Source organism: Mytilus edulis, chromosome 8 (genome assembly GCF_963676685.1).
Source record: "Mytilus edulis chromosome 8, xbMytEdul2.2, whole genome shotgun sequence".
NCBI classification, from domain to species: domain Eukaryota; kingdom Metazoa; phylum Mollusca; class Bivalvia; order Mytilida; family Mytilidae; genus Mytilus; species Mytilus edulis.
Window position 1 is genome coordinate 4,256,979 of NC_092351.1, and position 72,089 is coordinate 4,329,067.

General features: G+C 31.5%; 3 long non-coding RNA genes across 3 annotated transcripts in view; all 3 read right to left on the reverse strand.

Moving 5' to 3' along the window:
* The window catches only part of LOC139486867 (uncharacterized), a 2,931-nt gene extending 2,920 nt beyond the window's left edge, over window positions 1-11 (reverse strand). The window contains exon 1 of the long non-coding RNA XR_011655660.1: window positions 1-11. This exon is cut by the window's left edge and continues 75 nt beyond it. This is a non-coding gene — a long non-coding RNA (uncharacterized lncRNA).
* A 33,568-nt stretch (window positions 12-33,579) lies between these two features.
* LOC139484642 (uncharacterized) lies at window positions 33,580-38,215 on the reverse strand. The gene is made up of 2 exons (XR_011655129.1): window positions 38,147-38,215; window positions 33,580-33,938 (listed from the first exon to the last, which is right to left on the reverse strand). It is a non-coding gene; the product is annotated as an uncharacterized lncRNA (long non-coding RNA).
* A 1,252-nt stretch (window positions 38,216-39,467) lies between these two features.
* Window positions 39,468-43,290, reverse strand: LOC139484641 (uncharacterized). Its single transcript, XR_011655128.1, has 3 exons — window positions 43,076-43,290; window positions 40,508-40,542; window positions 39,468-39,505 (listed from the first exon to the last, which is right to left on the reverse strand). It is a non-coding gene; the product is annotated as an uncharacterized lncRNA (long non-coding RNA).
* Between the last annotated feature and the right edge of the window lie 28,799 nt (window positions 43,291-72,089).

Consider the following 72,089-nt stretch of genomic DNA (forward strand, 5'->3'; position numbering starts at 1 on the left):
TGGAGACAATCTACAAAATAAATTAATTATGAAAATCAAAAACAACAAGGGATTTATTTATTAAAACAATCTTGAATATTTCAAACAGTGTTGAAGAAACCAATGAAAGAAAGTGAACCTAAATAAAAGAAACTTGCTTTTTTCATATTTAAGAATCACAAATGTTTAACTTCCTTTTTACCGGCCCTGACCTATAAATTGTTTGGTTTTTAGTCTCTTCTAAATTGTAATTTGGAGGCCAACTCAATCCGTTTTAATTTGAGGAACAATGATACGTCCTTTTAATTTGCAACATACAACTGGGAAGAATTTGTCAACCTGGATGATCTTTTTTTTAAATTTTAATTCATCAAATTCTGTTTAAATTATTATATTTTTTTTATGTAAATGTATGTTGCATCATGTGCATTTAATCCATGCCAAATTAGAAATATTAGCACAATTTACATTGACATTTTTATATCAAGAATTGAAGTAGTTATAACAATTATTTGTTACTTTCTGGACATTTTTCTATAATACAATACTTCAAATCAGGCTAAAAATAACTTTTAATAGGTATATATAGTCGTACATCTACCTTCTTTCAAGTCAATAGGTTTACAATATTTACATAATTTGTTATTTGTTGTTGCAGCATTTTATTGATTGTGAATTTTCTTCATATAATCTTCTAGTATATATTATATAATACCATGTGAAATGATTTATGGTTGTGTTATTTTATTTCTAACAAGTATTTGAAAGGAAAATTTTATAAAAACTACTTTTATTCTGATTGCGAAGGGAGAAAATCAGTTTTAGAATTCAGTACAAACATACAAATTGTTTTTTTTTAAACCCGATGGTTGACCATCTGGATGTCAAGTTGTATTAACAACGGTTACATTCAGAAAAACAATTGATCTGCTAGGGCACTACGTTTTTTGCTTTCAAACAATTATGTTCACAACTATACACCTTGTTTAGTTACCTGTACATACGATTTGTTCACACTTGTAAACTCTATGTCATTTAAATGTTTATTACGTAGAACCGAATGAAAATTAGTCTGACAATTTTCTACCAGTCAGGAAACGACAATTTGACTTAAAAAAGGGGAGGGGGTATGGATTTTTCCTTGAAAAATATTCTGATCCCCAATTTGATAAAAAGAAAATATTTTAGTCATACAGATGATAAAAATAAATATTCTGAATACAGTTTCCGCATTCATTACAGTCTTAATTATTGGAAAATAAATAAATAAAGTAAAGACCAGTGGCAAATATTTCTGTGTACGTCCAGTCGATTCGAGAAGATCTTTTTAAATGAATTATGTGTTTGGCAAAGATGATGGTTTTGAGTCTTGATAATTGGTAAATAAATCTACGGAAAGTTTTTTTTATAACAAATAAATATATCAAATTTGGAAAATGTTCTGTAAAGATCTTTCTTAATAATTGTTAAAATTAAATCAATTTTATTCAAAAATTGTTTCTTCCTTCAATATACATGGTAAAATTGATGTTATAAATGTCTAGTTTTGTGTACACTAAATCTACACAAGACTGCATGTAGACAAAACATGATTTAAACTACACGTAAATATTGAGTTTAACAATGGAAACGTAATTGTGTTTAGTTTACGTGTGAGTTACACTTACACAACACCATGTTTAGGTTAATGTGAACAAGGCCTAAGATAGAACAGGTTTATTATTACATTTAAAACACCTCAAACTGAAATGCTTTTTTGTCACTATATATGTATTATATATACTGGTACAACCATTACACCAGCGTTTGAACAAAATGGCTTCTTAACGACTTATAATTTATATCTTTAACTGTCAATATACTTAGGTACTATAAAGAAGAGGCGTAAATCACAATCAATTTAAAACTAAAATTTTATTTGCTCTCAGATTTTTAGATACTATAACATATAAGTGTTTGATTTTTTTAATCATTCCATTAAACACATGTATGATACTCAAATTATGTTTGTTGGGATGCTACAATAATTAATTGTACTTTGATAACTATTTCAACTTGTGTCATCGAAAACACCAATTCTTACCTTTAATATTTTGAACATTGCCTTATGATTTTAGTTAAAAGTAGAGAAATCATTGCCAGACATCTTTTGGGAAGGATGTACTACAGATATTGTACATTTTTAATCATGATAATGAAATAAACAGGTGTCAAAATCTGTGTTTCATAAAGTCATTGTTTGTTTTTAATTTCAATATGATAAGGTTTATTTTAGGGTTTAAAGTTCAGTTCGCTTTACATCATTGATTTCATATCTGTTCGTATAGATTGTTATTTACAGAAAACGTTAGCTACTATATGCAATTATTTCGCATGGATTTTTATATATAAAAATATTTAAAGGGAAAATTTATCCGATGACTTCATTTCTATAAAGGATATATATCATTTTATGCTGGTATCATCTAAGTTGGACAAAGATATACAGAAAACCACATTAGTTAACATTACATTGCATATATGTACATTTGTTGAAGAAGCATTAAATATGAAGTTTTTTACAACGGCATGATCAGAATAGCCGACAGGTTAACATCAGAGAGAATCCAGTTTGTCATTTATAAATCTTATAAATTGGCACAATTTCTGAAGTTAAGATTTCTATTTTTGGTTCATAATAGCATTAAATGTTGAAACTTATATTTTACCGTAAATTATTTTTTTGCCATATGAAGAAAAAAAAACATGATCAATATGTCTCATTATTAATAAATATCTTATCTTTTTCCTTTCTGAATAAACCTTGGAACTCGTTATTTTTGTAAAACTTTATACAGAAACCTTGCATGCTATATCCGCCTAAAGTCGACTTTTGAAAATGAATAATTTGCATAAGTCACAGGTGTACAATTCTTACACAATGCATAGTAATCGTAGATATTTCTTTTTTTGTTTTTCATTGTGGAGAAGTAAAACCTAACATTTTTTATTTGATTTTGTAGCATGCTCGTAATTCAGGGTTGATCATTACTGTAACAGAATCTTAATTTGTTTCTTTCGATGTAGGGTTGTCTTTAACTTTGTGGATTCAAATTAAACATATGAAACTATACAGTAAACTATTATACATCTACAACATCAACTTGGAGTATAAACTGTTGTCTATTCTATAAATCAAAGGAGTTGAAAATCTGTCATATTGACAAATTTAAGTACTTCCACCTTGAACAAGAAACAATGCGAAACCCTAAGTATTATACTACATGAATGGAAATTTTGAACATCATTGACAATACTGTTAGATATGTAATAAAAATCATCATCAGTTTAAAAGCATTTAATGTTTACAATAATCTAAGCCTGACTAACGTTGAAATTGAATACAGGTCTCAGATCGAAAACACTAAATATGCCAAAATGACGTAAACTCCATAGAAAATACATAGTATGATATAGTAGATAATTAACTGATTTATAAAAAGTTCGTGATAAAAAGTATTAAGTCTAAAATCCTCCTTGGAATTGATTGTGGTGGTAAACATATTTCCTGTTTTCATTTTGGAATATATGTTTGTTACAAAACAAATATTTCAAAACACTTTCTAAAAGATGGTTGTTTTTGTTATGTTATGGCTTTTTTCTCATCGTGTTTCATGATTTAAGTGGCAATAGGTTTGACTTGCTACTCCCACATCTTTTAATCCTTATGTTATCTCTTGTATTATACGTAAGGTAGTAATATAAAGAGAATCAGTAAGTACCCTTGGTACATATAAAACTCTTAAGTCAAAAAGAAACTGACACCGCAATATCACAATGTAAGCCATCTAAAGCCGTTTAAGAAGGGTTTTTTTTTTCATTGATGATCGTGTCCTATATAAATGTTATGAGATTTCATCATCTCATCCAGAGTTTATTTTGAGGCTTGCTATACTTAATCGCAGGTGAAATATTATGTTTTTAAAACGAAAGTAAAACCACAGTTATCATATTTACATACGACGAGCATAGTTAGAAATGCCATGATAAATAAGTTTTACATCAGGTCAGTTTTTTTTCACATTTACTATTAATTGTGAAGGTATATGTTGTTTTGAAGGATTTACACGTAAACTATAAATAATAAACCAATTTTCTCTTTCTTGATGTTGATAAAAAAAATTATAATTTAAGATTCAAATATCTTTCTTCGTTAAATAATCCAAACTAAAAACTAAAAATTGAAAATATTTCTACATTGTCTTGTTAGTACAAATTGGATATAACAAATACCTTTTATGCTATATTTTGTTCAGGGAGTTTTGAACTGCGCCCTACAGCCTGCCGATCAGACATTTTTCTTTGAGTGTTTGTTTATTTGAATTGCGTTTATGTATTTTCTACATGATCGATGCTTAGCTTATTAACATTGTATTAGTAACAATAATGAGGCGCAAATAATTGAGCTTATGAAAAGAAAGGTAAAATCAATTCCATTCGTCATGATCGGTTGAATCTTCTAGGATAAGGAAAACAACCCATAAATAAACTAATTGATGTTCAACCCCAACACCTGGATCCCCTTAATTATTTACAATGCAAAATAACAATCTCGAAAAAGCTTAAGGATCCATCAAATATCATTTGTACTTTATTGTTTACTATGTAATCAAAGTGGATGTGCATTCGAACAGTGACTATAAATTGAAAACGGCTATATTAGTGGTTTTTTTTTATTGTTTTAGATTGTTTGACTTAGGAATGTAATGAGCATTAAAGTTCGTTACACAAACGATGATGTGCAGAAATCGTGATAACAAATGTTGGTTTCTATATTTGTCTACTTGCGACATGTTAATATGATGTGGATTTATTAACTTAGAACAGAAATTACTTAAATAACAGAAAAAAGATAACAAAAAGCTTAAAAATGTTTTAAGGATCTATAATTATTTTCCTCTTTATTCTTTTAAATTCAAAACAGCAGATACCGCTCAAATTTCCTATTATGACATATAGTTACACAAACGAATATCAGATTCGATGATGATTCGTGTTCAATTCCATGTAGACTTATTGTTATGCATTACACAAATCTGCAAATGTTAATTCTTATGATAAAATGGAGACCTTAATACTTATGATAACATGGAGATTTTAATACTAATAACTTATAGACAAACAACATGTAATCACCCTAACTATGTCTGGCTGGTAATGTTACCATAACAATTATCGCAAAAACAAACACAAAAACAATTTACCCAAAAATTTATCTTTGAAGTAACGTCTTTTCCTCATATCGCACTTTACGCAAGAGAAACAGCTTAAATCTGCTGGCTTTGAATCATAAATATGCGTATTGGTCGGCTTATATTTCGTAATTTAGGGGTATAGTCTCATCCAATCAACATACGCGTGCAGGTACTAACAGAAGCTAAAAGTAAGTGTGCATAACCCTCTAATATATCTCATTGTTCTTTGTAGTAGGCTTCATTTACAACGTCATCAACCTTAAATTCAGCACATCTACTTCATTTTTGCAAAAAGATTGCTTAAATGTTTAAAGAAAAACCTAAGCCTTGTCAATAATATGTGGTCCAACCATGTCATATCAATTTGAACTACAAAAATTGGCATCAGAGTCGATTGTTCATTGACATCTGGTCAAACGATGCATTTCATTCATAAAAAGGAAATATAAAATGTGATTATAATGAAATAATGTTTCCGTATGGCTAGGAAAAAATAGAAAACTAAATTACTAGGGGTTCAAATTAAATATTGAATCAAAAAGACATTTGTGTTTGTATCTACATTATATTATGTTAGATAAATGATAACACGAGTTTTAATGATATATTGTAACAGCAACAAACATGAATCTATCCCTGTCAAACATACATACACCATGATTAATTTAGTTGATTAATCACTATCTTGATAATATTTGGCGCTTGAAATTCACTTCCTAGTATCAATAGCATTAGATAGCATTCAGTTTAGTTACGTTTTTGAGAGTCTTACGATCTTCGACTCCAGATCCGTCATAATTCAGATACCAGTTTAGGACGGACTTTTCTATTATTTTAATTTAAAGTTAATGTTTAAAGAGTAAAACATGATCTACATATAACAAGTTAGAATTGAAAGAAACAATTCCATGTCTGTTATACCATTTGTTTTAAATTAATTATCACAAGCACATTCTTTGAATTTATTTTAAACGCCTTTTATACAATTTGTTTCAACTAATAAGGTTCACAAATTTGTACAATTTGTAGTTATCGCAGATTTCTAATTTTGTTCTTTGTTTCTGAGTTCCTCTAATGGATATTTTTCAAAATAATCTTATGTTGAAAGAAATGGATGCACTTTTTTTGTCAAATTTGGTCGAAAACAAACAAAATACGGAAAAAAGACCAATGACAAACAACAAATTAAAACACAACACAGAAAGCTAAATAAAAATTAAGACAATCTTGCTTGGTTTTTAATGAGACAACTCTTCACATAAGGTTCACAACTATAGGTCACCATACGGCCTACTGTAATGAGCAATAATTGATAAACTAAAATAGCAAAAATACAGAAGAAAAATTCAAAACGAAAAAACCTTTATCAATATGATATACCAAAAGCTCAATTACATTAAACGAATAGAAAACAAGCAAGTTTACTTTATGAAAATACAATCAAGAAGATGTGCCATGATTTACAAAGAAAGTTCAAATGACGTTGATATAAGCAATTTATAAAGACTTGTTATCTAATTAGTCATCACGTTCTTTTCTTGAATTTGATGTCTACAGTATATATTTTTTTACTAAGTTTCGCTTCACAAAATGTATTCCTTTGCAGTTCTCTTATTAAATCATTCGCTACATCAATACTGAAAAGATTAATAGCTTAGTGATTGAATGATATTCTTGAGAGAGAAAAAAACTGTTCTATTGAACTAGGGACATATGTCAAAAATCAAATAAATTTAGAAAATATTAAGTGTTGATAGGAAGGCTGTTAGAATTATGTACTACCTTTTGTGAAATGGATCGACAATCTTTTATTGAAAATGTCGTTCGACTTATATCCAATGTTTCCTTTTATTCCTGTCTATAAAACAAGTTTTCGATGTTGTTAAGAGGAATCTGACTTAATACAAAACAAATAACCACGTTAAGATTCACAAATGCATCTTAAGTGGCAACATTTCTGAGCTCATCATTCTTATCATGTCTCTTATCCTCAACTAAAGACATTTGTCAACTGAAGAACAGAAATTACATAACACAGTTGATTTAAATTCTGTTAGAGTTGTTTTTCAAATAATTTGAAAATATAAACGCATAACATGAATTTTAAGACACATAATTGTTGTCATTACATAACTATAGTAGTGACGACTGGTCTAACACTTCTATCCCTCGTGTGTATACGGACTTCATATACAGGAGTGTGCTCCTTACTCAGAAACTGCTCCAACAAAGTCATGAGGAGGACAGATTAAAATTGACACTCTGTAAATTTTATGGACACCATCACGAATTGGTGGATGCATACGATGTGTCTTTCACCAAACTAGCTAAGGACATTTTTACCACATGGTAGATTGTGGTTTGTCATTATGTCGTCTAATCTTTTAATTACCGAACGTGTCTTATTCCCGATTGTGAATGGTTTGCTGAGTGTGAATTCGCATTACTATAAGACGTGTTACGGTACTTGTCTATCCCAAATTCATGTATTTAGTTTAAATGTTTAATGTTATATTTGTAATTCTCATCGGATTTTGTCAAATGTGTTGACGTCTTTTCTATTATATTTATGCGTTATGGTTTAAAACAAATTGATCACCGCATTCATTCATTAGATTTCATTTTGTTCAACGTAATCAGTACGATATTTTACGTTTGAAGTTAGATTCAAAACAAACCGGACATAGCTTTACAATATAGTGTTCAATATAACAGGTTTTTTCTACTTGCTACCTTAGTTTGCTATTAATAAGTATTAAAATGTGCATTGTTATTAAATGCAATATCAGTATTTAGTTCAAATATAATCTTAAATCAATCCTAATTCTATCTTATTCATTCAAATGTGACGTCATTGTTCATTTTTTGATGATCTGTTTTACCAATTCTAATGATGTCATATTTTTTGTCATTACTATTTCAAATATGACGTCACTTGGCGTTCAGGTTTAAACCTATTCGGATTTGTCTACATTTTGTGTTACAAATGTGTGGTTATTTAATGTATTTCAGTTGTTTCCTGTAATTAGTTAATACTTCAGTCTTATCATGCACATCTTTTGTATATAATTTCATAAATTTACTGTTTGCAAAAGTATAAATTATTCTTAATAATAGGGATGTTCTGGTAACTAAGAGAAAACCCTGGACGTTTTTGGCACAACTTTTATGATCTTTTGGTCTTCGATGCTGTTCGACTTTGTGCTTGTTTCGGCTTTCAAACTTTTGTATCTGGGCTTCACTAGTAGATCTTGTGTGGACAAAATGCACTTCTGGCGTATTAAAAATTTTGAACTTGTTGCCTTTTGTTGGCTGTTGCTTGTGTGTTTCTTTGTCGATTGTGTTCTCCAATTTATTTATATTGTAGTCCTGTGGTGTTGAGTTGTCATTTTAATGTTATATTTCACATGGCTATAAAAGAGGGAGGTTTGGCATGCCACAAAACCAGTTCAATCCACCATTTTATTCCTGTTAAAAATGTCCTGTACCAAGTCAGTAATATGGCCATTGTTATAGTATAGTTCGTTTCTGTGTGTGTTACATTTTAACGTTGCGTCGTTTGTTTTCTCTTATTTTTGAGTGTAAATTCACATTGCGATAAGACGTGTCACGGTACTTGTCTATCCCAAATTCACTTATTTGGTTTTGATGTTATATTTGTTATTCTCGGGGGATTTTTTCTGATGCTTGGTCCGTTTCTGTGTGTGTTACATTGTAGTGTTGTGTCGTTGTTCTCCTCTTATATTTAATACGTTTTCCTCAGTTTTAGTTTGTTACCCCGATTTTGTTTTTTGTCCATGGAATTATGAGTTTGAACAGCGGTATACTACTGCTGCCTTTATTTTTCCAGTTTGATAATAACAACGTTGTCTGAATTCTGCTTCATGGTTTTATTATGTTCTACTTTCATGCTTATATAACGTCTGCTTATGTTAAAGTTATTATTTCTTGTTATTAGGCTCCTCTGAATCATAATTCCCAATCTATCGAAAGATAGTTTTAAAACTATAGGTATAGTCAACGGAAGTGTAAGTATCTTAGAACAACCATATTTCTTTTTTGTCGTTTTTAGCGAAAAGCTGATCAGTTAATGTTTCAACTTTTCATGTAATACTGCAGATATCATGTTCTTGTGTTTTCTCTTCACTTATCAATCTTGGATTGATAATGTTGTCGTTCGACTGGTGGGCATTTTTTTTTGTTCAAAAAAGTTCTATTGTCTAATGCTAACATTTCAAAGACAAACCTTCGTGCATAGACGCCGCTAGTTAACAATAAATGATAAGTTCTGTAAATGCAGTTTGATCGGAATGAAAGATGGCGAGTTTAGACTACAACTACGATAAGAAAATATCATGCAACAGGCCAATTTCATGCAAGTATATGGCAGAATGCTGCAAGGGTTATTATACGTACAGAAATCGCGTCACTCTTTCAACATGCACACGAACAGACTAACGGACATCCCACTTAAACCGTTTACAAAATGTACTTCCGGATGGCAAGTTCCATGTGTCTATTTCTAAACATTCTAACCAAATCTTGTTTTTTGGTGATGACCTCATGCTGTAAGATCGTGTGTATTTGTTTTTCGTTAATAGCTGTTGTTTTGCCGCAGTCTTGTTCAGCAGTATATCTCACCAACTTCAATATCATTATCTTCAGCACCAGCAGAATGACTTATTTGTGTGAACAAGCTATTATATCTTTACACAGAAAGTTAGGTATTAGCAGTAATGCTACGATTCAAATGCGAATAGATCACGTGTCACAACTTGGCATTACGACAGTTCACTCTTAATTATAATATTCGTTAGAATAATTATACTACTGAGGAGGATTAGATAAAGGCTTTCAACAAGGTTATCAAGATAAAGTATTCAAGTGATCACCAACAATACAATAACACACCTTTTGATTTGGTGTTATACAGGGTTGTTTTTGATTCGAAGTAGGTGATATCGACAAAACTATCAATGATATAGGGAGAAATGTGAACTGTTTGAAGATATAGTGTCCTTTCGGCATAGATGTTTAGTTTTTGATTGTACAAAAAGAAGCAGAAGATAGATGTATGGTATGGCTTTTACGTTCATGAATAAAGATATATGTTTTCTTTCATGAATACATTTATATGTAGAGTTTGATTTATTCTGAATAATGCGTCAATAAATAAAAAGTATATAGTCGATCTATTTATGGTAGATCAAGGAGTTTGAACCAAAGATGAAGTTCGAAATACTCTGGTTGATTTAAAAGAATGATTATGAGATAGGATACAATTTGTCGGTAGAAGCCTGTATATTATATTTTCTTTCTTTTGATCTTGGATCGTAATCAAAAGCACCCGGTCGGATCTCTTTCCCTCTCCGTCTTGCTCTATCTCATCATAACGCACAATGGAATTTTGTTTTCAGCGGAATTTTTTGTGATTGCATCTTTATATATTCGCTGTGTTTTCATAGTCATTCACATTATGCATAAGTTATCAGTTATAACTGGTAGAACAGGTTAAAAGGAAGTAAATATAGATCGCTGGCGCCACCTAGATTTTACATCCAAGATAATAGGTAGAAGTAAATTTATTTTCTGCTGCCTTGGTAATTAGAAATTAAAATTGAAATAGTGAGAAATGAGTGTTGGCCATTGGTGTAGAAATAGCGAGAAATTTAGAGAAAACTCTCTAAGACTAGCAAGATTTTCTGTGCCAAATTAAGTAAGGGGTGTTCTTCATTCATACTATTTCGAAAATTCCGGAACCGTTGAGTACCTTTAAAAAATGCCATTTTTCTATCAAAAAAGCTGCGGCACCATATGTGTTTGACCATTGCAATTACACCCAAAGGTGTTGATAATTCAGAATTCGAAAAATTTTTTAATGGATCTTTGATAGTGAAAAGGCAGGACCAAATAAGGCTACCATTGTCGCCTATGTAAATAATTACTTCCTTGTAACCAACAGATATATATATGTAACACTTTACACCTCTGATTGAAATGTTTTTCAATGCATGATTAATAGTGTATAGGTACTACATCAACTGGTATAATCGTTACAGCATCGTTTGAACAAAATGAATTGTTAACGACTTATAATCTAAGCCTGTTACAAATCTTAACCTATAACTATCAAGTGACTTCGACATTATAAAGATGATGCGCAAACTACAATGAACATGAAAAAATCAGATGGTAAAATACTACTGGAACACACCCGCGATATCGAGGGTTTGTGACTGAATTAAAGTATATAAATATGTGATTTTAGCCTGGATATTTAGTATTGGTATTGTCATCTTATAAAATCATGCTGATTATAAGATGCAGAGTATTCTCTGCTTTCAAAATCTTTCTATTTGAACCCGTCGACCTGGAACTTTTGGTAATAATAATGATGTGGAAAACAAAAGGGTTTGGAATGGTGTAATTTCTAATTAACACCATTGTCCTATTATAACTACAAATAACGTTGAATTCATTTTTACCCCATGACGGCTAACAAATTGATCCTCGATATTTTAGTATTATAGATTTCTTATAAGTGTTTTCAATCTTTGACTAATTCCGTTAAGAAAATGTATGATAATAAATTATGTTTGTAAGGATGCTGCAAACATTAATTGTACTATGATGACTATTTTAATGTCTTGTGTGATAGAAAACACCAAGTCCTTCCTTAAATATTGTGCACATTGATAGGCCTCTTCGAGTAAAAATTTAATCCAGATAAATAATCATGAAAAATGAACAAACAGGCGTCAAATCTGTGTTACATAAAGTCATTATGTTTTTTTCAACAAATAGCTATCATTGTTTCTTTTATTCACCATGAAAAGTTTAAATCGAGTTTGATATTCATTCATTCCACCGTATGTCAGGTAAAAACACGTGTTGGTATAGACTGTTCATGCTTACAGAAAACTTTAGTTACGATATGCAAACATTTAATCTATTTTTTATGGTATACTTCCGTAGTATACTCTTTGAAATCTTTATGGTGATACTGTACATATGTAGTTAATATACTTAGCCACGACTATCTATTCATGAGTTTGCAAAATGAGTATGAGTGGCTAAATACGGCGAGGTTAACGAGTGAAGATATTACGTCCGAAAATATTTCAATGGTAATCATTTCATTCTTCAGAGAAGCCTGGATTAACTATCAAGTGATTCCTACTTGCTTAATGCCATTATTTCAAGAACAAACTCACTCAGTTGCTACCATAAAACATTCGATTCATAAGGTCAGGGATGATGTGTCGTTTTTAAATGCTGGTAAAACCAGTGAATACAGCAGACCAACCGCTATTTGTTTTGGCAAAACAAATTCAATGGGAATAGCCAAATAAATACGGTGAAAACAAATTCGTTGTTAAGTTCGGTGGATTGCATATTGAAATGACATGTTTTGAGGTTTTGTGTGATCTATTGCGGGATAGCAGTTGAATAGAGGCTTTTTCAGATGTAACGTCCTCTTGGACTGCATATTCGTCTTTGTCAAGTTCTCATAACCCTAAACTACACTAGCGCATCAAGTAACAGTATGTGTATTGTTTGATTTACTAATGTCTGCTTATGAAACTTCTAATAACGAAAATCCAGACAAATCAATAGAATTTGACACTTTTATACAATGATGTGAAGAAGGAAAAGTAGGACTGGTAGACCTCATTTTGAATTTTGGTATTCAGTTCTAAAAATTCAGCTGTTGGTTTTTTCGTACCTTCGATCAATACGAGAAGCATATTTTTAGCTTTACAAACAATCGTTGTCTTCCTTTAACCCATACTTTTTGGACTATATCATATCAACTATGCTAGATGGCTTCCTATTTACCTTCGTGATATGGCTTCTTTAGAAACAAAAATTCCAGATGTGTATAGAAAATTTATCAAAGGACATTTCACTGTGAAAAAATCAAATCGTGTTTTCTCAAACATTGCGATGGATGTAACCGAGGTGTTTGAGCGATCAAGTAAGACACATGTATTGGCCAGCGAAGCTGATATTGAGTTGATAGAGACATCTGTTGTGGTTATGTACGACAGAACTACAACAACATTTGACATCAACGAATCCAGACTTGAACTGTTTGCACGCAAACAAAGACAGTATGAAACAATTCCACCTACTAGATCTGCATTGCTTGAGCATACCAAAACGAGCTGTATACCAAGTTGGCCATGTATGGGGACAGGCAGTAACACATGAAAACGTCTACCTAGTCCTGGTGATAGGGGATGGGTCAAGGAGAACGCATATGGGTTGGTGGGGGATGGGGGGGGGGGTGGGGTCCTCATTGGACACAGTATGCAGCAATTGCTGCATCTTGCCAGGTGTTACGTAAATGTTGATTAAAAAAAACTTGTTCTGGTAGAGTGTTACAAAGCTGACTTGATCTGTACGACATCGTGGTCGTGAAGCTGTTAAAACGGAATACATCGGAAAATATGGTAGATTATTAAATTGATCAATCCTCCAGCATGTCTTACATAATTACCGATATATCAAACGAACATTTTTAGTCGCATATCCTTACCACTTTTATTTCACTCGAGTGTATGAACTTTTACGATCCTAACCGGAAGTGGTGATTTATTTTTACAATTGCTTTCTGTGTGACATATTTTCATGTCATTTAATTATATTTAAAATAGTTGTGATGAACTATATCACGTTGTAACCGGTTAGGATCGTTTTTCAATCTCCACTATTGAGCAAAATAGTGTCTATTTTAATTTCAAGAAGGCTGCCGTGAAAAAAATCAAAAACATGTTTGCTACCCCTCTTATATGATAAATTACACCCTAAGTAACGTTTGTGCCAAAACATATGCTTGTATCACCATTTGCATGATTGTATCAAATTTCGGTACTAATCCGCCCCTCTATTACTCAACATATGTGAATAATCATTAATTGTTTGCGATCTTAGCCTGCCTAATGTTGAAATTGAATAAATTTCTAAGATCCTTAACACTTAATATGCAAACATGACGTAAAATACTCCAATCTTAGACGATATATATGATATATGATATAGTAGATAATTAACAGATTTATACAACATTCGTGATAAAAAGTATTAAATCTAAAATCCCTCCTTCTCTAGTGCAGACTAATTGAATTATCACCCTGATTGAGATTCATTATGATTCAAAACATATTTCGTTATCAGTTTGGAATAAACAGTTGCTATAAAACAAATATTTATAAAGGATGTTTAAGTTGTTATTTGTTGGCTATATTCTAAGGTCAGTCTTATCATTAATTATGTATGATGATTTATATGACTGTAATTGACATTGAGCTACTCCCACATCATCTAATCATAATGTTATCTCTTGTATCATACGCAAGTTAACATGGAGATTTTAATACTAATAACTTAAAGACAAACAACATGTAATCACCCTAACAATATCTGGCTGGTAATGTTACCATAACAATTATCGCAAAAACAAACAAAAAAACAATTTACCCAAAACTTTAACTTTGTAGTAACGTCTTTTCCTCATATCGCACATTACGCAAAAGAAACAGCTTAAATCTGCTGGCTTTGAATTATAAATATGCGTATTAGTAGGCTTATATTTCGTGATTTAGGGGTAAAGCCTCATCTAATCAACCTACGCGTGCAGGTACTAACAGAAGCTGAAAGTAAGTGTGCATAACCCTCTAATATATGTCATTGTTCTTTGTAGTAGGCTTTATTTACAACGTCATCAACCTTAAATGCAGCACATCTACTTCATTTTTGCAAATAGATTGCTTTAATGTTTAAAGAAAAACCTAAGCCTTGTCAATAATATGTGGTCCAACCATGTCATATCAATTTTGAACTACAAAAATTGGCATTAGAGTCGATTGTTCATTTCATTCATAAAAAAGGAAATGTAAAATGTGTCTATAATGAAATAATTTTTCCGTATGGCTAGGAAAAACTAGAAAACTAAATTACTAGGGGTTCAAATTAAATATTGAATCAAAAAGTCATTTGTTTTTGTACTTACATTATATTTTTGTTAGATAAATGATAACACGAGTGCCCTGTAGAACTTTGTGCCAGCTTTTGTCAATGTCTAATTCAGTTTTTAATGATACATTGTAACAACAACAAACTTGAATCTATCCCTGTCAAACATACATACACCATGATTAATTTAGTTGAGTAATCACTATCTTGATAATATTTGGCGCTTGAAATTCACTTCCTAGTATCAATAGCATCAGATAGCATTCAGTTCAGTTACGCATATTTGTGTTAGATCCGTCATAATTCAGATGCCAATTTAGGACGGACTTTTCTATTTTTTTTAATTTGAAGTGAATGTTTAAAGAGTAAAGCATGATCTACATATAACAAGTTCGAATTGAAAGAATCAATTCCATGTTTGTTATACCATTTTTTTAAATTAATTATCACAAGCACATTCTTTGAATTTATCTTAAACGCCTTTCATACAATTTGTTTCAACTAATTATGTTCAAGTTATCGCAGATTTCTAACTTTGTACTTTGTTTCTGAATTCCTCTAATGGATATTTTTCAAAATAATCTTATGTTGAAAGAAATGGATGCACTTTTTTCGTCAAATTTGGTCGAAAACAAACAAAATACGGAAAAAAGACCAATGACAAACAACAAAGTAAAACACAACACAGAAAACTAAATAAAAAGTAAGAGAATGTTGCTTGGTTTTTAATGAGACAACTCTCCACATACGGCTAACAACTATAGGTCACCATACGGCCTACTGTAATGAGCAATAATTGATAAACTAAAATAGCGAAAATACAGAAGAAAAATTCAAAACGAAAAAACCGTTATCAATATGATATACCAAAAGCTCAATTACATTAAACGAATAGAAAACAAGCAAGTTTACTTTATGAAAATACAATCAAGAAGATGTGGTATGATTTACAAAGAAAGTTCAAATGACGTTGATATAAGCAGTTTATAAAGACTTGTTATCTAATTAGTCATCACGTTCTTTTCTTGAATTTGATGTCAACCGTATATATTTTTTTTTATTAAGTTTCGCTTTACAAAATGTATTCCTTTGCAGTTCTCTTATTAAATCATTCACTACATCAATACTGAGAAGATTAATAGCTTAGTGATTGAATGATGTTCTTGAAAAAAAATAACCTGTTCTATTGAACTAGGGACATGTGTCAAACATCAAATAAATTTAGAAAATATTAAGTGTTGATAGGAAGGCTGTTAGAATTATGTACTATCTTTTGTGAAATGGATCGACTGTCTTTTATTGAAACTGTCGTTCAACGGATATCCAATGATTCCTTTTCTTCCTGTCTATAAAACAAGTTTTCGATGTGGTTAAGAGGAATCTGACTTAATACAAAACAAATAACCACGTTAAGATTCACAAATGCATCTTAAGTGGCAACATTAGGAGACAATTGCATAGGTATAACCATTGTGGTTTGTTGTAGAGATGCATAATGAGAGTAGAGAAGGTATATACAAAATCTCATGTTATACTATGCGTGTGTCCCTTTAGAACACTTTGTCTGAAGGTTGATATTTTCCGCCATACATTCATTACGGTCGGCGCCATCTTGAAATCTACTTATTTCTTTGTTTTACTGTTTGATTGGTCTCATTATGATATGCATTTTAAAAGACGAAAAAACATTTGTGTGATTTGTCTTATGATTATGAACAAAAGATTATTAAATAAGTACAACAACCATAATACGCACATAACCGAACGAAATAATGGGTTAAACAAATAGTATGTTCCCAAACAGATAGCTAATGTCCTTTTATATAACACTTGATTGTCCTACCATACACGTACTGAATGAATCATATCTGTAACAATTGACATGTGAAATACGATTAAAACCCTTCGTGTATAAATGTATTTGTATATTTCATCTGCCATCAGGAGTAATTGTAACATAATTATTATAAAACAAGAACCTGCACTTTAGTTGGTCAGTTTGTGTTCATTGTTTATATCTCTATGAACCTTTTTATGTGTACAGTATTCCTTTGATTGAATGTAAATGCATAATATTACAATAAAACAATATATACGGTGACCTATAGTTGTTTATGTATATGTCATTTGGTACCATGTGGAGAGTTGTCTGATTGGCAATCATACCACATCTGTTTTTATATAGTATAACAAACCATACACTCTTTTCTGCAATTTCTGATGCAATTAAACTGACATCTTAAAATCCTTGCATAGTTAGCTTTGACGAAGATAGCAAAAATAGTTCAAGACTACAAGCTGGCTAATAAACTTCCTATGTGGCATCGATTCGGAAACATTTTACAACCTTGTAGAGATGTAGTTGACATGATGTACTAAAAGCGGTATAATGAAAAGTCACAATATCCGGTTCTTTTGCAGAGAAAAATCGCTTTAAATACAGTGAATTGCTCAATGAGTATTTACAACTACATTTGTACAATATATAAGAAGAAATCTATGTTGGTTTAAAAAGCTCAAAAGAGAGCATGATTTGTTCTCGTTTTGAATGCCATCAGACTTTAAATCATTTTATTGATTTGATTGCTACATGTATCTACACTTGATCCGAAATCACATCTCTTGTGCCAACATACAAACATATCAAAATAAAAACCATTGCAACTTTGGAAATGATGACAAAGTTCAGAACAAATGTATTTGAATCAATAATCTCCAAGCCTAGGTAAACCATACAATTTGATTTTATTATTGGTCATAACCAAAGTCAGTTATTCATATCAAGTTCTCATTACTACATTACTATGCATTAATTGAAGGAAACTATTGTAACGCTAGCCCACGTGGGATTTATCTCTGCTATTTCATTCATTTGGTAGAAGTGTTAAATTTTTCTTCATTTCCTTTAGTGACACCGTTTAGCGTGAACTTATGAATACCATTCGCCATTAGAAATCACGTGATTTACTTGGCTGCTGATTTTTTCAAGTTTAATGATATTTTGTTATCAGTTTTAGCAACTGCTTAAAAAATGGATAAAGATTAAAATAAAACAATGATTCGTGTTTTTTGTATTTGGAAATTTTATCACTTATACGTAAGGTGTAATATAAACTTGTTAATTTGATACTCCTTTTCTACTCGTTTCAATCACTTTTAGTCATTATTGTAATAACAACTATTAAGTTATCATCAAATATTTGAGCGAACTACGCCATCTCGACTTTCACTTCAGAGCAGAATCAAACGGAAGTGTTGGTATTCCGTGTTAATAAAACGTTGACAAGCTAATTCATAAGATTTAGCTCAATCTTATAATCAAATAATTTTGTCTTTAAATAGCGATGACCTAACAAGAAAAAAGGTAGAATTTGTTTTTCCTGGTGTAACTTTTGTTTCTATGTACACCCGACAATTGATGACTAATTAGAATTTTAGAGATAGTATTATGGTTCTCAATTAATATTCTTACTACTGTTTTTTTTAAACAAGGAGATGGATGTGGTACAAAAGTATGCGACAACTATCTACAAGAATCCAAATGTCGTGGATGTAAGCAACTGGATAAATATGTCATTTTAATTAGAAGTATTAACAAAAATGTACTCTTAGAGCTAAGATGCATTACTATCCGAGTGAACGATATTAATATAAAACTATGGAAATGTGGTATAATTATTTAAAAAGATATGCACCCACCAGAGACAAAATGATCGTTTTCGATACTCATGGCATTTGTAAATCTATCAAACACTTTTCATTTGAAGTTATCTATTTCAAAGCTGTATAAATTACATAACAACGGACGTTACAGCAACACAGTATCATGTCACGATAAAATGCATATGTTATTCTCATAAATAACTATTTTATCACAAGTAAATACGGATGTTTGGCTGTTTATAGCTAAATATAATTACATTTCATAAATACGGCATTTTTAATAGAAACTGTATAATTCAATCGGAAGAAATGATGGTCAAAACGTAAAAACAAAACCACAGAAATTAAGACGTGCATTAGCGATGCAATGTGTGTTTCTATTGTTTAATATAGGGATAATTTACTTAAAATATGAAGACAAAACATTCAAATATTAATAAAAGTCTAATTTATTAAGATGTAATTGCTTAGAAACAAATATCATCAGAGACGACCACTGAATTACTGGCTTCTGACTTGTGACAGGCACATAATCCGGTTAAAAAATGTATGTGAGCAATCCATCTTAACCTAACCTGGGCAGTGTTGTAAAAGTAAAATACAAAAACAAACGCTAAAAATCAGCTGCAAATGGCTTTAGTTAATTCAATAGATCGATACAAGAACACGACCCCGCTCTAAATAATGTACATGTAAAAGCAATAGACACAAAGTCCCGATTTAAGAGTACTCTTCAAAAGCAACGGAATGTACTTTCCTTTTTCAAAGAATATAAATCCCTTAAGAGTTTCATTCAAAATAGAAATTAAAGCGTGTTGAAACAGATTACTTAAAACTAATTGAAATGATATTATGACATTATGTTTAAGCGACATTTAGTTTAACATGCTCTTCCATTCAAGTGTTGTACTTCATAGGCTAGCGGCCAATTATTTGTCCTTGTCCTACAGGAATAAGTCAAATGTCAATGATAATAAGTTGATGGCAGTGTTTATCAGGAGAAACTTCTAAGAAACTAGAAGCTTCAGATATTAGAATTAAGAATCATTGGTTTTCTTATTTAGGTCAATGAAGTATATATATTCAGTGTTACAATATTTTACTTGACATGTATATGGGAGCAAGAATTTTAAAATAGTGCTATACATATGATAAATGATGATACAATTATTTTCAAAATAATCTTTCAGTGTAAGAGCAAACATTATTCATTACTACAACATTCCATGATGTCTAAATAGCTAGTCTTTTATTCTTTCTAAACTTTCTGTTGTAAAGATCATCTGCGTTCAGTGTTTGACAAAGCCATGCGATATAAATAAATCAGAACATCAATTAAGTTATATTAAAACAACTTTTCCTTCAAGTATGTTTAGTTTTAAGGCTTACGAATATTTGATGCATTTTACTCCCTGAACTTGTTGTACTACGCAAATTATTTCAGAAACACGTATAGCGCGTACATTAAAATCCATATCATCAATAACTACGTTTTAAGATGTGGTATCCTTGCTAAAGATACGCGAAAGATACCAGAGGGACAGTAAAACTCATTAATCGAAAATGAACTGACAACGCCATGGCTAAAAATAAAAAGGACAAACAGACAAACAATAGTACACACGACACCACATAGAAAACTAAAGAATAAACAACACGAACCCCAGTGAAAACTAGGGGTGATCTCAGGTGCTCCTGAAGGGTAGGCAGAGCCTGTTCCACAAAAGCTATACAATTTTTTTTTATTGATTTGGGGTATACATGATTCGATGAAGAACGAAAACTAAAAAATATATAGGACAAACACTTTTACAGATGTGCCATAGACACTGACTTTTAACATTGATATATGGGACAAGACTCCCATCGAAAAGGATTAAATCGTAACAATTGACACATGTGTCATCGCCACGATGAAAAACACATGTTGCCGCTAACATCCCTAGTTATATAAATTGTGAAAGCACCAACTATAATGCTATGCCTTAAACAAGGTTTGTGAAACTTTCCTTTACTGTGACAGTCTCTTCAATTCCAATAATTCTCAATTTTGTTGTATATTGCAAAAATACACACCATATATCAACGATAATATGTACAAATAGCAGTAATATTAGCAAAGTATTTGATGTCAAGATTAAAACAAGACCCAATCAGACGAAGCGGGAACTGATTAGGACAATTATGCGAAGAAAAATGGAGTCCCTTACGGTTATCAGCAAGAAACTAGATATTATAAGTTCTAAATCTAATACCTATCTACAATCAGAAGTCGATTCTGCATAGGTTGTCGTTGAGTGCTGTCCATCATATCTGTGTTTTGCCAATTGTTTAAGTATACATCAGGCCGTTAGTGTTTCATGAGTTTTATTAATTATTTTAGCATTCACCAGGCCGTTAGTGTTTCATGAGGTTTGTTTATTATTTTAGCATACACCAGGCCGTTAGTGTTTCATGAGGTTTGTTTTTTTTTTTTAACACTCTAATTGATTCTTTATTGCACATATTGCTGTTTAACAATTAAACTTGGTGTACAGCATTTCATCAAGTTTCCCTGTTAGATTACAACTGAATACCCAGGGATAATATTCAGTAAAATTAACTAATAAATTACATTGTTTTAATTCACACATTAAACTATTATTATATGTGTTACAAATAGTCTTTTCTACATCACTTAAAGTATTTTCAGATATATTCATATAAAAAATATCTACACACTAATTGTTTTACGGAATTTGATCATTCATCCGGAATGACTTTTTAGGTTCTTTTATTATTTAATCAAAAATAAATATTGCGGTCAAGTGACCTCACACGCCTTGTCTTATCCTCGTGTTTGGACAATATTTTTTGAAGTGTTTCGTGAATTTGGATTATTAATTTCGATGTGGTTTTAAAATTTTGGAATAATATTGCGTAAAGGTAAGTTGGAGTGTAAATATATTTTTCACAGTTGCACTTTCAATCTTTATTAAATTTGTTATTGATTTGACCTAGATAAGTATCGTGTCGTGACCTTTAGTTTACCTGTCTAAGTTTGTAAACAATACACATATTTAGTGTACACGTGTCGAAGTACCTATATATTGACAAAGACACACACACAGACCTACACACTAATATATCTGATTTACCCACATTATCATTCATACATAATAGTAATAATTACTGTACACACAAACTTCTGCGCTTACAGTCATTCTTGTTCATTGCCACATGATAAATTTAACATACAAACAAACCTTTCACACTTACTCACACCTTAGGCATAGCACTTACAAATTACTTGCATAGTACATTTATAATAAAGGAAGAAAAAAAAAAAAAAAAAACACACATGCAATCACACATAATCTAGATCTATAACATCTGTTTTTTTTTCTATACATGTACATGTAGCTTAAGTTAACTATAAAATGACTTCATTTTTATACTTCAAAATATTCAACACATTTGTAAATAAACTACTGATCTCTGTATTGGTCATACTATATAATTCTACAGTATTTTCTACCTCATATTCAAAAATTTTAAAGGTGTCTACTGCTTTGGTTTTTTTATTGGAAACATAATGTGATTTATAGACTGAAAAGAACATTAAGCTAAGCAAATGATTTAGCGCATAGTATACATTGTCATGAATTTTGTATCCTATAACCAACGAATGAAGACTTATCACATGTTCGCCTATGAAGACTTTTTTAAGTAAAACTTTCATTGATTTCCAGAATGTTTTATGATATGAACATGTAATGAAAAAATGATTATAATTATCTATTTCATTGCAATATGAACACAAATTGTTTTGTGAAATTTTCCACTGAAAAAGCAACACCTCATTTGGCAAAATAAAGTGCATTAGTTTCCACCTAAACATTTTTATTTTATTATCTTTAAGATATTCAAAATTAAATTTAATAGAGTCTTTAAATTCATTTATTAGTCTCCCTTTGCTTAAGACTCTTTCCCATTTCAAAAATCCTACTGGTATTTCTGTTTTTGACACACTTAATACTAAGTTGTATATGTTTTTAGCATTAATAGTTAGAACATCATTACAATCTCTAAGTTTAGTTTTTGTTCGGTTGAAATGGACTTTTGTTTTGATTGATTCTTCTGATTTTAATTTGTTGGTCCATTGCTTTGGTATGGATCTTTTTAGTTTTGAGAATTCAGAAATCCAATTCCTTTTATTTCTTAATTTTGAAATAATAATTTCTTCTGATATATTTCCTCTTTTATCTATTATGTCATTTATATATAGTATGTTACTATCAATCCAATTATCAAAGAACAGACATTTTCCTTGAAATTTTATGAATTTGTTTCCCCATATAACTTGTTTCCTTATTTCTAAATAATTATTGATTTGATCATGTTGATTGTTTTCACAATTATTTACATTTATCCATGTTTTTATCATCTCTTGATAGAAGGTTGGTGTACTGTTCCATATGTTTTTATCTAGCAATTTTGTGTTATTCACATTCATCTTAAAAATAAGAAGGTTTTTTCCAAATTTATTAAGGTATAGTTTTGATAATACAGACCAATTTGCACTTTCTGATTCTAATATTTTTATAATCCATTTTAAATGTATAGATTTTATATAGGATTCTATATCAATCATTTTTAACCCCCCTTCTGCGAAGTTTTTTGTTATTATTGACCTTTTTATTTTATCTTTTCCTCCGTTCCAAATGAATTTATATAAGATTTTATTTATATTTTGTAGATTTTCTTTAGTAATGATACTGTTAGTCGCAATGTAGGTTATATTTGGTAGAAGAAGAGCTTTTACTACTAATATTTTTCCAAGTATTGTTAACTTTCTTTTTGCCCATCTTTCTACAAGTTTCGTTAATTTGTCCAACACTTTTTCAATATTTAATGTTTGACACTCTTTTTTGTCATACCCAAAATATATTCCAAGGCTTTTGATTGGTTTGTCGGTCCAATTTATATTTTCATATTTATCTTTTGAACTTTTTAGTCGTCCTAACCATACCCCTTCAGTTTTATTTCTATTTAGCTTAAGCCCTGAAAAACTTCCAAATGTTTCAATTATACTGAGAGCTAAACTTATTTCTTTCCTTGACTGAAGAAAAAGTGTTGTATCATCAGCTAATTGACAAATTTTTAAATTACAAGATTTTCCATCTAATGTAATTTTTATACCTTTAAAATCTTTATTACTTCTAAGTCTTATTGCCATTAATTCTACTGTTATAACAAAAAGTAACGCTGAAATCGGACACCCTTGTCGTATCCCTCGAAATATTTTAAATGGACCTGAGACCCACCCATTATTTAAGATACATCCCTTAATGTCGTTATACATAGTTTCCACCCATCTGATAAAGCTACTTTTAAATCCAAACCGTTTTAGTGTTTCCGTCATAAAAGTCCATTCTAGTGAGTCAAAAGCTTTACTGAAATCTAAGAAAAGGATTGCTCCTTCTATATTAAATTTCTCAGAATAATCTATTATATCTTGAATTTGTCTGATGTTAAAACCAATATATCTATTTTTAACATATCCTGTTTGATCTAGACTAATAATAGATGGTAGTACTTTTTTAAGTCTCTGAGCTAATACATAAGCTAATAGTTTAGTATCAATGTTTAATAAAGTTATGGGACGATAATTATCTAATGAAAGAGGATCATTTTTTTTAAAAATTAGTGAAATTGCACCTTTCTTTTGTGAGTTTGTAAGTTCTTTTTTTTCATAATTATAATTAAATACTTTGACAACAATATGTTTAAGGCTTGTCCAAAATTGCCTATAAAATTCCACTGTCAATCCATCAAGACCAGGGGATTTATTAAGCTTCATTTTAAAAATTGCATCAGTGCATTCAATTTCTGTTACTTTCCCTTCACATTGATTACTATCGGAATCTTTAAGCGTTTTTGTTAATTTTGTTTCATTAATATATGTTTTAACTTCATTTTCACAAGGATTAGTAGACTCATAAAGTTTTTTATAATATTTTACTTGTAGATTTAGAATTTTATCTTGATCAGTTGTTGGGATCCCATTTTCATCATATAGTTCAGTTATAATCTTTTTTGTTTGACGACTTTTTTCTAGTCCCAAAAAGTATGCACTATTTTGTTCCCCTTCTTCGAACCACTTTACCCTTGATCTTATTTTTTGTCCTTTAATTTTGTCTTTATATAAACAATCTAGATCATTTTCCAAATTCTCAATTTCTTTTTGTAATATTATATGATTTACGTCTGTACCATTATTTGCTTTATTATTGAGATCATTTAGTTGTTTTTCTAGGATATTTATTTTATCTTTTTTAAATTTGGCTTTTCTTTTACAATAGTCTAAACTTGCATCTCTTACTTCTATTTTCAAATTGTCCCATAGTATCCCTAAATCATCACAGTTAATTGATTCGTTTTCATATCTGTTTATTAATTTGTTTATTTCATTTACATAGTCATCATTATTTAAAACACTGGAGTTTAATTTCCAGTAGCCACGCCCCTTATTTCCTCTTTCAGTATTAATTTTCAAAGATACTGCATTATGGTCAGTTATTTTCTGTACTAAAGGTCTAATATCGCAGCTTTTACAATTTTTTTGTACTTCTTTTGAAATCAGAAAGTAATCAATTCTGGTTGCTTCTGATCTATCTTTTCTACACCACGTGAATTGCCTTAAATTTTTATTTCTACTTCTCCAAATGTCTATCAATTTACATGATTTTATAAGCCCTTTTAAACCTGTTACTGGTTTATCAAATTTTTTAGAGGATTTAGTTTTATTTTTTGTATCGATTAATGACCAGATGTCGTTAAAATCTCCCCCAAGAATTGTTTGACCTAATCCATATTTATTTATATTTGATTTAACTGTTTTGAAAAAACTATTTCTTTCTCTTGATCTATTTGGAGCATAGATATTTACTAGCGTGTAAATGTTTTCATTTATTTCAATATTAATCAAAATAAATCTGCCATCAGAATCTTTATGCTCATCAATAATTTTAAAATTAATTCTATCTTTTATCCATATTGCTACTCCACATGAATTACTGGTACCATCACTTCTGAAAATGTTTTTACCAAGTTCTTTAAACAAAGTATCTTGCATTTGTTTAGTAAAATGAGTTTCCTGTATAAAAGTGATATCACATTTTTGTTGATTTGCCCAACTTACTATTTTATTTATTTTTTCAGGTTGCTGTAGGCCATTAGCATTGACCGTACAGATGTGCAAATAGTTTTTCATGGTGGTTTATAGTTGGATATTTTAAATTTCATACAATAGCATGGTGAGTTATCTTTCTTACCATTAATAATGAGGCATTTGGTATTGATTTTATTTATTATTATTTTGTTATTTCTTTTGACTGACTTAAAGCTAAATTCTTTTAGTCTTGTTTCTTTCCAAGAAGAATTATTTATAGGACAGTTTACATACTGATATAACATTTGTTTTACCTGAGAAATACCGTTATACGCCTCACTGATTGCGATTGGTTTTTCAGATCGTGGGTATTTAAACGATGAATTTCGGTCTGTGTTTGTTTTTTTCTCAAATAATACCGCTTTGTTTACTATCTCTATGTTTATTGTCGGTGTATTCCTGATCAATATTTTTAGCAGTTTATTTTCCCGTACCGTAAAATGTATTATGTTATCGATCTTTTCCATAATTAGCATTGATAACCTATTCTCATGATGCTTATATTCGTCAAGCATATGATGTTTGTTTTGCAATAGTTTTAGACTTTCGCTGTCCAGGTGCTCTCTACTTTTAGTTGTGTACGTTCTATATTTTGACCTCAACGTTAAAGTATTTATAGAATTTCTGGTCAAGGTTATTTCATCCGTTTTTGATGGAGACGTTTCAAGATGGATTAATATGTTTTCTGGATCAGGATATTTAGTAGCAGATGGTAAATACTTTAATTTAATATTATAGTAACATGGCATAAATATTATCATGCACATATCTAGATTCTCTAGTACACAATAAAAAAAAATTGCCACTTTATTAAATACACATACATTAATGAACTTTTTATTTTTATTTGTCTTTTTCTTTTTCAGGATAAAGCTTTCATGAAGAACAGACCATTTATAATCTTCATTATTGGAATTGATTAGACTATCTGTCAGTCTGAATATTTTAAGTGGACAACCTTCATCAGCTGTGTCACATAACAACAAACATTTTGAGACATATCTCGAATAATATATACAGTTAAAAATAAATGAAATCAGTGCTATACATACTGTTTTGTGAAAAATATGATTGACAAAATGCATTTTTTTTAGTTTTTTTTATAATTTAAAATAAAAGATTTCTATAGTCTTATATTTTGTATTTTGATTTAATAACAGATATTAAATTAGCGTCTCTTTTTTGGCTTCTTAGCAGCCTCATCTCGTGTTGCGTCATGCAGATTCTCTGTTGGGGTTACTGGCGATTTTTCAATGTTCTTTGTTTTTGACTGTTTAGGTGTGCTATTTGTAGTGTCACTCTGATCATGACTCGGTCTTGCTGTCAAATACCTCGAGATACCTGGTCTTCTGTCAACACTTTTATTGATTTTATGTTTTTCCTTATGCTGTTGGGAATTGTCTTTTCCAGCGGACTTACTTTCCTGAGTACCAAGGTTCAAATGCGAATGTTCCGTGTCAATCTCTGACCTACTTCTACCCTTGGTATTCAGGAGAGGTTTTGTCGTGCATTTGGAATCGACATCACTATCCTGGAATGACTCATCATTATCTTCAGTTTCTTGATTGGTCTGTACATCATTTTCACTTTCATGGAAAATGTCTGGATTGCAGACACTCTCCACGTTGGTCATATATGTATTGCCTTCTTCCTCAACTTCAACATCAGAATGCTCTTCACACTCATATTGTCTATGTCCTAGCTGACCACATTTTTTAACACTTCCATCCGTTTGGACAATTGTTTGCTGTGTGCCCTTCATCTAGACACTTACTACATTTCATATTTGGTCTGCTTGTAGATGCTTGGCCAAAATGGCTAATAGTAGCCCAATAATTGCCTATTTTCATCGACCTCGGCAGCGGCGGATCAAAAGGTTTGCATATGACTATCCTATCACCTGTTCTGCAGTTTGTTACAAGATTGTCAATTCTCAATCTTTCCCTAGAGTGAGTGATTATCTCACACTTGCTAACTGAGGTTTCAAGAGTTCTTAGAATTTGGTCGTCATCTGCTGATAGAGGAACATTTTTTTTTTTTTTTTTTTCATGAGGTTTGTTTATTATTTTAGCATACACCAGGCCGTTAGTGTTTCATGAGTTTTATTAATTATTTTAGCATTCACCAGGCCGTTAGTGTTTCATGAGGTTTGTTTATTATTTTAGCATACACCAGGCCGTTAGTGTTTCATGAGGTTTGTTTATTATTTTAGCATACACCAGGCCGTTAGTGTTTCATGAGGTTTGCTAATTATTTTAGCATACACCAGGCCGTTAGTGTTTCATGAGTTTTATTAATTATTTTAGCATTCATCAGGCCGTTAGTGTTTCATGAGGTTTGTTTATTATTTTAGCATACACCAGGCCGTTAGTGTTTCATGAGGTTTGCTAATTATTTTAGCATACACCAGGCCGTTAGTGTTTCATGAGGTTTGCTAATTATTTTAGCATTCACCAGGCCGTTAGTGTTTCATGAGGTTTGTTTATTATTATGGCATACACCAGGCCGTTAGTGTTTCATGAGTTCTGCTTATTATTTTAGCATACACCAGGCCACTAGTGTTTTGTGAGTTTTTCTCAATGTTGGAAGCTGTACGTCGACATGTAATTGAGCCATTGACAACCATACTTCTTATCATTATTTTATACTAAAAAAATCTTTATGTAATGTCATTCATAGATATGTAAGCAAAGTCAATTTGTATTTGGATATAAAATGAAAGCGGCTATAATAGTTTCCTTTCTTGTTTCTGATTTTGTGATGCCGGATGCTAGATAACGTTTCTATTTCATTAGTAACATGTCAAGTAAATATATATTGCACAAGAGTTTAATGAACATTCAAGTTAATTACACAAATCAACCTGTACAGACATCGTGATAGCAAATGTTGGTTTCTATATTTGTCTACTTAAGACATGTTATGATGTTGGCTAATTAACTTAGAACGTTAAGTACTTTAATAACAGAAAAAAAGGATAACAAAAAGCCTCAAAAGGTTTTAAGGATGTCTATTTGTTTTTTCTCGCTATTCTATTGTATTCAGAATATCAGACGCATAGAAGATACTCTATTACGACTTAGAATTACACAAACGCATTTCAGATTTGATTATCATCCATGTCCAATTCCATATGGACTTATTGTTGTGCATTAAACAAATCTGCAAATGTTAATTCTAATGATAAAATGGAGACTTTAATATTAACATGTAGACTTTCTTTTTCGACATTTAAAAGTAGTTGAACAGTTTTTTTTTCATTGTTATGCGTTGTCCTTGTACAATTATTTCACGGCGTATTACTAGACAAGTTTTGAGCTATTTTAAACCGGTAAAATGTCATTCCAAAAACATTTCTGCCTCAAAAACATGAAACCTGGCACTGAAACACTTATATCTGTACTGGATGTGTAAACTTTTTCATCGGGACCTGAATTAAAAGTAAGAGCACCACAATATTCAGCATGCTAAAATAAGTGTTATTAAAGCGAGACGTAAATAACATACTTTGTATAGTCTCATCCATCGATAATGTCCGTCTGTTGCGAATGTAATTCCATTCCTATCGTTCGGCTGCTTTTCTATTGACGTACGCGCAATATCTCCAATGGTTTAAATTCTCCCATCATAGTGGGTTTCAAATTGCCTATTAGTTTGTTTTCGAAAACGTGCCTTGTATATAGAAATAAGAAGATGAGGTATGAGTGCCATATGAGATATTTTTCCATACAAGACAAAATCTCGTTAAGTAAGCAATTTTAGTTTCAATGCTGAAAAGTAAGCTATAAAAGGACCAAAAATAACATGTGTAAAACAATCCCAAAAAAACACACACAAAAAAAAATAACAAAAGAAACAATGGCCTAATTTAATATACAAAAGAAGAAGAAATGTATCCATCAAATAAAAGAAAAATAATAGCTTTATTTCCAATGCTGCAATTTGCACAAATAAATAATAAGGTTGGTAAATATACAAGTCCGAAAAAAAAGATCCAATGTCTCCATTAGAAAAAAATCGAACTTTGTAAATATATTTCATAATGGAAAATTGAACTTTCTGAAAGATGTTTGTATACAAAAATAAGGAGATGTGGTATGATTGCCCATTAAGCCCAAATGAAGTTGTGATAGGCATCTATAATGCCTTCAACAATGAAAAATACCCATACCCATAATCTGCTATAATTGGCCTCGATTGATAAATATTCCTTGTTGTTTAAAACAAAGAAATAAACAGATTTTTTTCCTCGATTTAAATTACTTCTTTTTATCATAAGAGAAGGTATAATATCATAAAATAAATTTTGTAAAAATCTTAAAAATTTTAGTAATCTCATCAGATCTTTAACAAACTCTAAGTCTACGCTTGTTACGAACACAAACTTCATAAGATCCTTATTTTTCTTTAACTATCTATAGCTACCAGCTATACAAAAGTTGCTGAACCCCATGAATATTAGCACCGGCTATTATTGACGGCTAGTTTTACACTAGTAAGTTTGTCGGGTTATTGTATTTTTCACAGTTGTTTCGTTGCTGTCTGGTGGACGAATGAATACCTGAAATCTCCGTGTCATCATCAAACATATTAATGGGTGTACATTGGGTAATTCAAACACTTGTTTCTGCGCATAGAAACAACTTATCGTTAATCTGAGCATGGAACGAATACTTTTATATCACGAACTATAAATAAAGATACAAAAACTAAGCGATATTGTTGAAAACATGTGTTGTATTTCAATACATACCACGCTTGTTTGGTTGATTGTAAACACGTAGTAGTCCATCATGCATTTTTACTCATTTAGTGGATTGGTCAAAACCCAAGGTAAAAATAAATTGGGCCGTACGTAAATAAACAACTACATGTGCGAGGACATAAGTCTGCTAATTCATGCATTTCCATATAAGGTAGTGTTCTCGACCTGTTTAATTACAGTGTCCTGCCTAAGGACAGGGACATACATAATGTGGCGGGGTTAAAAGTGTTTGCGTGTGCCGAACCCTCAATATTACCTGAGACAGGGATGTTACAGTGCAGCAAAATAAAACACTATAGAAATATGTTGCAAGAGCACAATTTATAAGACTGATAAAAAACACAAAACGCACACCACTCGTGACCGGGTTCTTGAACATCCCAACATTAAACAAACACAAAGTACTGATCTGCGTGAACTTGCAGTTACTGACAGTGTGTTTAAAACCAGTAAAAACTAATAAAAACATCAAGTATCTTAGCCTAAAGACTGAGCAACCACAAACCGGAGTCTCAACAATATTGTAAATAATACAAAATATCAATGTTTCAATGCAATAAGTAAATTGCTAAAAGAAAAAAACAGAACTTAAATTTAAAACTGAAAGTCATTTATCAAAGGGCAAAACCAAAGGCTAAACTACATTAAACATATAGAAACAAGCAAGTGAACGTTATGAACATGAAAATAAGATGAAGTGATATGATTGGAAAAGAGATATTTCAACGGATGTTGTTATAAGCAATTTATAAAGACTTGTTATCTAACTAATCATCACGTTCGATTCTTTAATTCGATGTCCCAAGAATATATATTTTTATAAAGTTTCGCTTCACAAAATATTTGCCTTTGTTGTTCTCGTATTTAATCATTCGCTACATCAATTCTGAAAACATTAATAGCTTAGTGATTGAATGATGTTCTTGAAAAAAATAACCTGTTCTATATATCAAAAATCAAATAAATTTAAGAAAAAAAAGTTAGGCTTAAAAAATAAATTGATAACTTTCTACTATTGGTTTTCAGTTAGTTACGTCTGGTAATTTAGAAGGTTGATATTAATTTCTAATATATATCATTTGAAAAAAAATGTTTCATTGATTTTATCCACACCAATAAAAAAACACAAAACAAAACATCTAAAAAATCAATTGTTATTCTGTACATATTCATTCTGGCACCATTAAATGTTTTTTTACGTTGAGATTGATTATAAATGAGTGACCGCAGCTAAAATTGATGCATTGTATATGTTTTCCCGCACTTTGCAATTTTAACCAAAATATATATAAGAATAGACTTAAGTGTTTATATTGTTATGGACTTAGTTGTTTTCCTTGAATGCTTGTTGTTGAAAGTCAAGGAAATTCAACAGTGCATACACCCCGCCAATGTTTGTGTTAATGCCATTCGTAAAATTTAGTGTTGATTGGAAGGCTGTTAAAATTATTTACTAAATTTTGTAAAATGGATCGACTGTCTTTTATTGAAAATGTCGTTCAACGGATACACAGCAAAAATTGCATACCCGTTTTTCATGCGTAAAACAGGCGTTTTACGTATGTTATAAAACGTACGTAAAACGCATATTGAGGACCACGCATGTAAAACGCCCGTTTGAAACGTATGAATTACGTATGTTAAACGCACGTAATACGTGTGTGAACGTTAAACGTGCGTTAAATTTGTACGTATAACGCCCGTTTTATGTGTAAACACACGTTAAACGCCTGTTAATTTCTAACAAATCATGCGTTTTACGTATGTTTTTTTATGTCCTCAACACCCGTTTTACGTATGTTTTTTTATGTCCTCAACACCCGTTTTACATATGTTTTTTTTGTCCTCCAACACCCGTTTTACGTATGTTTTTCTTTATCTGCAACAACTATTTATACATGTTTTTGTAGTCTTCAAAACCTGTTTTACATGGGTTTTTTTTCCACAGCACCCATAATAATTATTATTATGTATGTTCTTGGTTTTTTTTTGCATCTACACCAGTTTAATGAAAGTTTTTTTTTGTATGGGGTAACGCATCATCTGATTAACATTTTTTGTTGTCCACAACATCCAAAAAATTTCCAAACACATTATATATATGATTTTTTGGAGTTTTTTTTCTGGTTGGTATAAATGGATAAACCATAGATATTTGTCTTTTCTTACGTAAACACTAACAATTTGATTCTTTTACATATCTTCATGGATGTATATAAATCAATGAGTATATCCTTGTAGTATTTAGTTGGAAATCAAAATGACAACATTTAAATATGATAGTGTTGTCTGTCCTTTTCAACCTTTGCCTCCCTTCCAGAACTGTTTTTGGCAAGGCATACATTTACTGTGCGCTATCTTACAATTAGAATTGAAGCACAATATTTTATGACAGCCTATACAAATGATCTACATCCATGAAAAAACCCTCATAAGAAAGATTATCAATTACCATTTAGAATGGACTATTTGCCTTAAACATGTTAAAGATGTCTTTTGGTCTTTATGCTGGTTTAATTGATGTATACGCAATATCTCCCTTTTTATATTGAAAATAATTGGCTATACTCAAGCCAATGTGAAGAAGAAAAGGTACATGTATTAAGGATTAGACATCATCATTTTCTGTTGGTCAATGGAATTTTTTTTCACTACAATTGTGATTTGAATTGATTGTTGGTTGGTGGGTTCTATGATAGAATTTGCAAAAAGATCTCAAAATATGATGGTCATATAAACACTACAAATTTGGTTATTTCAATTCTATTTATTTAACAACTACATTTATTTTGGGACCCGATATTCACAATCATACAAAATGTGTGTACCATAGTTCTTATTTCATTAGCATTATGTGGTATTTAAATGTACTTGTGGTTGACATATATACACTCCAAGTTTACTCTGCCTTGCTCTTGGTCTCACAAAACTGTTTAACTAGTACTGTTAGTATTATTTAAACTGTTATCCTGTTTACAATATTATAATTTTTGCACATGAATTCCTTCATTTACTTGAACTTCTCCTTGTAAGATTCCAAGGTCATGATGATATAATCCTGTTGTTCATAATCAACAATCCATCCTTCGAAAGATTTCTTCAGCAGCTGTAATGTAAAAACAAAAGAAAATGTAATTTGGTGGACCGTGAGAAATCATTTTTTTAATGGCATAGCAAAGTATACTTAAACATAGTTTTTATTCAAATCCCAGCATGAATATATGTAGATGTTTGTCAGGAATGGAGATATGTCCTTTTTATAAACACAAGTCTGCTTTACTTATATCAAAACTAAAAAGTCTAATATACATGTATCAGTGAATTACTGTAACGCAATACACCAAATTAGCCTATTGCTAATATCATATCTGAGTAACTGACCATTGGTCATTCTTAAAAGCTGTACAGTCTCTTGTGGTGAGTTGTCTCAGTGGCAATGGTACCACATCTAATCTAATTTTTATACAAGTTAGAAAACTGTACATTGACTTATCAGTATGTATCATAACTAGAGACTGTGTTGCTCACCTTGGTCTATGTGCATATCATAAATGAAGGACACAGATGGATTCATGACAAAATTGTGTTTTGGTGATGGTGATGTGTGTGTAGATCTACCTATACTGAACATTCGTGCTGCTTACAATTATATCTATCTATAAATTAGTGAACTTGGCTCAGTAGTTAAAAAAATATTGTGAAAATTTTAAAAAATTGACTATAAAGGGCAATAACTCCTTAAGGGGTCAATTGACCATTTTATTCCTCAACTTATGTGTAGGTCTTACTCTACTGTACATTATTGCTGTTTACAGCTTATCTCAATCTATAATAATATTCACGATAATAACCAAAATCTGCAAAATTTCTTAAAATTACCAATTCAGGGGCAGCAACCCAACAACCGGTTGTTCTACTCATCTGAACATTTCAGGGCAGGTAGATCTTGACTTATGCTCTAAATGCTTTGGTTTCAGAGATATAAGTCAAAATCTACATTTTACCCCTATGTTCTATTTTTTAGCCATGGTGGCCATCTTGGTTGGTTGGCTGGGTCACCAGACACATTTTTTGAAACTAGATACCCCAATGATGGGTGTGGCCAAGTTTGCTTTAATTTTGCCCAGTAGTTTCAGAGGTTAAGATTTTTGTAAAAGTTAACAACGACGGATGCAAAGTGATGAGAAAAGCTCACTTGGCCAAGGCCAGGTGAGCTAAAAATGAGGTTCAGGTCAAATGAACACTGCAGACACCACCTACACTATGCAATCATTCCTAGCTACATATATAGTTGATAGATTGATTATAGTATCTGGGAAAAACACAGGTTCACCTTACAATATTCCATACAATACATATATTTGACCCAATTGTTTATAGTACAAATGTAGAAGTATCTGAAAAATAGACCATACCTAAAAAAATTAACATTGTCCTATGAACCATGATAAAGGATGAGGGGCAGATAAAACCTAACAGACAGACATATTCATCCTACAAGCATAGTATAAACCATATATACAGATGATCTATTGCTAATGCAGTATTTGAGAAACCAACCAAACCACACATAAAATTAATATTGACAAATTAAATGAACCATAAATATGAGACATGATAGCAGCCAGCACGAAGACAATAGATAAGGAAAAACTGTACAGTTGATAAAAACTAGAGAACCTGTGTCTCCTCACCTTGGTATATGTGCTTATCAAACAAAGGACACCCTACAAAGTTATCGGCTGAAGACAGACCAAGATTCAGATTGATACTGCCGGACAGACATGCAAATCATCTGACACACCAAATATATTTTAATTTATGGAAGTTCCCTACTCAGTTTCAAAATATCAAGCTTTTCTTAAAACTAGTACATAGAATGTATATCAAAAGGCGATTAATAAAGGAACTAAAAAACAAAAAAAATATATAGGCCAATGTGCTTGTTTTCCAGATATTAGCCATTTAAATTTTGGCAGGAAAATGTTCTCTCTTTGATTTTTTATATCTTTATCAATGACAATTTAAGTTCTAAACCAGATGCTCTGCAGGGCGCAGCTTTATACGACCGTAGAGGTTGAACCCTGAACGGATGGGGCAAGTATTGACACAACATTCAAGCTGGATTCAGCTCTAAATTTGGATTGTGATTAAATAATTGACACAGCATAGGTTTTGGACACAGAATGAATGTGGTCTAATGAACTTAAAAATTTTGTTTTGCCTTTGAGCAATTCACTATGCTGTTGAATATTGATTCTCTCAAAAAAATGTTTGAAGAAATTTTCTTTTTATTCATGAAATCTGAAATGAGAAAAATTTACCCCCCCCCCCCCATATTTTTTTTTCACATCCCCCTTTCCCTGTTTCCAAAACTGATCTCAATTCAAATTTCTAATGGAGTTTGCAACAATAACTACTCATTTAAATACATCATAAAATATAAAAATGTAACAAAAGGTGCTTGTTATCACTGAACAATGCTGAATGGTAAAGATTGTTTTAATTTATCAGTTGGTAGTAAAAGTGAATATACATTGTATATTGTATAAAACAATGATTTAAGAAGTTGATTCAACTACTATTCTGGACAAAGAAAGATAACTCCAATCAATTGAAAATTTCTATATTTCTTGCTATTACGCAATACTGTGCAATTGAAAATATTTGCTATTGCACAATACCGTGCAATTGAAGATTTCTTGCTATTGCCCAATACTGTGCAATTGAAAATTTCTTGCTATTGCACAATACTGTGCAATTAAAGATTTCTTGCTATTGCTGAATACTGTGTTATTGAAAATTTCTTGCTATTGCACAATACTTAATGTAATAATTTTGGATCCTGATTTGAACCAACTTGAAAACTGGGCCCATAATAAAAAATCTAAGTACATGTTTAGATTCAGCATATCAAAAAAGCCCAAGAATTCAATTTTTGTTAAAATCAAACTTAGTTTAATTTTGGACCCTTTGGACTTTAATGTAGACCAATTTGAAAACAGGACTAAGCATTAAAAATCTACATACATAGTTAGATTTGGCATATCAAAGAACCCCAATTATTCAATTTTTTATGAAATCAAACAAAGTTTAATTTTGGACCCCGATTTGGAACAACTTGAAAACTGGGCCAATAATAAAAAATCTAAGTACATTTTTAGATTCAGCATATCAAAGAACCCCAGGGATTCAATTTTTGTTAAATCAAACTAAGTTTAATTTTGGACCCTTTGGACATTAATGTAGACCAATTTGAAAACGGGATCAAAAATTAAGAATCTACATACACAGTTAGATTAGGCATATCAAAGAACCCCAATTATTCAATTTTTGATGAAATCAAACAAGTTTAATTTTGGACCCCGATTTGGACCAACTTGAAAACGGGACCAAAAATTAAGAATTTATATACACAGTTAGATTCGGCATATCAAAGAACCCCAATTGTTCAATTTTTGATGAAATCAAACAAAGTTCAATTTTGGACCCTTTGGGCCCCTTATTCCTAAACTGTTGGGACCCAACCTTCCTTAAGTGGTCATAAACCTTGTGTTTAAATTTCATAGATTTCTATTTACTTATACTAAAGTTATGGTGCGAAAACCAAGAATAATGCTTACTTGGGCCCCTTTTTGGCCCCTAATTCCTAAACTGTTCAGACTTCAACTCCCAAAATCAATCCTAACCTTCCTTTTGTGGTCATAAACTTTGTGTCAAAATTTCATAGATTTTTATTTACTTCAACTAAAGTTGTAGTGCGAAAACTAAGAACATGCTTATTTTGGCCCTTTTTGGCCCCTAATTCCTAAAATGTTGGGACCAAAACTCCTAAAATCAATCCCAACCTTCCTTTTGTGGTCATAAACCTTGTGTTAAAATTTCATAGATTTCTATTAGCTTTTACTAAAGTTAGAGTGCGAAAACTAAAAGTATTAGGACGACGACGACGTCAACATATACCAAAATACGACCAACATTTTTTTAATTTTTGCGGTCGTATAAAAACTATTAAAAAAATAACAAAGATTTTATAAGACTTTTCCAGACATGACAGATGGCATATAGTTTTACATCTAAAAGATTTATAGAAAGAAAAATGGGGGTCAATTGGGGGAATTTTTTAAAGACGATAAATGAATAAAACCTGAGGATTCTGATAATCTGACAAAAATCACAAAACATTCAAGCAAACATCCTTAAAGTAATATATATAGTAAATGATAAATTTTGTAGACATGTTTGGAAATTGTCTTTGAATAACTCAATGTATCCTATATATATAATTACAATGTATGCATCATTTATATTTACCTAAAACATAATTTTCTTTTCTTTTAAAAGCTTGTTAGATCTATACTATAGTATATACAGGATCGGATCCAGTGTTCCAGCTAGGCCGTTTTCAGAGGGCGCGGCGCCCGTCCTTTTCCGAGTGGCGCCCTGTGCCCTTTTTACAGTTTCCAGGGCGCCCTGTGCCCTTTTTACAGTTTCCAGGGCGCCCTGCCTTTTTTGAAGATCGATTGCATATTAATTTGTGCGTATTGATATGATACGCTAATTTCTAAATTTTACCTGGGGAAAAGTGTATGACTTTGTTTACGACCCCAAGCTAATCAATGGTTACAACTGGTGTCATAATCTGTTGTTATAGGAAATCCGTTTATCGGATGGGTCATTAATGATCATCAACATTAATTCATTCAAATAAAATCGGTCAGTCTGCAATTATCTTTGAAGAAATGTGCATACAACAAATTGGGCACAATTTGCGATGTTTACCGTAGTTTCATGGAGGAAATGTAATGACAGTAAGTTGGAAAACCATAATAAACTCGTTGAAGACATTGTTTTTCTTGTTTTCTGTAAAATAAACAGAAAATTCAGACGTATTTGTCATTGACTGCCTTCATTTTTGATACGAAAATAACAAAATCGCCATATTGTGATCATTTTACATCATATTTACGTACTGTTTATAATCCTCCAAAGAAGGAGCACACCCGAATAAAGAAAGATAACTCAATCTGATTTTTTTCCCTAGCATTGAGTAACCCATTTACATATTCTAAAATATGTCTACATGCTTCTTGCTTAAGAATATATATGTTTAGGTATTTATTTTGAGTTATGGGATGAGTTAAAGAGGGTCTTAGTGTTGGTAGGGTGCCTTTGTCATCTTTTTATGTATTCTTTATTTTTGATACAATTTTTCACTGTTGCTTTATATCCTAAAATTGTGAATTTACTGAGCACAGTTGTTTTGTGCTGTATTGCCATTAAGCACAGCAGGGGTAGAAAGGTGAAACTGGTAAAATGTGGCAGACCATAGAAACAGTATGAAACAGGTCACCTTTCAAAACATACTGCTTATAAAGTTCAACTGTGCCAAGCAATGATAAAAAAACTTGTGTGATTAGCTGCTTGACAAGTTTTTCAGCCTTAAAAGTAGAAAGATAGAGTTCTATATGGCTACTGATGTTGTTCTTGTATAACCTGTGATTCAATGAATAAACACAAATGTTTAATTAACATCTTTTATTAAAATATGCCCTTTTCATATTATCATATCGCGCGTTGAATGCCCTTTTTCAGGATTGGCACCCTGCCCTTTTGAAAACCTAGCTAGAACACTGGGATCCGATCATACACCAAAGAACATATTTGATAAACCTAAGAAAGAAAAAATAATAATAGTTTTATATAAATTAGTATATAAAAAAAGTTTTGATTTTTTTTACCCTCCCTTAAATAGATGATTATGAAGTTTATGTTTAACTGTTACAGTCTTTAAATAGTATATATATATGTGTGGCTATGGCGCGGAATCAGGGTCAACAATACTTATTTACGTGATTGTGAATCTGCTATTAAATATGTCGCCTCTTGTTTTTGGTGATTTACTGTTGTTCAGTCTTTTATAATTAGTTTTCTAAATAGTGGTGTGTGGACTTATGGTTGTTTTTTTGTTTTGTAAGACATAAGTTTCACTTCCATTTGTAAGTTTTGAATGTCTCTTTTAATTTTTCTGTATCATCATGACCATTCTTTTTAAGATTAACAACTCATGGAAGGAGTTGGCAAGACAATTTTTGTGCTGTTAAGCTATAGTATTGGTTGACTTTGCAGCAAAATCAAATTTGAAGTTAAACAAGTTTTTCAGTATATAGTCTAACGACCAACTATCGCTAGTTTTCCCCAAATTGCTGATATCATGCATGATTTTAAGGTAATTTTCATTCCAGCTATTTGACCTTATGACCTATTTGTTGATCTTGTCTTTTTGAACATAAGCATTGTGGCCTTTTATAGCTGACTATGCGGTATAGGCTTTGGTCATTGTTGAAGACCGTACGGTGACCTATAGTTGTTAATGTCTGTGTCATTTTGGTCTCTTGTGGACAGTTGTCTCATTGGCAATCATACCACATCTTCTTTTTTATATTGTTGACATGCCAACACAAGGCCATGGCAAGTATATATAGGCTGACCAATTATTTATCTTGTTTGTTTACCCCTTCTTCTGATGCAGGCAAAATGACATACATTTTTCAATCACCAAGTGGAAATGTCATTATGGGAATTTACAATGTACATGTACATCATACATTGTACATGACAAATTGATAGCTACAGCTTATAATTGTTTGCTACAAATCAGTATCTAATACTTACCAATTTATATTCAGTTGTTGGAATAGTGATTGGCACTGAAAAATTAAAAAAATATACTTAATTTTCATGCATACATGCATGTATACATGAATATTATACATGTACAAATAATTTGCATAATCTGCAAATATTTTTACAAATTTACTTGACCATCAGGTGGATAGTTGCCAATGTCATGTGTGTGTGACATTGGCATTCATATTGCATGCTGCATCTGCTAATTTTGAAATTAGCATGGTATCTTTTTTTAGATTTATATCAATTTGACAGTTCTAAAAAAGGTTTAAACTCCAAAATGTTATTGCTTTTGGCATTGCAATTTTGTAAACATACATGTATACAGATGCAGGATTCATTTTGTGATTATAAGCATAAGTTTTAAACATTTGTATGAGACATACTAAAGATAGAGAACAGAAACTAGATTCAGCCATTTTTTCTAATAATGGGGCATATCTCTTCGACTCCACGAAATTTCAACCTCAATCTGTGCTTTGTGGTAATAAGTATTGTGTATATATGTAGTAGCACTTTCATAATATTTATTCGAGACAAACTTATGTTGGATTACGAAACAATATAACGAGACTGCATATGATCAATCAGGTATCCAATATCCATAGTCCAAGTAGTTACATAGCATATATATATATATATAAATAAGATGTGGTATGTAATCTTTAGATATAGGAAGATGTGGTATGAGTGCCAATGAGAAAACTCTCCATCCAATTTACAATTTATGAAAAATAAAGTAAACCATTATAGGTAAAGGTACATCCTTCAACATGTAGCCTTGGCTCACACCAAACAGCAAGCTATAAAGGGCCCCAAAAATTACTAGTGTTAAACCATGCAAACAGGGAAACCAATGGTTTAATCTATATAAAACGAGAATTGAGAAACATATATGAATTAAGAACCTTAGTGAGCGGGCCCACATACCCTACATGTACGTCCCCACATTGTCATTGGAGAAATTAAATAAGAAAAGAAAATAGTATGAGAAAAAAAAATTGAATCATATTTCCTGTCAATATGCACATCTACATTATGAGTATGTCCTTATTATCTAAAAAGTTTCATGAAATTCTGTTGTATGGTTTCAGAGAAGTTGCGATGATGAACTGTTGCAGTAGTATATTACAGCAAATTAGTTCAAAGGGGCGTAACTCCTGGAAAAAAAATTAAATCGTAATTTCATGTTGGTATGCCCATCTACGTTGTATGTCCTTATTACCTACAAAGTTTAATGAAATTCAGTTGTGTGGTTTCAGAGGAGTTGCGATGACAAACTGTTGCAGTAGTACATTAAAGCAAAAAAGTTCAAAGGGGCGCAACTTCTTGAAAAAAAAATGAATCGTAATTTCCTGTTGATATGCACATCTACATATTATGTCCTTATTACAAAAAAAAAGGGGGGGTTCCAACCCCCGGAACCTTCCCCTTGGATCCACCACTGCGCTGACATATCAGATTCTATTCATATATGGTACCGTACATGTACATTGTATTATCAAAATATCATGACAATATTCATGATTTTATATTCTTAAATCATAATTTTTAGTAAACATGTAATGAGGGGGGTCGAATGAGTCATGATCCTGAAATCCAGGGCTTAAAAACACGAAAAAGGTCCTGCCCCCTTCTGTAAACATGTATTATGTAAATCTTTTATAATTTTAGTGTCTATTAACTATGTCTAGTGCTACAACTCAGTCAACTATGTCATTGTACATTGTAACTAATTCATACATTTTATCTTGAATAAAGTCAAAGACAATTAATTTTGGGGGTGGGGAGTAGGGAAGCACAGAGGCGGATTTAGGGGGCCCAGGAGGCCCGGGCCCCCCCTTTTTGGGAAAAAATTTTGTTGCTTCTATAGGGAATCACTGAAGCATGACTGGAGCGGACCCCCTCTTAGGTCAGTCAGTGGGCCCCCACTTATGAAAATTTCTGGATCCGCCACTGAAGCAGTCTTCACGCTGAGTGGCAGCCCATGCAGACTAGTAAAATTGCTCTCACTCAGGCCTGTTAAAATCATATCTACACTATATATACGGGCCAACAGAATATAACTAAAAAAATTCAAAAATTGAGCTCCTGGCCTGTAGATTACTGGGGATAGGCTAATTTAATTAGTATGGGAAGCTACTTAATGCTGATGGGGTTCTGTTACCCAACCCTTTATTTTCATATATTAATTTAAATAAATAAAACCTTCTTTTTTTTATAGTCATTACCTTTGAAGTAAAATGGTTGCTAGATCCCTACTATTTTTCATATAATATCTGATTCAGTTTATAAAACCTTTATGCCATTTAAATATATTTGTTTCGTTTTCAAAAACAGTAGGGCGAACGAACACATGGCAAAATTGTCATGCAATAAGCCAAGGACGAACGGACTTGACATCGATGTCAACGGTCTTGCTATGAATGTTTGTTTGTGTGTATATAAATATATGGCAACGCTGATTAGCAACGTTTCAACATTGCATTCCACATACTTAATATATGTAGGGTGTTTGTTTAAGCGATCTGAGTGATCTACCCATTTATTTACCAAAATAAGTTATCTGAATCTGCCTCTTGTTTCGTTGACTGTTTGACAAGTCGTCCCCATTTTTGAAGCTGTAAAGCGACCTTCTTCTCGGAAAATAATCCGCCTCTGCTTGGTTTGCATATCTTATTCCATTTGTTTTAATTCAAATGTCCGTCTCTCCAAGTCAATATTTATCATAAACAATCGCACCCAGCGTCCTTGTCGTCTGCGTCATAACATCTTAAAAAAGGAAAACCGAATCCGGACTAAATATCCCGATTACGTTACTGGTTCCCGCTGACGCATTTTCAATGTTGAGTATATTATTAGTTCTGTCGTTATTAATACTGCCTTTTCAAAATAAGAATGACTGGCCTCGGAAATTTGCAAACTGATAAAAAAATATATGACACGGGTTATGTTCTTCTCATATATATGTTATGATCATGGTATGATAAATCACAGGACACAATTACGAACGATTTTTGAACTGTAATTAATATTTTTTTTATTTAGACTACTTTTCTTGAATTGAACGGGACACCGGGATCGGGTGTTTTTAAGCTCGGGATTTCGGGATTGACCCTTTCGGGATCCGGGAATCGTTTTTTTCGGATTTCGGGACATCGGGATTTACTTTATTTGAATTAGGGACCTCGGGAATTCGTTTTTTAAGTCCGGGATTTCGGGATCAGGACCCCTCCTATCCCCCCTCTCTTCTGACATCAGACTCGGACTTCTCTTAAAATTGAACTGAATTTTAATGTGCGTTGTAAATATACAATTTCTTGGTATTGTTATGCGTTTACTTTTCTACATTGGCTAGAGGTATAGGGGGAGGGTTGATATCTTATAAATATGTTTAACCCCGCCGCATTTTTGCGCCTGTCCCAAGTCAGGAACCTCTGGCCTTTGTTAGTCTTGTATTATTTTAATTTTAGTTTCTTCGTGTACATTTGGAGTTTAGTATGGCGTTCATTATCACTGAACTATTATGTATTGGTTTAGGGGCCAGCTGAATTCCGAAGGTGCGGGAATTTCTCGCCCTACATTGAAGACCTGTTGGTGACCTTCTGCTGTTGTTTTTTTTCTATGGTCGGGTTGTTGTCTCGTTGACACATTCCCCATTTCCATTCTCAATTGTATTTATAAAATTGCACCTGTCTTGACACCTTCGACTTCGTTTATCTGAAAAACTAATAAAGGGGGGGGGTTCACTTTAAATTAATATGTAAAGTGCTAAAATTATGGTTCATGATGTATTCATTCGTAAGTTAACCTTACAAATAGATCCCAAATAAACTCCAGAAATTAGCTGCATATTTATGAATTTTTAGTGATGAGGGGGTGGGGGTTGGAGGGGTCATCATCCTGAAATCCCAGGCTTAAAAACATGAAATACTGATGAGGTCCCGAATTTAAAGAAATTCAAAACCCCGACATCCCGAAATAAAAAAAAAAAAGATTCCCGGACCCCGAAAGGATCCATCACAAGGGTTTAACTGGTTTGCACGAAATTTCCATGTTCAAAGTCAGTTGATTGGGTTGTGCAGATTAATTAAAAATACTTATGTCTCTGGCATACAGGTCATTCTTTCTTAAATATTTGTATACATGTAGCTATAGGTACTGAAAGTCAGTGCATGTTATATTAAAATGGGTATATTTTTAGGCAAAAATGTTGTCACACCCTTCTGTGTTTTTTTTTTTGGCACTGCTCAAGATGCATTCTTATTGACTTTATATAGTTTTGAATTCACATATACATGCACCAAGATACATAACTTTCAACAAGCCCTCACGATCCCAGATTCTGAAATGAAGACTCATGCTTAGCAAAACAATATGATTGGTGTTCGTTATAGTTTTTCCATCAGATGTTATGATTTTAACAATCAATATGCTCTTAATGTTCAATTACCATGATACTTGTCAAAAGCATCATAATACTTAGGGAGCTACCATTTGATATTTAGGGGGGGGGGGAGTGAAGACGAAAAATTTCTTTCTTTCAAAATTTCCATATTGTCAAATTATAAGATCAAGAAGCATATATCTAGAATAAGGGAGGATTAAAGTTGAAAATAAGGGGTACAGGTACAAGCAAGCATGTGTAGCAGCAACAACAAAAATTATCAATCCTGATAAAAAAATCCTCCTTTTCTACTGGCGTTTTAAATGGCCCGGCGTACACACGTCTCCTGATGAAAATAAAAATAAAAAATAATAATCTTACAAGCTTGAATAAAAAGAGTGGTGTATGCTCCCAAATGTCACTCACCGTTTGGGGTACATGGGGCTCATAACAACGACCCCCTAAAACAAAAATGATTATTAAGTTGAGATTTATTTTGCTATTTGACTGTCAAAGCCATAGCCTAATATTAAGACCAAAATTTCTGGCTACATGGAGACATCTAAGTCTACTATCAATATTAACAGGATATTTTGTATGACAGGAACAGAAGCGCTGACATTGTAGAAGAACAAAGTATTAACGGATTTTATGTTAAAAATGGTTTTTATTTTCAAATCAAAGGGGGCATATATATGACCTCTGCCACCGTATTAAGAACTATTTAAAAAGTCACCCTCATTCGTTTTTAATTGAGACAAAATGAATAAAGATAAAAATAAAGAATAGCAATCAGTGTCTATATATATATGTTTAAATTACTGGATGGTCATGAAAGTGAACTGGACTGAAAGCCGGCAAAACAATGTTTCATGTGACCTCCAGTTCTCTTATTTTTGACTGATTAAGCAGGGGCGGATCCATGTAACCAATTTTTTTCAGGCCCAGTCATGGATAAAAGGGGTGGGTTCTAACCATATGTCCCATTCAAATTCATTGATCATCAAAAAGGTGATTCCAACCCCCTTCCCCCTGGATCCGCCCGGGCACTATTTAATTGCAAATACTTTGATAATTTCTGTACATTTATTTATTTATTTATTGCATATCTTTTATATAGCGCCTATCTAATAAACATAATACTCTAAGCGCTTAACATATAAAATTGAAGGAAAATATATATCACAATGCATTTGCAAACTGTCTTCACTCTTTTTATGAAAGTGAGACAATTGCCATACTAAAAGTTTCATTAGAAATATGAATAAAAGGAAATACAAAGTATCATAATGTGGTTAATACGTAAATGAGACCGAAGCCCCCTTCCCCCCACAATAATAAAAGAAATTACTGCAAATATTATGGGACTATAGTCCCAGAAATTTTAGACCTTTCAGAAGACCAGCCAACGTAAACAATGAATCATTCCCCCCATCCCCGGTAAATATATTTACTAACTGTGATTATAAACAGAATAAATCAACATATGACCATGGAAATATCACATCCAAGTGTCCTTCTGATCCCTGCTGGTATTTCTATTCTCATTTTACTGTAAAATGAGAATAGAGTTTGAAAAACCTAAGGCGGATTAGGGTGAAGTGCTTACTGAACAACAAAGATATATTATCAAACGTATTTTATTGAATAAGACCTTTAGCGTAAACTTCAAAATTTCATAATAACTTATAAATATCTGATTCATTTATTCACACAGCCCGGTCACACAGTCAGTCAGGTTTTAACAGCATCTGTGATTTATTATAAATAGATATTTTTTTCAAATATGGTTTCAATGGTAATTAATTTGGCGATAATTTGTGAATGTCCTTTAATTTTTGGTTACTTATTCCTTTTCGAATTATTTTTTACTGTCAAAGAGAATATTGTGTTCGTCTAATACCTTTCTCTGCATGTAAAAATGTATAGGTAGAGGCTATGTTTCGCTCCCCTGTACCAATTTATCCCTTTGAAAGAAAACAAAATTCAAGTTGGGATGCTCTCTGTCATGCTTCTTACATAAAACAGTGAACATTATTTTGTTCTGATTAGTGAGTGTATAAATATATTGTTAAAATGGTAATTAAGCCAGTTGCTTAATTATAAGGTCAGGATTGAGTAAGACTAAGACACTGTAAGAGGGTGAACACTGTTGTAGTACCTGACTTATCAGAGACATATATTTTTTAAAAGATACATATATTGTATTATACAGCTATGTGTTGTGTGTTACAGTCTGTTGAAGTCATGATAGTACATATATTTTTAGTGTTTTGGTCATTCTTTCTTCATTGCCATATTCTAATTGCTCAATACTTTAAAATGGAAAAGGGGGGGAAGGGGGGGGGGGGACAAGGGAAATAAATCAAATTTATCTAAATATGAGTATACTTTGTAATCAGTTATAGAAACTATTATTTAAAATAAATTCCCATTGCCTCAGCAGTTACATCTAACCTTAAGTGGAAATGATTCCGTTCAAACAAAAAGATATGATAAGATGATATTTTCATACTTGTATCAAAGACATACATTGTAAATACATGAATGTTTCACCTTTTCACATTGATTTTTTTTTATTCATTTAAAAATAAGGAGATGTGGTATGATTGCCAATAAGATAACTTCTGAGTTCAACAGAAAATTTGCACATGCATTTTTAAAATTCTAGATTCACATGCATGACTACATTTAATGTGTAAATTTTAAGTTTAATAATACCAGAGACATATATACATACAATATAGCTTATTAAAGGAGGAAAATGTGCTTTATCATTTTATCAGCTTACAGAGGCTTAGCATGAACAGATAATTTTAACCATTATGCAAATATTCATGTTTGCATATAATGCTGTAACAGTTCTAATTTTTTTGTCAGCTTATACACTAATTATAAATAAACTCTCTAGAAAATAAAAAGCGATGGAAAATAAATTGTGAAAAACATGTTCAATTTGATGTTAAATTCTCTTGAAGTTTTAAAATGAGTTTTTTAATATGAGAAAAAAAAGGCTGCGTAACACAAAAATATATAATGAAAACGCACGTAAAGCACACGTAAAACATATGTTTTACGTGCGTTTTTAAAACATACGTTTTACGTACGTGATGTATTACGCCCGTTTCAAAACGGGCGTAAAACACCCGTTTTGGTACAGGCGTTTAACGCATGTTGGCTAAAACATGCGTTTTTCATACGTAAAACGTACGTTTTACAGACGTTTTTTAAAACGTACGTAAAACATGCGTTGCACTTTTTGCTGTGTACCAAACGTTTCCTTTTATTTCTTTTTTTGTTTTCGATCTGGTCTAAGAGGAATTTGACTTAACACAAAACAAATAAACACATTAAGATTCACAAATGCATCTTAAGTGGAGACATTTCTGAATTCATCGTCATTATTATGTCTCTTATCTTCAACTACAGACATTTATCAACTGAAGAACAGAAATTACATAACACAAAATTATATGACACAGAATGGTTGGCATTACATACATAATTGACAGTAACGACGACAGGTTTAACACTCCAGCCCTCGTGTGTATTTCCAGTTTGATGATAACAACTTTGTCTCATTTCTGCTTCAATGGTTTTAACATGTTCTATTTTCATGATTGTATTACATCTCCTTATGGTTTAGAAATAAGGTCTTGTAAATGTTTCCCTTTGTAATAATTCTCTTTCTATTAATAAACAGTTTTATAACTACTAATGTCTAGACAACTTGAGAAGAAGTACCCGAGTAAGTACCTTAGAACAAACCCTGTTTCACTTTTTTCATTTAAACTGAGAATCTGATCAGTAAATGTTTCAATTGTTAATGTTATATTGATGATATCATGCAGTTGTGTTTACTCTACAGTTACCATCCCTGGTTTGATAATATTTTCTTTCGACTTGATGAACTTTGTTTCTTTTAAGGACGTCGAATTTAGACTACCGCAAAGATAATAGAATATCTTAAATAGTTGCAGACATTTTGACCTGCAACAGGTCAATTTCATGCCAGTGTATGGACGCGTTGATATGTGGTTAAACTTGCAGAAATCGCATCACTTACGCAATTATCCTCAGCAGTATGACCTCTTTGTTTATAAACTTTATAGCCTATACAGAGAGTTAGGTAGATGCAGTAAGGCTTCGATTGAAAGACGAATAAATCGCGTGTCATAACCTGTTTTCCAAATAAAGATAGTCATGTCCTCATAGGATAAGGAAAATGTGGATATTATTAGTATCCAGATTTTGATGAGCTCTTTCTTGTACTATAAGTTCGAATAATTATGCAATATTGGATTAGATTTACACTTTTGACATTAAGATTAATTCTTGAAGTGATCAACACAACTTTTGATTTGTTATTATACAGGGTTGTTTTCACTTCGACGTAGTAAACATCCATCAACTTATATAATGATATAGGAAAATAAAAACACATACAAAACGTTTAAAGATACACGTAGATGTTTAAAAATATTTATTCACTAGCTTTTAAATGTACTTTAGAAAGCAAACTACAAGCTTTTCAATATAAAATGCTACACAGAATAGTCTCACATAGTTATCTTCTTGAAAAATATAAACTTTCCTTAACTTTAGAATGCACCAATTGTAAAGAAATAGATATTTTAGAGCATAATTTTTTTGAATGTATAGGAATACAAAATTTTGGAGAGAATTTTCTAGTTGGTGGTATTTTGTTTTTGGAGTAAAAATATTTTTGAACAAAGACAGTGTCATTTTTGGTGTATTGAATTCTGATAACTAGGTTTTAAATTATTGTGTTCTAATGTACAGGCAAAGTATTAAATTAATTATGTAAAGAATTTATTTTTGATATGATAATATATCTAATGTATTTCAAAGTATTCTAAAGATATATCATATACTGAGTATTTACATCATTAACTTGTAAATTTTTACTATGTCTTATTTGCATAATGTCAATAGTATAACAATGCGATACATGTCATGTCATTCACTTATGTCTTGTAAAAATATATGTATACACTGTAGTTTGAACACCAAAAAGATCCAAAAAAAAGGAGCTGTTTAATCTTTGAATATACGACAACAAAGATTAATTTGTTTTCAGAGGATTTTTTTTGATTATATCTTATCAAAGTCATTCACATGAAACATAAGTTATCAGTTATAACTGGAAGAACAGGTATATGTTTACATTTTACACCTCTAATTGAAATGTTTTTTTTCAATACTTTATTATCAGTTTATACGTACTATATTAACTGGTACAATCATTACAATATCGTTTCAACAAAATGGATTTTTAACGACTTATAATTTGAATTTTTACAAGTCTTAACCTTAATGCGCAAATCACAATCAATTTGAAACTATTATTTTGTGTAGACTCAGATTTGTATATACTATAACACATAATGGTTTTAAATCTTTGACTAATTTCATTGAGAATTGTATGAAAATTGATTATGTTTGTTAGAATGATGCAAACATTAACTGTACTTTGATAACTATTTCAACTTGTGTGATCGAAAACACAAATTCGTACCTTTGATACTCCGAACATTGCCTTATGTTTCTAATTTCAAATAAAGAGAACACTTTGCCAGACATCTTTCGGGAAGGATTTAATACAGATATCTACCATGTTTAAAAATGATAATAAGATAAACAGGTGTCAAAATATTTGTTTCATAGAGGCATTGTTTTTTCAACAAATTGCTATAATTGTTTTTTATTCAATATGATAATTTTTCATCGTGTTATGTCAGGATTTAAAATTCAGTCCGCTTTGAATCATGGATTTCAAACCTGTAGTTATGGATTGTTACTTACAGCATTAAAAGCAACGATATGCAATTATTTCGCATGGAAATTTATTTAGAAATTGATAAAACATGTATATGAGATATTGTTTTGGGTACACTTTTTAAAGTTTTTTTGTTATTTATAAAACGATTTAAAGGTAAAAAGTTATCAGATGATTTTATTTCTTTAATGGGTCAACATTATACTTTACCGTTAATTCACGTTTTGGCTTATGAAGTAAAAAACAAAATCAATCTATAGTTTTAATAAATATCACAACATTCTTTCTTTTGAATAAACCTAGGACTTCGGTATTTTTGTAAAATGTTTTACTGAAACCTGGCATGCTATATCCACCAAAAGTCGACTAAAGAAAATGGGTAGTTAGGATCAGTAAAAGGTGTACATTTTCTTTCACAATGCAAAGTAATTATAGATAAAAAAAAATAATTCTTCTAAAATGTGGAGATATAAAATCTAACATTTGTTATTCGATCTTACAGATGTGAATTAAAACATGCTTGTAATTCATGTATGCTCATTACAAAATCGTATTTTGTGATGGCGGTTGTCTTTGACTTTTTGGATTAAAATTAAACCTTTGAAACTATACAGTAAATTAGGATACATCTACAACATTAACTTGGAGTATAAACTGTTGTCTGTTCTATAAAACAAAGGAGTCGAAAAACAGTCAAAATAGCCCAAATTCAGTACTTCCACTTCGATCAAGAACGAATGCGAAACACTAACCATTATACTACATAATGGAAATGTTGAACATCATTGACAATATTGATAGATATGTAATGCCAATTAAACATCTATTTATCAGCTTTAATAGTTTACAATTTTAGCCTGACTAATGTTGAAATAGATCCTTAACACTTAAAATATGCCAACGTGACCTAAAATGTTTTAATCGAAGGAGATACATTTACATGTGATATATGATATAGTAGATTGACTGATTTACATAACGTTCGTGATAAAAAGTATTAAGTCAAAAGTCCTCCTTCTTTTGTGCAGCTAACTGCATTATCACCGTGATCGAGATTCATTGTGATTCATAACATTTTCATCGTTATCAGTCAAGAATATACGGTTGGTATATATATTTTGAAACATTTTCTCAAAGATGTTTTTTTTTGTTATTTTTGGGTTATTTCTCAAGTTGATCAGAACATTAATTATGTATGATGATTTATATGACTGTAATTGACATTAAATCTTATTTGCTACTCCCACATCTGATAATCCTAATATCATACCATACGCAAGTGAACATTATAAACAATAGTAAGTAAATACCAATGAAATACCAATGGGACATTCAAAGCAAAGATATACATGTATCCATCTTATTGCCAACATTAAGAACTCGAAATGCCTGCATCAAGTCAGGAATAGTACAGTTTTTTTTCTTTGTTTGATGTGTTTGATCTTTTGATTTTGACATTTGCTAAGGACTTATAAATTTGAATTTTTACTTGGAATTTGTTTTGTTTAATTATTTGTGTTAGAGACCCTGGTCATGTTGCACAGCTAACGTTGTTACTACTACAAATAGAATATATGTTATGCAAAAACTAGTATTTGCTGAGAGGGATATCAATGGTATTTTATACTTTTGTCAATAACAATCGCAAAATTGTAAGTTTAATTAATTTACCAATGAAATAATCTGTAAAGGCAAACTAACGTTATCGTCCGGAAACGTTTGCTCATGACAAAACAAATCTACAAAGTGGTGTTTATATACACAGATGGGAAAATGATTTTTGGGAAAATAATTCAAAATCGTCTTTTGTTCAGTTGAATATGTATTTTGTGGAAAAAAATCGAAATCGATTAAATTTGTCATTTTGAATAGAAAGATAAATAAATTACAATTACTATTTGGTCACGTAACATAAAAAACAAATTCACATTCATTACAAAATGCACCTGACTAAGTATACTATTCAAACAAAAAATGGAAAATTGAATAACATGAATAATAACTAATTGAAACAGTACGTAGTCTAGACAATCTAACTAAAACACCGTTATAAATTATTTTCTTGTTACGTACATTAAGACTGTCCGTTATTTGACAGACTTTATTTAAAATGCTGACATCGTACATCCTAGCGGATGTTAATTGGACGAGTTGCCGCACCAACTCAAAAGAGTTTATTATCTTTGCAATAAAAAGGACCCATACTAAGAAATAAGACACATATAAATAAAAAGAGTTTGAAACGATAAATATATATATACGACATGAATCATTGATACAGTTAAATGTAATTACCGGTCTGTTTTGATGTATAAGAGGGACGAAAGATACCAGAGCGAGAGTCAAAATTATAGATAGAAAATAAACTGACAACGCATATATGTTCGCCATTGTCGTTGTCAAGATGCCCCCTGTTGAAAGGAGGAGTTACATTATTACGATTAGCGCTTTTGTTTGGATCCTTGCATTTGTAAAATAATTATATTCGTCACGCCTTTCAATACTGTTTGTTTAATTGATAATGAACAGTATAATATACACTTCAGTACAAAATTTGCCGTTTTGATGTCATTAACTTGATGAAATTTTTAAATCAATTGTTTACCATTCTTTCTTTCAGAAAAGCCTTCTTGGTAAAGTCTTCGGTCATACCTCAATATTATTGACAAGCTCTTGACTGTCTTCGGTAGTTTTTGCAGCTTTTCAAACAAAGGAAGTTTAACACCCTTACTCAGCTACAAATAAACTCACTAATATGAATCATGAATATACTAATATATGACCGACTCAAGTCTTGTGAACATCAGTTGTATGTTAGTTAATAGATATATTATACTTATCTGACATGCACATTTTTTCGTACTCTTTCTTATTACTCAGTTATGGATTTTTTTTTCCACCACGGAATTTAGGTATTACCATATAATTAAGAATAGTAGGTCTTAAATTGTACCAATGAATATAACATATGATTGACTTGATTGATTGACCAGAGGGACGAAAGATACCAGAAAATTAACTGACAACGCCATGGCTAAAAATGAAAAGACAAACAGACAAATAAAAGTACAGAAGACAAAACATAGAAGACTAAGCAGCACGAACTCCACCAAAAACTGGGGGTGATCTCAGGTTCTCCGGAAGGGTAAGCAGATCCTGCCCCACATGTGGCGACCGTCGTGTTGCTTATGTTATTACAAATCCGGTAAATAGTCTAGTTCGGTAAGTCACATTCATGAAAATGGAAGGGTATTGTAGCTACGACATAAGGAACATATCCGATACCATCTGTGAAACGGTTATTCCGTCACGGTTAACCAAGTCGTGAGGGCGTCAGTAAAATGTATGAAGCAATAATTTGGAACTCTTGGTTTTATAGCTTCCTTGCGAGCAGCAATCCTCTATCAAGGAAATCATGATAGGAAATACAAGCCCGGCAATATCGTATCAATTGGGAGATATATACTTTCTATGCAGCTGGAGCTGCTGGAATGATGCTATATAGAAATTGAAAGTTCACGATTGGTTAGCTGAAATCATCTCTTTTGTCGTAAAGTTTTGTTTTCAAAACCGACCCTCATTGTCAATTTCTAGATGTAAGTCAAGATTTGATGCAGATTTAACTGTATCTGTAGTATCCTTTATTTCTAGTTCGATAGGTTAGATTTGTTGAACATAGTCACTTAATTTACAACCCGCACAACCTTAAAAACGTTATCGAGGTTTATTGATGGTAAAACATTAATATATCACCAATATATATAAAGCTATGTGTTTTTTAATTTATCTAACTGACTGTTGTGCATTTTTCCATCTGTTTTGTCACTTTTGATTTGAATGTAATATAATAGAGTGCTAACATTAAGATCGCTACCCCTGAGTCATGGATGAGATGGCATTGAAAGGTACCGTCGACAAGACATTGTCATTTTATAATGAAGCATATATGTAAAAATGAATTATGACAGGTCTATGTGGGTTCGGAGACATAATTACTGAAACAGTTTGCTTTCAACTTAAAATCGATCACAATCAAATCATAACCTCGCTGGTTTCATTTAAAATGCTCTAGTTTTTTTTTACCAATCAACTGAATACAGCACAAATTAGGACTGTGCAGTATTAACAAACAAGAGGACCAAGTACAAACATTTTTTGCTCTAAATAGAAAATATGAATGACCGACTTACTAATTGTAGGTGATAAATACAACACAGAACAAGATTATTCGATCGATTATGCAATATAATATATTTTAGTTTACAAAATGTTCACAATGGCATTCGTTCTTTGAGAAGTATTTTAGGCCCTTTCTTGCTGAATAATATTTGTGTTTTCGTCTATCAAAAAGAGGGATGATCATATATACCAATCGCTCTTGTCACTCCTAAGTCAGATCTTTGGCACTGACAAGATGTATATCAAACATATTTAAAATTCTTCGTTCATGAATTACGAAATTTTTAGAAACTAGGGTTCCAACTGCCTCAAGCAAAGTACATATTAGTTGAAAACGGTTATTTTGTTAAGGTCTTTCATGGTTATGCAGCTCCCCATGTTTCAGTGTATTAAATGATGCACTTCAGTGAAATTAAATAAATCAAGAATTTATAGTTGATACTATTAGTCAGCAGAGTATTAGTTAAGAAACAAAATTTCTTAAAACATTGATAGGTTATGGAGCTCCTTTCAAGATATTTTATTTTTAAAAATTGACGGGAAAAGGCTGTTTCTGACTTGAACCTTATATTCGCATTGGTATTATTTGGGTCTCAAATCAAACGAAAAGAAATGAACAATCTGCTTAAATTTTGGTACATGACTTTTTATGAGCTATTGAAGTCTTATATGAAAAGAAAAATGGATGTTACGGGGCAAAATATTTTACCCTGTATCATATGAAAAACAAAGGAATGCGAACATCTGACAAAAATTCCTAAACCTCACTAAAGTACATCCATAAGCGTTCTTATCTTTTACACAATGGTATGTAAACGTAAGTTCTAAATAGTTCTTCAAACTCTATCGACTATAACTGTTGAGTTGATATGTCAATGAATTTGTACTAAAACGACTTGCTTATATGAAATATTCTAATGATATTATTGTTCCATTAATTATATCGTTCGAACAAATTTATTCAAGATAAATATACATTAAATATTGTAATAATAAAGCAATATTAATAATACCTGATGAACAGACAAGAACAGAAATCATTTATAAAACACTTTGGGCGCACTAGGATAGTTCATGGATAGTTCCTTTTAGTGGAGTGACAAATCACGAAAAAGGTGCTTATTTTACGAGTTTAATGGACCGGCATACCTTCAGGCTGAAACTTATATTTTTGCAAAGCCAATACATTAATCTAACTTTTTTGCCCGGTCGTAGACATTTCGTACGGTGCAATTTTTTTTGAGAGTGAAAAGAAAATGAATTTTCGATTTTAACTTGAAATGCATTCCACAAACATTTTTTAACATGATTTCATTTTTATAATCCACAAACTCTTAATTTTGGATTTTATTAAGAGAGTAACTACACATGTATATTATAAAATGAAAATTTGTTCTATTGAACCTTATTTTTAACTTTTTTATCCCCTTTGAAAAATGCATACTCTTTTTTTTTATTTGAACGGAGAGGTTACAAAACTTGTAATTAATAATTTATTGATATATTACAAAGTTTTTTATGTGAAAAGTAATAAAACTTCATTTTCTAAACTTATGAGATCAACTTCAGCTCATTCGGATGAGTATATTTATATTTTTAGCAATTTATAAACATTGCTATGAAATTCATTGAATTTCCGGATTTTTAATTCCTTACCGATCAGCAATTATATGCTGTCGCCCAACAAGTGAAATGGTCTATGCCGGATGTTTTTCACTCCCATATAATAAGACTGGGTGGATTTCACGGGCTTTCCTGTTTTATAGCAACAGTTGGTAAGTTATGGGCATCAGCTGGGCTCTCTGAGTTACTTGTAGACCCTGGAATTTATGCTTCAAATACAGTTTGATCAAATGCTAGTTGGTAAACAGTTTAATCGTGGTGTTCGAAGATTAACATTGGCCTATGAGGCTCTTATGGATCTTTTGTTTAAGGCATTCTTTAATTGGTGTAGAGATGAAAACCGTATGAAAACGATTCAACCAAATGTGTGGAAGGTGTTCCGTGACTGTCATAGCTCATTTGCTGTCCCCAGCACACCACAAAGCACTGTAGATATTGAGGAGTTCTTCAATGTTTTTGAAGAACATATTTTACTTTTGTTTGAAGAATTCAGAACACATTATTGTAGTATATCACCAACCTTTGCATTTTGGGATATGTTTCTTCGTGCAGTTGAAATATTGTTACAGAATATAAGAGGTGAACGGGATAGTTGGCTTTTACATTTGAAATCAGTATCTGCAATGTTGCCATACTTCTTCATAACTAACCGGACAAACTATGCTAGGTGGACTCCAGCCTACATTTTGGATATGTTAAATTTACCAGAAACGGTTAAGTCCTCCTTTTTGTCAGGTCAGTTTGCAGTCAGACAAAAGCCTGGAACCTTTAATGGTATCTGGAGTGACATGGCCACGGAAAAAAACTATCATTAAAGATTCCAAAGGTTGTGGCGGCATTGTAGGATTGACAAGAAAAAAACCAGCATTACTTTGATGGATGCTTACAAGGCATATTCTTGCAAATTTCAGTGCTGAAATGAGAGCAAGATCTGGATTATCGACCGACACAGAAGGTGGGCACGAAGAAAACAAACCAACAGCAATGAATCGCGACGAACAAAGTGTGTCTGATTTGGTTAGTTATGTGCATTCAAACATGACTGACCCATTTAACATCACCGATCATCCAAAATACTTGATCAATATTTCTACAGGGATGCAAGCCTCAAAAGACGTTCAAGATTCTCTTCTAAAATCTCTTGAACGTGGCAACCAAATGGTCAAGTCTTTTGTCGAAGGTTGCTTTAATGAAGGTGAAAACCGTGTTTTCTACAGTCCTATTTCGAGGTCTCCACTAAAGACATTTCAGGATATGACTAAGACTTCAAAACTCAAATGTAAAACAGGTGACTTTGTGAAAGCCCATATAAACCCAGAGATGATATTTCGTCGCGCTTTAGCCCTGGCTAATGTTCGAGAAGATGTTACAGTAGACAAGATCTTGACATATCCTATTGGTTCAATACCTTCAGCACTTTTCCACGATGATGGTACCATGCGTAAGTGTTGCAAATCAGATATAATTCACCTACTTGAAGAAGAAATCTGCTCTTCCTTCAACCTTTCAAGTTATGACTTAGCAAATACAGTTTTGATACGTGATAGTATGGGAATTATTCAATGTATGGATGTCAAGAAATGCAACACATTTGGTGATCTGCTACGAAACTATGTAACAATGCTTCTGACGTGTTTTTTAAATGCTGGAACAGTGGTCGATGTTTTTGATTGCTACGATGTAAAACATTCAATCAAAGCAGCGGAAAGATTGCGTCGAACCTTGTCATTTGGAGCTCAAAAGGTTTATCAGGTTATTGAAGGAAGAGCAATTCCGGACTGGAAAAAGTTCCTTTGCAATCCAGAAAATAAACAGTCACTTATCAGATTACTTGGTGAGTATTGCGAACGGTATTTTGGACAGTCTCCTTTAGAGGGAGGTATCGAATTTTTTCTCGCGGGTGTTTTTGAAAACCCAGAAGTTGTCAAGAGATTTTCTTGTGATGGCCTGTCAAATTGTACTGACTTATACAGCACACAAGAAGAAGCAGATACACGAATGATTCTTCATTCGGTGTATGCAGATGCCAATATTTTTTCGAATGATAGAAAAGGTCGTATTATTATAAAGTCATCTGACACTGATGTGTTAATGCTCTGTGTCCACTATTTTCCTAAACTTGAAAATACAGAGGAGATGTGGTTCCAAACTGGGTCAGTATCAAATTTGAAAGATGGAAGGCGTTTTCTACCTGTTCACGATATATGTCGCTCACTTGAACCCTCAATCTGTAATTTACTGCCAGCTACACATGCCCTCACTGCAGGATGCGATACGACTTCTTCTTGTTTTGGTCTCGGAAAGAAGTCTATGTACAAACTTTTGCAGAAAAGTGCAGACAATTTCCAATCCCTTCAGATAGGTTTTTCAACGGGAGATCAGGACTTCGCCATTCATGATGGACGCAAATTTGTTGCTTTGTTATACGATCCGAAGAGGAAATTCAGTGATTTACATAAAGACCCTAACAAGTTAAGGGTGAAATTTGCCACAACAAAAGATATGAATCTTGTTAGATTACCCCCATGTGAGGCGTCCTTTTTACAACACATCCTCCGTGCAATGTTACAGACGCAAGTTTGGATGCATTCACACATTGCAAAACCAGCAACCAGACAGCCCAAAAACTCTGGTTGGCAAGAGGGTAAAAATGGTTTACTACCGATTTTGTTTGAAGGACCTTTGTCAGCAGATTTCCTTCATCCCCTTATTTGCACATGCAAGGGTAAAATGGCTTGCGATAGAAATTGTGTCTGCAACCAGCAAAATCTAGGTTGTACAACTATTTGTTCGTGTGAAGGTTCTGAGAGTTGTAGAAACTATCTTACTCACATTCAAATTAGTGAAGAAGATGACGATGAAAATGGCGTCTGAGTAAATCATGTAAAGCTGTATATATTTATGACAATATTTTTAACAAAATGATTACATTTGGTTTCCTTGTGGTTAATATCACTTCGACTATGCGATTATTTGAACCTGTGTATTTTGTTTGGTTCTTTGTTATTGTGTATGTTTTGTTTTGCATTTACAACTGCCCTTTATGACTGACCACTTTTTATTTGTTTTATGGGTTTCATGTATGCATAGCTGTCCTGCAATAAGGGAAAGTTTTTTTTTCTATCCGTACAATATGTATTTTTATTGGAGTACACATAACAATGACGCATTGAAATTAATTGTTTCGATCTCATTCACATACCTTTGGTGAAATATTTGCCACTGACAAATGGCATATACCATACCAGAAGCATAATTTACTCTCTTTTAATTTGAAAAAAACTTATAAATCAGAAATATATCGTAAAATGTATGTGTGAAGAAAAAAATACCAATTAAAGGTCATAAACATGTTTATCTTGTGTGTAAATATTGTTGCTGATCTGAATTTTCTTTAAAATCGCCTTTTTTAAAATTTAAAATTTTTTTTTTGGGATAGTGAATTGTTACAGTTTATTGCTTCATTTAAGAATTAAATTTTGTTTATTAAAGCAAATGTGATATTATTTTTTTGATTGTTCATAACCCCGTGTGAAATAGATGTACTTCGGTGAAAAATCGACCACTGCACTTTAACCCCAAATAAAAAAAAATACATCATATTTCGATTCTACGACGAGGCAAACATTAAACTTTAATCATTTCTCTATCCAAAAATGTATAATTTAGCCTGCAGTTAGGGTGGTCCATTAAAGTTGAAAATTCATCGACTCTGTCACTCCACTATTTATTTCCATACATCAGACCATTGGTTTTCCCGTTTGAATGGTTTTACACTAGTAATTTTGGGGCCTTTTATAGCTTGTTGTTCGGTGTGAGCCAAGGCTGCGTGTTGAAGGCCGTACATTTAACTATAATGGTTTATTTTTTTTAAATTGTTATTTGGATGGAGAGTTGTCTCATTGGCACTCACACCACATCTGTCTATATATAATTATATTGTCGTCAGTTCCAATTGAATCTAAACAAGACATTGCTTTTACTTTAATGAACATCGAATATTCTATAGTCTATAAAATATTGGATGTATAGAAATATGTTTGTTAGATATGATCAAAATTAAATAGTATAGCAAAGAGGAAAATCGTGTGTTAAATAATAGACCCTCCCCCACACCCTATACGAATTTACCCTGTATATTATCAACTCAAACGGTACCAATTAATTGCATGTATTCTGTAAACAATGAAGGCAAATCTAATAAAAAAACATTAACATTTGTATATTTGAAACAGAGAAAAAATCTTTATTTAAACCCCAGAAGTTCCAAATATTGCAAGAACAGAAAACTTGAAATGAAAAAAATCAATGATAATGATCAAATAAAGATGATTAAATAAGATTGACAACAATACACATAACTGCTTTGTAATAACTTTCAAACAATAACAGTCCGAATAAAAAGTAAATACCGTTATCGACCGGGTATAGTCCGTAATAAAATACATTCCGCTCCCCTTTTTCATCCCAAAAAAATCGTGATTTAAAAAAAAAATTTAAAGTCTAAATAATAGGTATTTGTAGTGTTAACTCCACTATTGCAGCATGACAAAAACACACCTTCATTATGAGTATTGAAAGTTTCACGATTGCTTTTACATAATGATCTATCGAATTCCTGTTCTCACTAATTTGTACAGAGGTTGATGATATCTAAGGGAAAAGAAAAATGAGATAAAGAAAAAAAAACATAATAAATAGTATGCCCGAGTAACACTAAAATTAGGGGGTAATATCAGGTGCTCGGATGGATTAGTATGTTCTGCTCAACTAATCACCATCATGCATCGTGATTATCCGCTAGAAATATTATGAATATTTAAATCAAGTAATCATGGTAATAAGACATAACAATAAAGCGATAATTGGTTGTACTAGCTCTATAATCCTTAAAATAGACTGTTTGAAATTGAAACATGTTTTTTTGTGGACAAAGGATAGATAAGACTGTTAACGGTAAACGACACAGGATTTAAACAATTGAAAAGCAAAACACTAAAAACCAAACCAGCACAAACCTGTTTAAACAAAACTTGGAGAAATGACATGTGATCAGACAGGATGCTCAAATCCTTTTCAACATGTAGCAGCCTTCTGTGGTTTATGTAAGTTACACATTCTAGGGTCGTAGCTGCAGTTTAAGTGTTCAGTGTTATTCGTTTATGTCACAATCAAAGGACGAGAGATTGACTTTAATGATACATATTCGTGATCACTTGTGACAGATATTCAATAATGGTCAACCAACAGACTATATCTTCTGTAGAACTTGTAAAGGAAATACAGTGTAATCGCTTTAACGGATGAAATCCTTAATATATTGTGGTAATTTTTATACATTTCCTGTTTACAAAACTTTGAATTTCGAAAAACTAAGGATTTTCTTATCCCAGGTATAGATTATTACCTTAGCTGTATTTGGAATTTTGAATCCGCAATGCTCTTCAACTTAATACTAGTTTGTCTTTATAAATATTTTGATTTGAATGTCATTGATGAGTTTTATGTAGACGAAACGCGCGTCTGACGTACTAAATTATAATCCTGGTACCTTTGATAACTATTTATATAAAAGCTTCCAAGCAAGATTATACAAAGAAATTCAACAGGAACACGCTTTATAACTTTTCACAAAATGATATGAACAAGTATGCATATGAATTTGTCTCTACATCAAATAATGTATGTACATGTACAATTATATATTTATTTAATTTATTTATAAATTTTAATACCGGAAAAAAAACTTATATAATGTGTTGGGTTTTTTTTCAGGCAGTAAACTCATATAATGGATAGAGATCAAGTTTATCAAAACAAAACTATTATTTGATTTTTTTCTTGTGACAAAACGTGACAAAATATCAATATGAACTTTTTAGTTGAGGCGTTTTATTCCCAGTGGACTACATGTCAGAAGCGAAACATGAAACATACAGGAAAAGCGATGGTTATCTGTAATATAGTTGACTGATAAACAGCAAATATTACTTAATCAACTACCTAGGACATCCTATAAAATAACACCATGTTAAAATGGTTCCTGTCGTGACTGACACGTCCATAATAGATAATTGACCATATGATTCCCTGGAAATCTATACAAAATGGCATGGAATGATATTGATAGTACAATAGATATTCCATAGTGAAGTTAACCATTCATACAACGTGATCATAGAAATAGACAAATGGAAATCCAAATCAAAGATATGTAAAAAAAAAAAATCTATCTTGAATTAATACAGATAAGAAAAACATATTAAACCTATCAAAATATTTACTGTCATCATTTATGATATTTTTGCTGCAACTAAATCAAACTAGTACCGGTAAAACAATCAATTCCAATCGGTTTGAATCATCTTTTCCCTGCACGCAAGCTAAATGTAGATACATTTGTAGGTAAAACGATCCTTTCGATAGTTGCAGTAGGTCTGTTTACCCGACAAAACGATTGATTTCTATTCTTTTTTTAAATTCATCTTAAATATTAGTAAAGTCGGGTCGTTTAAAGCATTTTTTTCTATTTTCTTAGTTTCTATGAAACTTTATGTTTTTGTTTTAGTAGGTTGACGTGTGTGTACTCAACATATTTGTTTATTCCATTCATTCTTAAAATTCCCTCGTTTGAAGTACAATTTTAAAACAATTTATAGATTAACATTTTCCTCTATCTTTCACTGTTTCAAATGATCTAAATATAATGTTTTTAATGTTATCTGATTTTTTAAACAGTTTTATACTAATGGATATTTCTAATTGACATATAATTACTTATTTTGATTGTTCTTCCTTTTTGTTTTTCCCGCGTATCTTCATAATGTCCATTTCTATTTGAATGCACAAGACTCATTATTCGAGCAATAATGAGAATTCATACAATGAAATTACTAAACTAAGTACAAAACTATCCCCACAAAAGTTCCCGTAAAGTTTGACGTCGTCATAAAAAATATCTGACGTCACAATGGAAAAGTAAACAACCGATACCGGAAACACCGGAAGTAACTTGCACGAGAGGCGCTATTATGGGTTTTGTGCACGAGATGCACCTGATATTGGTTATCAGCCCGGATGGGAAATTATGGCTTGTGTACTTCCACTCATTACACATATGCAAAAGCTATCATATCAATGCTAAGTATATGATAAACAGTTATAATCCAGAAATTTACAAAAAAGAAAATTGATTAACGATAAAATATTTAGCTTTTTTGTAAATTTGGATTGACTAAATTGTCATGTTTGTTCCTTCGTTAATACAATTTTATTGTGCACGCAATTCTGTAGCTACTAACTAGTGCCCTTTTTAAGTTAGTTTCCTGATTATTTGACTTTATTTATTGTTTTTAACTTCGGATTGTATCATAGCAGCATTGGCATTATAATTTTCTCCAAAGAATTCTTTGTTACAGCTATCTTTAATACAGTGAAACATGGGATATGAACAGCTATTGAAAGTACATATTTATAATACGTTAAAGAAATAAATAAATACACAATGGTAAATAAATGGACATATACGTACATGTATGCATACATTTGGATTGGTTTCTATTTTTAGAAAACACGGTCATTACTTAGAGTAATTCTTTACCATGATTGTAATGCATTATCTCTATAACAATTTATTCAACCTCTCCTGCCTTTGTATATTCACATCCCTCCTGATATCGAATCATACAGTCCGAGTAACCACATTTGTACAAATGAAAACAATCAATTCCTAGCTAGCATGCACGTAATGCACGTAACTCCTATTGCTCTTTAGACTATTCAATTACTTTCTCAACCTTTATATATGTTATGTATTATCATCTTGCATTTCAATATAAAGAATGAATACAAATGCGGGTACTTCCATTTCAAACGAAAAAAATGCTAAATTTTCGAAGATTCCAGTAATTTAGCATGACTTAATGATGCGAGAACTCGATACATTTGCACTGTATTGTTGAAAACAGCCCATATTTATGTAACAGAAGTATTATACTTTCCAAAAAATAGCTTAAGGTTCACGTTTCAACAATTTTGTAAAACTGCTATATTTTTGAGCCAAAAGGGGGCCTTAATGTGCCTACTGTTTTTGAAGAAAACACGTTATTCACCAATAAAAAGTTTCAAATGCAATAGTTTTTTGTAATATGCCTTCTTTGTGATATTTATATGAGATAGTGAGACATTGAATAGGTATATCCATTGCATTTTGTTGTAGGAATGCATAGTGAGAGTAGAGAAGGTATATACATTTGTTTGTGCCCCTTTACAACACTTGCTGTCTAAAGGTTCAATTTTTCCGACATACATTCATTACGGTCGGCTCATTCCTGAAATCTACTTATTTCATTGTTTTACTGTTTGATTAGTCTCATTATGATGTGCATTTAAAAAGACAAAATACCATTTGTTTGATTGGTCTGATAATTATGAACAACAGATTATTAAATAAGAACAACAAACATACCACGCAAATAACCAAACGAAATCATGGGTTCAACAAATAGTATGTTCTAGCTAGATAGCTAATGTCCTTTTATATAACACTTGATTGTCCTACCATACACGTACTGAATGAAGCAACTCTGTAACAATTGACATGTGAAATACGATTAAAACCCTTCGTTTATAAATGTATTTGCATATTGCATCTGCCATCAGGAGTTATTGTAACATAATTATTACAAAACAAGAACCTGCACGTTAGATGGTCAGTTTGTGTACATTGTTTATATCTCTATGAACCTTTTTATGTGTACAGTATTCCTTTGATTGAATGTATATGAATAATATTACAAAACATATACGGTGACCTATAGTTGTTTATGTATATGTCATTTGGTCTCATGTCTCATTGGCAATTATACCACATCTTCTTTTTTGATATAGTATTAAAAAAACCACACATTTTGTTCTGCAATTTCTGATGCAATTAAACTGAAATCTTTAAATTCTTGCATAATTAGCTTTGACGAAGATAGCAAAAATAGTTCAAGACTACAAGCTGGCTAATAAACTTCCTGTGTGGCATCGATTCGGAAACATTTTACAACCTTGAAGAGATGTAGTTGACATGATGTACTAAAAGCGGTATAATTAATAGTCACAATATCCGGGTCTTTGGCAGTGAAAGATCGCTTTACATGAAGTGAATTTCTCAATTAGTGTTTACAACTACATTCGTACAATTTATAAGAAGAAGTCTATGTCGGTTTAAAAAGCTCAAAAGAGCGTATGCTTTGTTCTCGTTTCGTATGCCATGCAGACTTTAAAAACTGCTTATTTACTTGATAGCTACATGTATCTAAACTTGATCCGAAATGACATCTCTTGTGCTAACATACAAACATATCAAAATAACAACCATTGCAACTTTGGAATAAATGACACAGTTCAAAATAAATGTATAAAAATCAATAATCTCCAAGTCTAAGTAATCCATACAATTTGTTTTTATAATTGGTAATGACCGAAGTTCGTAATTCATATCACGTTTTCATTACTATGCATGTATGGAAGGAAACTATTGTAACGCTAGCCCATGTGGGAATTATCTCTGCTATTTCATTCATTTGGTAGAAGTGTTTAATTTTTCTTCATTTCCTTTAGTGACACCGTTTAGCGTAAAACTTATGAATACCAGTCGCCGTTATCTATCACATGATTTACTTGGCTGCTGATTTTTTCAGGTTTATTGATATTCTGTTATCAATTTTAGCAAATGCTAAAAAAATAGATAACAATTAGAATACGTCAATAATTCCTGTTTTTTGTATTTCGAAAGTTTTTCAATAATACTTTAGGTGTAATATAAACTTGTAAATTTGATAGACCTTTTCTGGTCGGTTCGATCACTTTTAGTCATTATAATTGTAATAACATCTTAGATCTCATCAAACATTTGTACGAACTACGCCATCTCGACATTTCATTTAAAATTAGAATCATACGGAAGTATTGACATTTTATGTAAATCTTCATAAATTTAGCTCAATTTTAAAATCAAATAATTTCGTCTTTATTGTTCACTTATAGCGAACATAGATATTTTACTTTTTAACTATTCCCTTATGTTATTGTTTTACTTATTCAAGTACACCAATAAATCGACAAACACAATGGACGGTTAATAAACACTTTGGAGATATTCTTATGGTTTTTACCAATTCATCTTAAGATTGCTGTCTTTTTTTAACATAGAGATGTAGTATGGTTCCAATAAGCGAGACACTTTTTTACCAGAATCAGAATGACTAGGATGTAGGCATAATCAGTTTTAATCTAGCGTCGTACTAGAGTACATGATATATAAGGCATGAAGATGTTATTCTTATAGATCAGCTAAATTATCTATAGTAAAGGATCCTACAAATTAATGTAAGATACAGTTACATAAATAATGATATTTATAAGTACGTCTGAACCAGTGACAACTTGACAACAGATTTATCCAACGGATCACCTGCAGTGATGGTGATACATGTCTGTGAACATTCTGTATATACAACTCGTCTTAACATCAACCCAACAATATTAGATCTGTTAATTTACTTTCGCAAATTTTTTGTTCCTCCCTCGCCGGGATTCGAACCCATGCTACTGAGATATCTGTATATATAATTTGTTGTAGAGTTGTCAGAGGTTCAGAAAAATGATTTACTTTTGTTTATATTTCAATGTTGACATTTTTTTTCTTTAACATATTTAAATAATTTTACACATACAATTTTCGTGTTATCGATCTCAAACTAAGGGGTTTTAAATTGAAGTTCACATGAATACGGATCCAATGAGGTCGAATTATTCACTTGCAAGTGAATAATTGGTAATATATGTTTTTAGCTTATTTTGACAAAATTGAACCATACTGGTTGCTAAAAGCCAATTATTATTTCACTATTTGCATTTCATTAATGATTGAGCAAAAAACATATTATATTAGATTTGTTATATATCTCGTAGCTAGTGCCCCTTTAATATAGGTGAACTTTACCTAAAATATGAAGAAAAATATTTCGAATATAACTAACGGTCTAATTCATAAAAATATACAATTACTTAGAAAAAATTATTATCAGAGACGAACCTCTGAAGAACTAAATACTGAATACAGGAAGTGGCGGTGTTAAATATGTTTGTGAACAATCAATCTTCCCCTAACATAGGGCAGTGACGTAACAGTAGAAGATATGACCTAATACAATAAACAGTTAGAAAATAAAATGTTATACACAGCTGTAATGCCAACAGAACTATACATTTTTGAACTGACGTCAAGTCCTCTAAATGTCAAAAACAACAGTGTTATTATACCTTTTTAAAATAGTATAGAATCCAAAAGAACCTTAATATTCATTTGCTTAATAAATACCATGATCGTAAAGAGAACTCCCACAAAAACAAGTGTCTTTTGAAACACGAATGTCTATAAATGAGGAAAATGATATATTTGCATTTAAATTAAAACAACGCGGTACCATCTTTTTACTGGATACTACTGTTTAAAAATGTCGAAAATATCAAGTACATAAAAACCAAAGTTGGAATAATTACTCATTGGCGTTTGAAAGATAAGGGATACGTTTTTGTATTGCTTATAATAAGTTCATTTATGGACACACATTTTTTTATCAATCAAAACGCGCTGTTTCTTCCGAACTAATTTGATGCAAATAATTTGTTACATAAATATTTTTCACATCAACAATAAAACAATTGGTTTTCGTACGCACAAAAGCTTCCTGCGCTTTGCCGTATGAACATGAATGTTATAAAGAAAATTATAAAGGTCTGTGCTGCTGTTTTGGCATTAATCTATCAAATTCTTTAAATAAATTTAAACAGGTTTTGTCGGATTTATCTCTGAAGGATTGTTTATGTTATTTACTGTCGATCTTAGATAAAACGAAGAAAGATTGAACAGTTTTCTTTTTAATATAGATATTTAGGTTAAGTTAAGATGCGGTATAAGATAGACATTGTCCTACATATTCATATCAATTGTAATTCAACGTTAGACATAACCAGAATTGCTGACATTGCAGCAAAAGTAAACACAAATTACAGCATACAAAAAGAAAAGATTCATAATACATGTTTATGTTTCTTATGTTTGTGGCGAGGGATTTATTGGCACAGTTTAAATGTAATCTGTCTCTTCGTTCCAATTGTAAAGATTTTTTTTGATTTGTATTTCATTGGACAATCTTTATGGGTATGCATTCTATGACAATATTGATTTAAGTTTTTCAAGAACAAAGAAAATGAATTTTATCAGCCATTTAAAACCAAAAGGAAATAAAACAAAAATAGTAAAGAGAGCTATTCAACATCGGCGCTCCTACGAAATCAATGATCCATTGTTTTAATGCTTCTTATATTTATACAAACATTGAGAGCTATGCAATAAAAATAGGTTCGACTTCTGAATATGCGTATTTTCATTAGTACTAAATATTAATTCCCGAAGTGTTATTTAAAATTTGTTATTATGTTTCCTTAGAAAATAAATAATAAAAAAATAAAACAAAAACAATTGATCCAAACACAAAGGATCTTCAATACAAAAATATTGAGAGTCTTGTAAGGAGGTGGACACTGTATATACACAAAAAACTCTAATGAAAACAAAAGCCAGCCTTCTTACAATAAAACACGACTACGTAGATGGTTGCCAATATGACAAAATAATTCATCACTAGGACGGAAATGTCAAGATAAACAATAGATTTTTTATAGGTTATTCGTAATGAATAATTGTTGTTTGTTCAGTGGTAAAGGATTCATGCGTATTAGGAAAAAAATTACAATAATTCAGTCGGGTCTGCAAAGTGGATTGACTTGGATGAAAAAAGAAGTCGATAGCCACTGGAACATTAGGATTTCAAATTTCGATGATTTCAGACATTTACCTTGCAGTAGACTATGGCTACCTACGGACATCCTTACTGATTTTGTGCAAGGGTTCGTTGTAGTGTGGTACTATCACATCACGAAATATCAGAGTTTATTATCCTTTATCTTGCCTGACGTCCAAGTGGTTGCGTTTAAGAGTGCATCCTTTACTGCCAAATGGACGCCCTTTTTTTGGCACTGATTGTACTAACGGATTAAAAAGAATACAGAGATTTCCAAGTATCTTTATCCCAGTCAACCCTTTAAAACGGTTTGTTCATTACCATAAACAACAATTCATAATTATGCAAAGTTCAGTTATTATGATTTGATCAAATTTTTTCGCTGGTTTAATGTATAGGTTAAAAGTAATGTTATATCAACGGATAACACAAGTACAGTGACGTCATTCCACATCTATGATGTCAACAACAAGTGAAACCTAAACGTGTTAGAATGATTAATTTAATGTTTTTCATAGGAAAATTTGTTTTGCTATAACTTTGTTTTACAAAATTGTATTGCTTAATTAATACGCTTTCAATAAATAAATAAAAAACACCAAATGATTTAATACTTGGCATCATAGGCAAATCTGAACTGGTCTTTAACTGTAATTGACATGTCGAGTCTTGATTTGTAAATGATCATTTATCTTTAGATAATAATTTGGAATACAACTTGGTGCCTTAGATCTTGATGTTAATTGGCCCACAGTTTATTACATCACGCTACATCATATCTTTTCAATTTCTTAAGATGTTATTTCCAAGGAAACCATAAACTATCTAAAATTGTCACAAAAGCAAGCAGAACTTTATAAAATGCTAATTCTTTTTTTACTGCGAGTATTACTCAAAATGTAATGGAGTGTAAAAACGACTGTTTATTCCCACATATATACATGTGTTTCATTTGTATGTATACTATATCCTTTCCTTCCGAATACGTAAGATGTGATTTCAGAGAAAACCTTCGACAATATATTATAGCTTCGAAAACAAACACAGCTGCGAAGTTATTTTTTGTTTGTATAGGTATTATTTAAAATGTTAAAGAGCGTTCAAATGACAGAAACTAGGTTTTTTTTGTCCCCATATATACTACTGATATTAAATTGGTTGCTTACAAAATACTTCTATAATAAATCTATCGAAACGTTTGAGGGCTTGACATATTGTTCATAGTGACGATACCATAATATTACAAAAGACCATTTGGCCAAGGTTTCTTTTTTTATTGCTGTCTCATAACCTTGTATCGTTTCTCCATCCAACGCTATGTAAATACTAGTTCGTTGATTTGTACATTAATAGGCGAGTGTAATATTTGAAAAAGACGTCTAGTTAAGGACTTTAATGCACCCACCTAACACACGGCTATTTCTTTTTTAAATGAAAGAATAATGATTAAACTTTGATTTTTGCCCGGTCGTCACAAAATCGTACGGTGCAGTTTTTGTAAAATTGACGTTTATTTCAGAAATTAGTTGAAAATTATAAAATTACGACATGTTTTTCAAGCAAAGGAAATAAGTCGTGTCCCTTCTTTTAGACAGAATAATTAAGTGAATTAGATTCTTAAAGTAATGAAAAACAATATTTAGAACTGTAACTCCGCATGCTATTGCATTCTTTCTAAATATTTGACATTTTGTACCAAAATTTTCATAATCCCGACCTTTTCGGATCTACAATTAAATTTTTATTAAATGTTGTTGCTCTCTATCCGTTTTAGAACACACCAAATTACTCGTCAGTTATTGTTTTTTCATTCAAGATCAAGACTTTATCTCAACATTTTTTAAAATCACAAATTTCTGTAATTTTATGATGTTGGGTAAAATCACTATAATTTCCGGAATCCCTTATCTATTTCGTTATCGTTTTTACTGAATATATTAGTCGATTTCCGTGTACTTAATAGTGCTTTTAGAGTACGATAAATCATATTTAAACGGCTCTATTTCTATCTTAAACTTCAGTGTAGCTTAAATAGATATAAAATCGTCCGAAAAAAGATCAAATCAAAGAAAAACATAGTTTTTGAGTTCTGTAGAATTAACCCCTTTCTAAAAAAGAAATCGTATCGGAAAATTGTAGAAAATCTTTCGAGTCGTGTCAAATGTTCACAGTCCAGTTCACAATGAAATCCTTCCTTTGCTAAAAAGCAAAAAAAATATCCATTTATTGACACAGATGCATAGTCTGTCATTTATTTACTACATAGCAACTATGTAGTTAAACACTTAAATGAAGATACAGTTGTATTGCCGCAGTGGGAAAACGAAAAGATAAAGTTTACAGAAGACTGGTCGATGAATATGAAAAAAATGAAAACATCCCATTTGAAAATACAAAATATCATAAGAGTTGCTATAAATATTTCAAAAGTAAGCACAACCTATCATCTTCTGTTTTGTCTGTACAAAGACTTTGTACTACATGTACCAATTCTACCGACCAGTCTCTTCTCATATATCAACGAGGGCAGTAGATCTACAACTCATTCTGATTTTTCTGTTTGTATATTTTGCAAATGTATAAAGCCTATAAGCAAGTTACACAACTTCATAAGGTATCCTCTGAGGAGCAAACTCAAGCTGTTTTGAGTGTTACTACATATATCTCCTACAATGATCTGATTTACAAAATAACTCATGATAATTTTACTATTAAATCTTT